The sequence below is a fragment of the Leguminivora glycinivorella genome, chromosome 1, assembly GCF_023078275.1.
Source record: "Leguminivora glycinivorella isolate SPB_JAAS2020 chromosome 1, LegGlyc_1.1, whole genome shotgun sequence".
NCBI classification, from domain to species: domain Eukaryota; kingdom Metazoa; phylum Arthropoda; class Insecta; order Lepidoptera; family Tortricidae; genus Leguminivora; species Leguminivora glycinivorella.
In genome coordinates, this window is record NC_062971.1 from 34,765,203 (window position 1) to 34,822,963 (window position 57,761).

General features: G+C 35.8%; 1 long non-coding RNA gene across 1 annotated transcript; it reads right to left on the reverse strand.

Moving 5' to 3' along the window:
* Positions 1 to 36,570: 36,570 nt before the first annotated feature.
* Positions 36,571 to 38,378, reverse strand: LOC125232517. The gene is made up of 4 exons (XR_007177756.1): positions 38,232 to 38,378; positions 37,560 to 37,637; positions 37,301 to 37,427; positions 36,571 to 36,922 (listed from the first exon to the last, which is right to left on the reverse strand). It is a non-coding gene; the product is annotated as an uncharacterized LOC125232517 (long non-coding RNA).
* Between the last annotated feature and the right edge of the window lie 19,383 nt (positions 38,379 to 57,761).

The window sequence follows — 57,761 nt, forward strand, 5'->3', positions numbered from 1 at the left end:
TGCACATATTTTTAAGTGGAAAATTTATGCCTTGGGCGAGACTTGAACTCACGGCCTCTGGATCGATACTCCAGCGCTCTGTAAACTGATCGAGCCACCAAGACCAACAATGTCAGCGAAATTTTCCACCACTTAGGTCATAGGACCCGTAGCGACATCTACCGTAAGAGTATTAATCTAGTGGCATCGATTGCAGACGTTTCTGCTAATCAGAAGTTTAATGTGCTCATATTTTTGGCAGTTTGTTTGTGTATATACTTATCAGATCCACAACAGTCGACTACTTTTTTTTAAATACATATTCTAGCCTTTTATTTTTGGAAAAGTTGGAGCCTATGTGGAAAGACAGACAACTTCTTGTTAGAAATTTTTAGTTAGGTGCTTTTAAAATAATTGTGTACAGTAATTAATTCGTTTAGTTAAGTATGTGGTATTTGCCTGTCATTAGCGTCGTTCATAGTTCTATATTTATTACGCATCGCTTTGACACTTACAACGGTTTTCGCTTTACAAAAGCGTATGCCTAATTTAGTTCATTAAATATAAATTACTGGCGTCAAAGGCAAGGGTTCTACAGACGGCGCAATAAGAAAAGAGCCGAGGATCTACCCTGAGTTTTTATGGTGCTCCCACACTGCCTGTTAAACATTTTTTTAAACAGCCAATATGAGGGGCACCATTACGTTTTCGAATAAGCTAAAGAATAAAGCTCTTAGCAGTGTGATTTTTCCGTCTTGATTGGCAAAATTCAAATTTTAACATTTTAGGTAAGTACTTTCAACCTTCCTCAAGAAATACTCTATTTATTGGTGAAAACTGTATAAAAATCCATTGAGTTTATATCGCGACAAACCAACAGACAGACACGGCACTGATGCCACTCACTTTGTTTATAATTATAATATAAGGTTCAGTAAAATTACATTTTTGGACTGTAAAATTCTAGGCCTACAGCGGGTTTTGTAAGACCCAAAGCAAACACAAGGTTTTATTCCACTACTGTAACTGACAATATTGTTTTGCCAGAGGTCTGTTTCACCACAGTGAAAATTGTCGCCCGAAAGTGACACTTCACCGTTCAACAAAGAAATATTGACGCTAGTAAGGCCCACTTGCACCAACTCACTTAACTCAGGGTTAGTGGTCTGTCATCTCATCTGTCAAATTCCGTATAAAATGGTGGGTTAACCCTCGGGACCTGTGTTGGGGTCTGGATCCTGTGTGGTGACGGGTTAAGAATTTCACCATCCCCTTTCTTCCCGTGGGTGTCGTAGAAGGCGACTATGGGATATGGGTTAAATTGTGGCATAGGCGAGAGGCTGGCAACCTGTCACTGCAATGCCACAGTTTCGCTAAAAATAAAGACAGCTTTAATTGTGAAGTGATATTAAAATATGAACTGTGAAGTGAACAAAGGACTAACTAATCACCATCAAAAATAAAGACTTGGCTTAAAGGTACCTATTTTATGGCCTAGATACCAGGCTATAAAATTAAAAAAAAAACACAGTTTCGTTTTCTTTTAACCCCTTATTTGCCAAGAGTGGCCCTGAAGCTTTAGTAGTTTCATGTGCTCTGCCTACCCCTTTATGGGATACAGGTGTGATTGTATGTATGTATGTATGTAACCCTTGGGTTAACCCACCATTTTCGTTGGTGCAAGTGGCCCTAATAATGTTAATTAGCAACCCAGATGTAGGCACAGAATTGTCAGTGTCAATGTCATGGTGAAATAAGCAGGGTGTACTTTACAGCAAAACTTTATGACAAAATGACTTGCGTATTCCCTTTAACCAAACAAAGTGGGTAAAAGTGCCAATTACCTTTTAATCTACGGCTGTTTTCGTGTTGAAATGTTTGTTTTATCGGATCGTTAACTTTATCTCCATCTGCATTATGGGCGCGACAGTATCTCGCACGCGTCTAGCCATCCTTTTCTAACTGTACTAGTTAGAGTGGGACGGGTAGTCTATCTCTGTCGCTTCCACGTGCTCTGCAGAAGGGCGCAAAGCAATAATTTTGCTCAAAAACTGCTACTTTATGTTTATGTTAAGGGTCGTACAAATTTCTTTTTGAGACTTTTTATTTCTTAAGACGCAAGAAATGCGTTGAAAGTGCTAAACAGTTGTGTTCCTTTCATACAAGAAAGTTCCAGGCTTTGAACAAGCTGCAGATACACCTCGGACACTGGCGATCAAAAATATATAAAAGAGGCTCGTTACTTTGCTTGCACACAGTCTAAGCTCGTGTAGGCGAACGCGTAGGTGCCATGCTTGTATGAGTGAGATGACAAGTCGACTGTTCGCGTTTTTGACAGGCGGTAACTGTGAGGTAGCCGAGAGGGGTGAGCGGCACTTTCAGTAGCCCATACTGTACGATAGTACTCTTTGTTATACTGTGCTGCAAGTGCGTAAACTAGTGCGAAAGTGACGCATGGTATGACAAGTGACAAAAACACGGCCATGATACGGCCACTCAAACACTGAAAATATGTATTAATTATTTTTCCCCTCACTAGCTTGGAAACACGTGTTTTGTCCTTTAATACCAGCGGGTAAAAACGCATTTTATCCAATAGTGGGTAAAGTAATCTGACCTTGAATAAAGTCAAATTAACTGCTTTAAAATTGATAAAAGTAGGTGAATCAAGTAATAAAGACCTGTGGAACTACTGAAAGCAGTGATAAACTCATTTTTTGCGGTGTAGTTTCCTCGCTATAGTGAGGGGAATAGTTTTGTGTTACACTCGGGTGCTTGTATTTTACATCTCGTGTTTTAAAAAACTCGCAAGTTCAGGATTCTATTCTCGAACCACTCGCTTCGCTCGTGGTTCAACTATAGAATCCTTTCACTTGCTCGGTTTTCAATTCCACACTCGGCGTTAAAATACAACTTTGCCCCCTTGTATAACAAATAACTATTACATGTTGCCTATGTGGCAAAGCGCTTAACCCCTCGTATGCCTTGTCCAGATCTGTCACAGTCAATTTAAACTTTAATTAACACTTTGAAGGTTATCAATTCAGTTGCAATTTTTTAGTTTTTATGATAACAGACGCATACTGCGATGTATTTGGCGCTATACATAATATGTCTGTCACAATATATTCGGTGCTGACTATGTAAAGATAAAAATTGTAGGTAGTCAACTATATTATAAATACTTCACAGGTGTTGATAAACCGCGTTCATATTTCCCCTTGTCATGTTTAATAACCAAATGTAACTGACATATGTGGCATTCTTTATCTGAAGATTCCTTATATGCATACATCGGGGTTTTGGGAGCGGGAATGATTTACACTAGCCCAAAAATGGTGATAACGATAAAAGATAAACATTACTTTAACATTTCTAGGTACATTTGGAGCCAGTTACACAGTTAAATATATATTTCAGTAATTCAAATGACTATAAACAGAGTTACAAAAACACGAATTCATTCCCGCTCCCAAAACCCCGATGTATGCTTATATGCAATGTCCTTGTAGGCAACGGAACTACCAACCAACCTCTGTGCTGCGCGCGCGCTGGCAGCCTGGTTCCGTACCGATGCCGCTGCCAGCGCTCGTCTTTTGTTTTTGTACAGATTTTTCTCAGAGTTGTGTCATGTCAATGAGCGACAAATGTTCTGTTTCGCACAGCTTTTGTAAATATTTGTGTAAATAGCCAGTTTTTTTTATATATGCTTGTGTTTTCCTTGTGTGTGATGTGTAAATAATTGTATTATACTGTACAGCTGTTTTTTTTTTAATTTAAACCCGACAGCTTACAGTCCTGCAATAAAAACAAATTCTTGTTGGAATTTCTGATAAAAACATTCTTAATGCAATAGTTTGATTAAAACTAGCACGAATTCACTCATACCATAGACATAATTATACATACATGATGCAACTTGAGGATCCCGAAGATTTTAACAACTCGTTCTTGAGGCCAAAAAAAAGAGGAGATGTTATATGAGATTAACAAAAAAAAATATGGATTTTTAAATGTATTTCCGCAAAAAAAAATTAAATTCTCGATAGAATTAAAATGTAGATATACTTATTTAAGTACCAATAAATTTTATCAATTCCAAAATAATGTTTGCCGCTACATGTCCGTGTAATGTTGCATGTTATTTAAAAATCCAATCTGGGCAACCGAGCTTCGCTCGGTTCTGTTTCGTATCCTTGACATGTGTCGCCATCTAGTTCAAAAATGAATAGTACCTACATCGAGCGAAAGAATTCTCAGCCTTAACAACACAACTACTCCACACGAGATGGCGCGCATTTCGCCACAAAAACTCAAATAGTGTATTTTCTATTCGTTTTAGCCTTGACCTGTGTCGCCATCTAGTGTTTGCAATAAATAGTACTTACATCGACCGAAAGAATTCTGTCTTAACAGTACAACTACTGCACACGAGATGGCGCGCGAAGAAAAAAATGCATGAAAACTCGAAAATTCGCGTTTTCCGGGACCTAAGGATAAGTTAGACCGATTTTTCACCCCCAAAAACCCCCACATAACAAATTTCTGCGAAATCGTTAGAGCGGTTTCCGAGATCGTCAGTGTAAATAAATATATATATAAATAAATAAATAAATAAATAAATAAATAAATATACAAGAATTGCTCGTTTAAAAGTATAAGATTATGTAAATAATTATAGCTTTAGTCTTGTTAAGTAAGGGTATTGCTGTATACCCTAAGGGTATTGCTGTATAGCCTAATATTGGGTATTGCTGTATACCCTAACAGGGTTCATGTGATCTTTTGCTGTAAATAGCCTATTGTAAGACCTTACGTAACACATGATTAGTTACAAATGAATTATGAATTATGATCCTCTTTGCTCATACCCTCTGTGGTGTGGCCTGTCTGTGGCCACGGACGAAAAGTCACGTCCGAATCGTCAGGGTGGCTAGCCGAATGGCACAATCGCTCACGAAACGCTCACGAAACGAAGCGCTAGTAGATATCTATCTCTATCGCGCTTGCGTATTGGCGCGACAGAGCCAGCGGCGTATCGCTTTCGTTTGGCGTCGGAGAAATGCCATTCGGCTACGGGGCCAGGCCAAATAAACGTGTTACGCATTTTCAATTAGTAATATGGTCTTAATGTGAATTAAATTAAGGAGTGAAGCTTAAGGTCCTTTTAGACATAGAAAGCTTCACATTTCATATAATTTTGAGAGCAGGTGTTGTTCTGCCGTGGTAATTGGTGGAGATTTTACTTAACATTTTGAATCCATTTTCGTGAAGAGGTGTTATTATTCAGTATGTGTTTCGGTACATACATCACACACTCTCTTTGAAGAGGATTTTTATGTGGAAATTTTACTGTGTTATAAGAATATTAAATTATATTTTCACCACACCAACTGGTAAAGGTTTACTTTGCTATTCGAAAACAGATAGCAAAATTGCGTTTTATCCACAAGAGTGCAAAGTAATTTCATACATATTTTAACTTGATGTCTTAACCTGGCTGGTAGAATTTACCTACACACAATGATTGAATAGATTGATGGATTTGATTTAGTTTGATGTATTGTAGTCAGTATTTTGTTCGTATTGGTGTGGTGAAAAATTTTGTGTTTCACTCGGTGGCAAAGTAGTTGTTTAACCTTCGTGCCTTGAAACCGTCGCAACGCTCAAGATTCCACTTTTTGAACCACTCGCTGCGCTTGCGGTTCAACATTGGAATCTTTCGCTAGCTCGGGTATCAATATTGGCACTTTGCCCCTTGTAAAACAAATATTTATTTATTATTAGTAGGCTTGGTAGAGGTTTAATGTGAGCTAGATAGACTAGGTACGGTAAAGGTTACTCGTAGAAGCAGATTTTTTCTCATAGAAAAAAGTAAAATTAAACATTATATTAAATAAAAGAGTACACATATCATGTATAAACATTTCAAACACGAATACATTAGCTGCCAATTTTGACATGTATTGTGTAATTTTTCTATTATTGTTTTTTTTTCAATCTCCGTAATTTCCATTAATGTAAAACTAAATTTAAATTATTTGTTGACTGCTAAATTAATTCAATAATTCTAAAATAAAATTGTATTATATTTCAAAATTCCTTTACTATAGACTTTATCATTGTGATATACTTTTAAATTATTTATGTCTTTAATAGTACTGTTTTTGCATGTTAGCTTTATATTGCATGCCTATCATAGGTTAGAACATAAGGACCTTCTTAAATGTAGCACCACACTGACTGTAACAAAACTATATTCTTGCAATAAATATATTATTTCTATTTCCAAATGTACCATAAGATGTTGTTGACTTTTAACACATTCACTACCAGGAACCCGCCTGGTGGGCATTCGTGAACTTTCCTCAGATGCCGGACAACCCGCTAGGCGAGTGGTCGCTATACAAGATTATAACGATCGCTTTCTGGAGTAGTGCGCCATATTTCGTCTGACAGTTAAGACGCGTAACGGGAGCGAAAATGCTAAAATGGAAAGGAGTCCCCCTTTCAATTTGGGAATTCCAGTTAAATATACTAGTGTTATTAACTAGATTTATCGAAAAAAAAATGTCCATTAACAACAACTCAGTTAAAAGATATTGCGAAAAAATCTTTAAAATCGAGGTTCCGCTCTCGACTGTTTCCTCCTTCAAAACTTATTTAAACGGAACGAAATTTGAGAAACTGAATAACAATGAAATAATCTGTGTTGCACCGTTTAGATTTTTGGCTAATTGTATCACACCTTTTTTTGAGCCATATTGAAAAAGGCCGTTTATAGAAATTTTTGATTGGCTCTAGCGTCTTTTAAAATAAAAATAGCAAAAAAATCAAAACGGTCCGACACAGATAAAAATAATAATAATCTGTGTTGAAAAAATCATTGCTCTAACTTCAAAAACCAGGAGGAAATAGTCGAGAGCGTTTGTATGGAGAATTGACCTGTATCGTATATCGTCTTAAGGGCATTAATAATATGGAGTTGACAGACAGTTTTAAAAATATTTCCAATAACAAATTCCATTTATTCAATTCAGTGGAGAAACTCCACGACTTTTATTAATGCAGCAGTCAAAAGAAAATTGAAACACAATGGAGATTTTAAAATGTAAACAGATCTGCGAGAAGGGATGAGGAAAGCAATATTGGCAAGGAAACGATTATTGTCCCCCGGTTCGGGCCCGCGCCCCATCATTGCTAATAAAATTACCATGAACAAACCTATACTGTGTAATAATAGGTTTGGTGGTTATTTGATGTTTTGATGACAAAATTAGATGACAAATGAAAAGACATAGAAAGAAAAGACTGGTTCAACCCGTTGTTCATGCCTCTTTGGTTTTGTGCAAATAGTTTGGTTTTACTACAAGAAGTAATAAAAGGTTTCTAAATCGAAAAAAAAAGAAATTTTAAGCCATTTTATGCAGGGGATGACTAGGACGACGTACGTTGAGAAGAAGGCTTCTCCCTCTCTCTGTGTGTGTGTGTCTGTGTGTGTACAATAGCCCGGTGATCGACGTCCAGACATACTGATGGACGGAAGGATTCTTAGTAAGGGTCCCGTTTTATTATTTCGTTGAGGAACTCTAAAAATAACGGACGAATAAACAATATTCATATCTCCGAAAATTCACGCGCCAGTCATGTAAGTTTCAGTTTTATAGAAACTTCATTTTTTGTATTTTCTTTTTTATTTATTTTATTTACGCTGTGTTTTAGGTCCTTTTCCATTTGTATGTTGGAATAAGTAATTTATAGTTACTTGTTATAGGATTTACAAATATGTAGTACTTATAAATAAGTAAAAACGGAATGTTTTTTTAATGATTCGCCGTTTTCTTCAATAGACTTCCGGTGGACTTCCGTGATCATGATGCAAACGATGCGTCGAAATATCGGAAGCTCGACAAAAAGATAATCACCGCCTATATCCCGGTCAATATGTCTTATATGTCTATTTAAAAAATATGTTTATTGTGACAATTATTTGGGTAAAAAGACCTATAAATAGTAAAACATAATAAAAATATTATTATAACGTTTTTGTTACAAGTATTTGGATTTGGATAAAGGTCAATTAGAAAGAGTTATCTCGGTTGGGGAAGATGTCGGTAATATGTGTTTTTATTATATGAGACTAAAAGTGGCATTCTAGTTTGACGCATATTTAGCCTGTAAAGTATTTTTCTATAAAAAGACGTTCTTACCTTTTTTTTATTCAAAAAAGACCGAACCGAAGTGAAGGATTTCAATGGAAAAAATCCAAGATGGCGCCTGTAATGTATGGGATATCGGATCGGATAATGTGAAAACGCACTAAGAGCCCGCCAACAAAGTTTAGTACGACACTTCAAAGAATTATAAATATGTAGGTTGTATACCTTTCATTCCCCTAACAGATTTTTAGACAGCCATAAGTGTAAGCTGCATAATGAACGCAGTGACATGTGCACGAAGCACTTCGCAAACAGTATCTGAAGCACTTTAAGTGATTATTCAAATTCGACCCCTCTGCAATTATGACATTTGATGTGCTCTTTGGCTAGGGCAAGAACAGCAGTCGAATAAATTTAGTCAATTTGACACGGACGACTGTCGGCGCATTTACCCTAGCTTTAGTATACCTTAAGCTTTTAGTATAAGGTTCAAAAAGGGATAGAGTGAAAATACAAACGAGGCAGAGGGGCGATGCCGATACTAGCGCCATAATCCACGCACCACAAGGGTTCCGTCACATTATAACAGATTACAACGCTAGAGGAGATATGACACTATTTTTAACTTCTGGATTATAGAATAGGATATCATTTCAGGTTTGTTAATTGAAAACGTATAAACTAAATATAAATAAAATTAATACGTTTTGAAAGCAAGTAGCTAATTTTAAGCCGGTAAACCTTCAATTCAAAACAGATACATGAAATTGGCGCACAATAAGATAGAAACTATATTTGACGTTATGATTCTACCGATATTGTAAACACATCTCTCAAGCTAAATTCTCAAGAGCGAATTGCTCAAAACAAAGAAACAATCTCCGAAAAACTCGATAACAATAATTGGAGTACCCTTTTAAAAGTTCAAATCTTAAAAATTAAAAACAACTTGGAACTCGACAATCGTTTATCTTCACTAAGCATTCTTAATTGTCTTTTATAAGTAAAAAAATCGGCAAAAAAATATTTTGATTGCACTGGGGTATATTTTTGTGGAACTAAATATGTATTGCTGCCACATAAGGTCAAGTTCTACCACGTCCGTAGGAATAATAATAACCCATCCCTGCCCTACACGTGACCTCATGCTTATACCATACAAAAAATTGGGTCATACAGTTTTACGGTATAGGTGGGAGGCAAAGGTATGGAAATCTAAAACTAATTTTTAGGCTACATTCTTACAGCCGCAGGACCTTCAGTACTTGCCAGAGTCGTTAACTTACTTATATTTGGCGCTTCGGTTTGTGAGTCTGTCTGTGACCACGGACGGCAAGGACGTGATGTCACGTCCGAAACGTCGGGACAAATGTAAACGTAAGTGTTGCGCGATGATGTCCCGTTTGAATTTAATAATATGAGTGAAAATCGAGTTACTTTAAATCAATCTATAATATATATACTATCTAGGGTGTGCAAACCGGTTAACCGGTTAACCGAAAAACCGGTTAACCGAGACTTTTTGGCCTCTGTTAAAAACCGGTTTTTATAGTCTCTAACCGGTTAATAACCGAAACTGTATTTATTTCTCAAAATTTGGAAAATTAGGCATTAAAAGGTTCAAAAATACGTAATCATTTAATGTTTTGTAATAATAAAGATTTATTCATTACTTTTCATTGACAATATTATTATCTGTAATGATTTTATTTTAAAAATTAGTCCCGAGTCTACTCAATTATACATTTTATACAATACAGTAGAGTCCGGTAAGTATATTACGACTCCGCATAGACCTAACGTCCAACCTCTTACTCGTACAACGACATAAGCACAGGTATTTATTTGATTTATTACAACTCCGATTTTAACGACCTGCCGCTTTTTACGACACATTTTACACAGAATCCGTCCGTCAAGTCCGGTTGCAACGACGAGCGACAACGTTTTTAGTTTTACTAGTAAATTGAGGAAACAAAGCTACTTCCACCCGAGCACGGCCCCCTGTCTTGCCTACAACAAGTAGCAAGATTACATTGTGGCCATGTAACTTTTTGAAGTATTGCTTTTAAAATTTTAACAATTTGTTCGCCTCGGGTCTAATCTTATAAGCTAAATAGAACCCAATTTGTATTTTTCGATTGCGTATAAACTAGCTTTACTTACAAAAGTTACAAATGATGAGCAAGCACGCATACTAAAAAGGACTTTTCTAACTAAACAAGTCACAAATGTCACAATAAAATAAGGTATTAATAATATGATAATAATACCCTGTAAATAAACCTATTGATTGAAATGTTTTAGTAATAGAGATGTAGATATTATTTTTAATTAAAAGAAATTAAATTCGTTTTGTACGACATCCGGTTAGTCCGGTTAGTCGTTGTAACCGGAGTCTACCGTATATTTCAAACTATATTTTTTAAAAGAAAGGTAAAATAAAATGGAGATCTTGGTTTTCTTACATCAATTGCTTGTATTACTAGGGGATCTGGGAGCTGTAGACCTTCGCGACATGCCTAAAAAACGCAAAACTGACGAATCACATTCAAACCACACAAGCCTTTTTTAGCAATTTACGCATTTACCAATTTACATTTAAAATATCTGATCGAAAAACTGCTTTACTAGCCTATCATGGATATGTAGAATCAATACTTCGTTATGGCTTAATATTTTGGGGAAACTTTACAAACAAAAAACTAGTATTAGGTGCTCAAAAAAAATGTGTACGTGCCATCTGTGGACTAAAACAGACTGAAAGTTGTAAACTATATTTTAAGGATCTAAACATAATGTCATTAGCCAGCCTTTACGTTTATGAAATGTCAGTTTTTGTCAAATCAAACCCTGATTTGTTCCCACTAATATCAGAAAACTCTAGGAACAGGCGTTTCAAGTACAAAATTAACCCAATAGCTGGAAAAACTGCGCTTTTGCGAAACAGCATACTAGGTATGGCCTCTAAAGTATATAACCACTTACCAGAGCAGTTGAAAGAGTTACACCTTAATCTATTCAAAAGAAAATTAAAGGCTGAGCTCATTAATAAAACATATTACAGAATAGATACTTTTTTCAGCGATACTTTGTTAATGTAATTTTATTTAAGATAGTAAGTAATGAATAATGTAGGTAATACTAGGACAAGGAAACTGCTCTTTAATAAATATGATTGAATGACATAATAATTATAAGTATCAATAGTAATATAATATACGCATGCACTAGAATAAGCAGGCTATACCAATTTTCACATGCCTAACGGCCGAATGTATTAAGGCTCTGTATCTTCATTTGTAACATCTTATGTACCATATATTCTTGTGAATAAATGAAATCTATCTATCTATCTATCTATCTACCAAATTTCCAAAAACTGGATAAAAATTATCTTCATAGTGCAAGTAATACCTCCTACGATATCATCAACATCAGAATTCTTAAAGGTAATGGTAATTATTGCGTAGTACGGCCATTTACTAAAAATCCTCAAAACCGGTTAATAACCGGTTAACCGGTTTTGAAGGAAAAGTCTCGGTTATTAACCGGTTTTTTTAATTAACCGGTTTTTGCATACCCTAATACTATCGTCTATAAATGTGACATTTTAGCTAAATCTGAAAAAAAATAGATAGTGTAGTATCGTATTGTGTAATATAATCTGTGGCATAATTTCCCTCCAAATTCGTAATTGCGATACCGCCGCCCCCTGTATAACTATTGCGCTTTTATAAGCTCACCAGCCACCAAAGGGATACTCATAATTTAATTACTTCCCCCAGATAACTTATTGCGAGCAGGCAAGAATTATTTCGCTGGTTGATTTAATTGAAATGAAAGGTTTGCTCGGCGAAAACGAGGGTTTTAATGTGCCTCAGTTTTTTGTTACTAAACTCCATATAGACATATAAAGTCTATAATTAAAAATTAAAAAAAAAACCCGACCGTGACATAGTAGACCGATTTTCATGAAACATGGCTAAGAACACTCCCGACTAACTCAGCTTTCAGACAAATCTAAATCGTTTCATCCGTTCGGGAGCTACGATGCCACAGACAGACACACACACAGACAGACAGACAAACAGACAGACAGACAGACAGACAAACACACAGACAGACACGTCAAACTTATAACACCCCTTCGTTTTTGCGTCGGGGGTTAAAAAGAAGTGTACCTCGGCACCATCAAGAGAAATGTAAAGTCGCCTAGATGGCGCTAAACCTATGGTTCATTCTCAGCTAGATGGCGCTAATATTACCGTTGAAAATTTTAAAACATATCAAGTTAATAATATGGATCAAATTATCAAAACTGAAGCTTAAAATTTTTAAGCCTCTGTCGAGACGAGAGACGGCAGTTTGTGCACTGTGATTACACAATTTTAGGGCCCATTTAGACGGTACGAGAACTCGCATACGAGTTTTATTACATTGTGGTATTGATGGCTGTGCAAAATTGTATGTAACCTCAACAGCCCGCAATGTAACTAAAATCGCATGCGAGTTCGCTCCCCGTCTAAAACAGGCCTTACTTTGACAGTAATTCTCTCTTTGCAAGTACATAGTTATAGGTTATAGTTATACACCTCGTTGAAGAACCTAATACTGTGAAAACCATCAAGAAAACCTCGGCAAAGAGCTCATTCCACAGTAAAGCGTAGGCGAAAGGAATAACGTACCTATTTACGCAATAAATAGCTTTTAGAAACATATTTCTTTAATATTTTTATTCCCGGAACTGATGGGGAAAACAATTGCTATGAAATAATAAGGTAAGTACAACGTTAAAGGGGATTCGCATTGTCCGATCCGAATCCGTGATAATAAGATCCGTAATAGCCGTAGAACTATTTGTATGGTATGCACTACATCCGATCTTCGTCATCCGATTTCTTTCCGTCATTCTTCGGGTGTAGTAAGTACCATGCTTATAGCACAGTATAAGGACGACTCAGTAGTTACTTAAGACGATACGATACAGGTCAATTCTCCAGACAAACGCTGTCGACTATTTCCTCCCTGGTTTTTGAAGATAGAGCAATGATTTTTTCAACACAGATTATTATTAGTTTTATCTGTGTCGGACCGTTTTGATTTTTTTGCTATTTTTATTTTAAAAGACGCTAGAGCCAATCAAATATTTCTAAAAACGGCCTTTTTCAATATGGCTCAAAAAAGGTGTGATACTCAAGATCGGTAACAATTAGCCAAAAAATCTAAACGGTCCGACACAGATTATTTCATTGTTATTCAGATTCTCAAATTTCGTTCCGTTTAAATAAGTTTTGAAGGAGGAAACAGTCGAGAGCGGACCTCGATTTTAAAGATTTTTTCGCAATATCTTTTAACTGAGTTGTTCTAAATGGACATTTTTTTCGATAAATCTAGTTAATAACACTAGTATATTTAACTGAAATTCCCAAATTGAAAGGGGGACCTTTCCATTTTAGCATTTTCGCTCCCGTAGCGTCTTAATCTCCGGCAGCGGCGACGCGATCGGTATCGGTATCAACAAATCTTATTTTTACGGTTTCGGATCGGACGTAGTACGAAACCGCACTTATTAGGCAAGCCCTTAAGTTTCTAATTAGGGGCAAACATGGCGGTAACTTCTGTTATATTATTTATTAAAGGTCGCTGTAACATCATTTATTACTGCTGTTAAGGGCCACTTTCGGAAGTTATCGGCCGAATATTATATCCTGGTGTTTTATTATTTTTTCCGGGAAGAGGTCACCTGGCATGTAATATTACTAGAAAAGGTAATCTTAGGAGACTGCTGGAACTATTTATTAAATACAGTCAAATGGGTTGAATAAGGACGGCTCGGGTGAATAGCAACGAAACTTAAAATGTGATTTTACACATCTCAATTTATGATAGTCTGATAGGTTATCATAATATGGGATGTGTGACCAAGATCTCTATTTCTACAATTTCTAGTTGAATGTATTTACCTATTTTAAGTATTTTTTGTGTTCAATTGTTATTTAAGTTAAGAATATTTACAAAAATGTAATAAATTGAAAATTGAAATCCATTCTAAATTTTTTAGATCATGACCTTTTGATATGTATATTCAACAAAGCAGAATCTTGTAAAAGTTCAGTTTCAAAAAAATACAAAATACAAAAATTCTTTATTTCTTTAAACACATGGTCATAATTTGGGGGATGGAGCCTCCCGGTAAGCAAGGAGTTGCCTGTGTTGGGAGGCGGAGGAGGAGCTTCAACTTACCTACAACATATTGTCCTCTCTAAAAGTCAGCATCAAAACTCTTTTCCCGTTACTTTTATCCCAACAGAGTACATTAATTGGTTTTTCACCACACCAACTGGTAAAGGCTTTCTTTGTGAAAACTAGCAAAATTGCATTTTAACAAGTCAAAGTAATTTCATCAAATTTTAACTCGATTCTTAATCCTGCTAGATTTTACTTAAATTAAATGGTCCTTGCTAAAATGATGATTTTGAATCATAAATATTGAATAAATTGATGGATTTCGATTTTTATATTATTTTGGTTTGGTGTGGTGAAAAATTTTGTGTTTCACTATCGCTCAAGATCGAATTTCACAGAACGTAGTTTCCTATATTTTTCACACGGTTTCCTATATTTTACACGGCACAAATTCTAGCAGCACTGAATATTGTACGGCCCTTTGTTTAACTCCGTTGCATATAAGGTGTTCAAATATTTTACGTAGCAGTCGCAGTTGAGAATTTACGTGTGTGTATTATATTTCCAATATAAATCATTGAAAATATATTCATATATTGTTTATTACGTTTATGGGTTAGTCTACTTTTGAATTATTAATAAATATATTTTGACCGGGTGCCCTCTATTTCGCCTATCGTTAATTTGGATAATATGAATTCGTATAACAGGAGTATTAGGAGTATTGAGTTATGCGAATTAATATAGACCCATTTTGACCACTTCCAGGCTGCGAAACAGCGCCATCTAGTTTTAAGCCTAAATGGCACATTCAGGAGTACGCTTTTTTGTATGGGCTTTGACTGTCCTGGTATTATATCGTCCTTGGCTGAATAATGTTATTTCATTGCGATCGACCCAGGAGGTAAGATACAATACAATACAATACAAATACTCTTTATTTCACACCTCAATACAGGAAACAATATAGTAAGTATACACAACAAAAGAGGTAAAACAAGAGGCAAACTTATCGCTAAAGAGCGATCTCTTCCAGACAACCTAGGTAGTGGAGAATAATAAATTTAACCTTGTAAGTAGGTGTAATAAATGTATAGACTTAGAGGAAATCTAGCACAAACTATGAAACTATACTACGCAAAACAATATACTACACATAAAAATAAAATACAATACATAAACATACAAATACATATTTATATAACAAATTACATGCCAGCTATATGGGACATGAGTCTATCAAGGTATCATTGATCAGATAAAAAGTGAAGCTTGAGAAGTATCTTAAAAGAAGTAGGAGATTGAGCGCGTCTAATATTTAGGGGTAGGGAATTCCAAAGCCGCACAGATTGAAATATAAAGGAGTTGTTATAGAATTTAGACGAGGACGACGGATATGAAGATGTTACACTGAGAGAAAATACAACCAGTTTTCATGTTCGTTCAACAAGTTTTTTGGTTAAAATAGCGCCTACGTGCTCTTTGGTTCAAACAATAAGCTACATGTTATTTGAATCGGCAATACATTTGAATCAACAAGTCGATTTTATAAAAACAACCTGACACATATTGTTTTAAACATACGTTTGGCTGATTCAAACGGATAAACCGCAACAAGTCGAACTTGTTAAATTCACAATGCTTTCTCTCAGTGTAATTTCAAGTGGATAAATTCAGTCTTGGGTGGGATTTGAACCCACGACTACTGGACCTCTATGGCGTATTTTGCATCGAGTGTTCTTGTGTCGGCATGCCGGTTATACAGTCACTGGCAACAACATCGTACAAGGCTGCAAAATATCCGACCGAATCTTTATTTCTAGCGCAATAAGAGCGTGTCAGATGTTTTTGCAGCCTTCTTTTTGTACGAGTTTTGAATGATTCACGGTTATTTTCATTAGACTTATATTGACCGGGATATACCGAGATTGGTAAGAGAAGCCATTGAGATTCACAAATATAAAAATTTCAATCGTGAGGATGGCTTCAAACTATCTAATGTATGGAATCCAGTGATTTGTTTGTGTAAAAAACCGGTGAAGTCAGAATTGAACAAACGTAGTGACACTGTGAGTGTAGTGTGTTTGGACAGACCATAGAGTGTGAACGCGACCAGTGGTAACGCTGAAAGTGAACGCAGCCGACGCGCGGAAGGAGGGTAGATCGCGCCATACTTTAACATCCACCCGCCTTCGTCAGTTTTCCGTGATCATGATGCATGCAACTGCGTCGAAATATCGGAGCTCGACAAAAATCAAAATTAATCACGGTCTATATCCCGGTCAATGTTTTTGCAGTTCTTTTTGTACGATTTTATGGCCGGGGACTCTACGAAGATTAGTCTTACTCATCATCATCCTCCTTGCGTTATCCCGGCATTTGCTACGGAGCCTGGGGTCCGCTTTGACAACTAATCCCAAGATTTGGCGTAGGCACTATAGTTTTACGAAAGCGACTGCCATCTGACCTTCCAACCCGAAGGGTAACTAGACCTTATTGGAATTAGTCCGGTTTCCTCACGATGTTTTCCTTCACCGAAAAGCGACTGGCAAATATCAAATGACATTTCGCACATAAGTTCCGAAAAACTCATTGGTGCGAGCCGGGGTTCGAATCCGCGACCTCCGGAACGAAAGTCGCACGCACTTACCGCTAGGCTACCAGCGCTTTAGTCTTATTAGTCTTACTCATGTATTAAGTATATCGAACTACGGTACGTCACGTTCGAGATGCCCGGCGAAATATAAACATGCCTAAGTATACACGATTAAGTCCAGTCTCTGTTTGACATTGGGTATACTTAAATGAAAATCGTTCGTCGATAATCAACAAATAAAGAGATAAAACTACTGAGTTCATAAAAAAATTTGCGATTCATTAAAATTAATTCTACCCTCATCAAGAATCTTTCAACATCATCCTCCTCGCGTTATCCTGGTTTTTTCCACGGCTCATCAGAGCCTGGCGTCCGCTTTGATAGCTAATCCCAAGATTTGGCGTAGCCACTGTTTCTGACCTTATCCGAAGGGTAACTAGGCCTTATTGGGATTAGCCCGGTTCATCACGATGTCTTCAATATTTGTAGACAGGAAAAAAAACCAACTATAAAATTTGTGGTCATCTGTTCGTATCAAAAATAAAACTGTATTCAAATTGTTTGACTCCATTTGTAGACTTAAGCGTGTTTGTATAGTGCTTTGTTTTCCCAAACAAAGAACTTTTATACGACATACGACCGGTCTGGCCTAGCGCGTAGTGACCCTGCCTGCTACGCCGCGGTCCCGATTCGAATCCTTTCGTAGCATTTATCTCTGTGATGAGCACGATATTTGTTCCTGAGTCATGATTGTTTTCGATGTATATTAATATTTGTATATTTATATATATCGTTGTCTGAGAACCTGCAGACACAAGCCATTTATGATGCTTAATAGTGGGACTCAGTCAATCTGTGAAAGAATGTCCTATAATATTTATTTATTTATTTATAAATTATGTTCTAAGCAAAGCTCAAACGATAGTGTATAGCCGAATGCACAAACGCTCACGATTATCTCTTTGGTTTACAAAGCATGCTGATTTTTCGCTGCATATTGGCGCGACAAAGTCAGACTACATTCAGCGGCGTTTCGCATCGCAGAAATGCCATCCGGCTACGGGGCTTGATATTGAATTCGCAATTGCAAATTCAGTGTTAGACTTGCTACATAAATAAAAGCAATATCGCTAACGCGCTAAGGTAAACAATGGGTGCGACCCCTAAAATACCCCTAAGCAATCATTACAGTAAAAAACTTGAGGGTGAATGCGGGTAGGAGATGAGCATCCCTTTATCCCCCTGTTATTCGGGTGAGCAACATAAACATACGTAGTCATCTTTCCAAACTGCGAAGGGGTTCCTTTTTTAAAATAAAAATCTTGAATAAAAATGAGAGAGTAGTTTTATACTTTTTTTATTTTATAATATTTCAACCAAGCATGATTTATATATTATATAAGATTGACAATCTTCATACTAAGAATCGTATGTCAATTTTTTAGCGCCACCTATTAAATACTATCATAACTACACTGATGATGCCAACAAATTTTTTTTTCAACGTGATATTATGACATTAAAATAAAGAAATGCCTAAGTAATTTTGTACATATAATAAATTAAAAACATGCAGAAATATATTTTGGGGAAAATATGATTTTTGCCACTTCCTGGCTGCGAAACAGCGCCATCCAGTTTTATCCCAAAAATGCCCATATATTTCAGAGTTATACTTTTTTGTATGGGCTTTGTCAGTCCTGGTATATATTATCGTCCTTGCTTAAAATATAACATTCCGATCGTACAAAAATTACAAAACGCTGATATTGATAAGTACCCTTAATACTCGTATTTATTAAAATATTCCGTTATTTATACCAAGTTGCTGAGGGTCCTTCATATCGACTATTTTTTTGAACTCAAAAACGAATTCACGGATTTCACATGAAAATCTGCTTACTAGAGCTATTTTTATACTCTACTCGCCATTGGGAAGTCGAGTCGCTAGCAGATTTAATACGTAGGTAGGTGGGTAAGTATATCTATCAGAAATTCCCAAAAATTAACAGAACGTAGAAAATGTCAGCTTCTCTTAGTTTGACGCAATACAACAAAAAAGTACTATTGTTTTCAATACGTATGTTTATATTTTATTACGTACTAAACATTTCTCGTTCCAGACAAAACTATTATTTACATAACAAAAGGCAATATTTTTACAGGTTGCAAGAAAAATACCTGAGTTTCAGCCCCTGTCAACAGTTATGGAAAATATGAAACAAAAATATGCGTTTTTATTCTTTTCATGACTATTTGCTGATGTTCATGCATGAATCACGACTGTTTTCTACGTAGATATCCATACTAATATGGGAAAATGTGTGTGTCTGTTTGTTTGTCCGTCCTTCACGGCAAAACGGAGCGATGAATTATCGTGATTTTTTAAGTGGAGATAGTTGAAGGGATGGAGAGTGACATAGGCTACTTTTTGTCTCTTTCTAACGCGAGCGAAGCCGCGGGAAAAAGTTAGTTTAAATATAAAACTATATATTTTATGTATGTATCGTTGTCTAGTACTTACCATAGTACAAGTACATTTTATAGATTCAATCAAATACGAGAAAAGATATTATTATAAACTGAAATAGATACCATACACTAAAGAAAAAGCGATCAAGCCCACTGGTAGCGAAGCTGGAAATCGAACCTGGGTCTCCAGCCGCGGATGACGTGCTAAACCGCTACACCACCTCGACCGCCGAGGAACCCGTCGAAATTTCCCTAGTGTAATAATTGTAAATAACTTGATTTGTTCCCTACATCAAAAGATATCATTATTAAACATGGCAGCAAAGAATGGTCAGTTGGTCATGCGGTCCGAGTAGGCTTAAGAAGCGCTGGCTGGACGTCAAGAGAGCGGACATGCGAGAGAAGAAAACAATCTCACGCCTAAGGATGCCGAAGACCGGGCGAAGTGGAGAAGACAGCAGGAAAGTGGACCCTGCCGCTAGGCCGCAAAAACGCTAGGTTGAAGAAGAAGATGGTAGCAAGGAATGGACGATCTCACGTACCTTCTTACTTATGTAAATCTTTCAACAATTCATGTGTTTTACACTTAGAGTCACAGCACTATTGTCCCAGAGCTGTAAGAACCTCTTTTTGACACATGACAGCGTCCGCAAAACGTAAACTCGCGCAACCTAATGAAATTTTAAATAAAATCCTGTAATAATATAAAAAAAAAACAAGTACTTAAAAACAATATTTCGCTTACTTAAAACATAATCTAACACATGTTACATTTTTGCGGATCTTCGTTAGTGAGTATTTTACGATATTAATTTATCACGCAGGATTTACTTATTATGTCATTTAAACTAGTAACTTAGTACATGAAGAATAGAGATAAAGGAGCAACCTCTTTATGTATCAGAAGTGCACATATTAAAGAAAAGATAGGTGGCGCTGCAATCGCAGGTGCATAACGGTTTGACAATCTCTTAGCCTTCTCGGTAGTGACCCCGCCTACGGAGCAAGAGGTCCCGGGTTCAAATCCTGATGAGAGCTTTTTTATTTTTTTCTACAGATATTTTTTTGCTCAATCATTTTATTTTTTTTAATATCCAAAAATATTTTGTTTAGTATTGAGAAAATTAAAATACTAAAAAAAATCAAAAAACAAAAATATCGCTGTCAGGATCGAACCTGAGAACATCCGCATACGAAGCCAGCGCACTACCACGGGACTACGTCTTGACTTGCTCAGTCCGACGAAATCAGTCTAGAGTAAAGAACGTCTAATGTCATGTCATGTCATGTCTCTGAGTATTGAGCGAGACATGCGCTCCTACCGGAGAGATTTGTAACTGCAATTAATAGGCCTCAGCTGGTCATTTTTGCGACTGTTCTACTTCGACAGATTGTCCTCCTTATATATAGGGTAAGATGGTTGACAGTGGATCACTCAATTTTTCGGAGGCCATATCTCAGGAAAGGTTTGACATATTTACATTTTGTTTGGACTCTTATATACATCATTTATTTAAGATTTATTGTGTTGTGGTTTAAAAGCTATATTATGAGACATGTATGGTCACTAACGCTTTTTAAAAAAAATGGAATTTGATCCACTGTGCAACAGGGGGTGTGAACAATGGATATACCAGTGGTCCACAGTGGACCAAAGAGAATCATATCAGAAAGATAAGGGGAAAAAGAATGAAACAGAACATGTATTAATTTTTATTAAAATAGTCAATACTAAATATCAAAACCTAGTAACATAGGTGTACTGATCATCTAACTAAAAGATCCAATTTCTAAGAATTTCCACTTTCGGCCATACAAGCTTAGTAAACAGCCATACAATAAAACAAAAATAAATATTTCTTGTTATCTAACTTAAACTTTATAATGTAAGAAAATTAGACCAATAATTATTATGCGTATATAAATAATTAACTACTCAAAATGCTTTTATGGGATCAATATTTCTGAAATGAACATTTCTGACCATACAACATAAGTACGAGCCACATAAAAATAGTCTTCCAAGATTTTTTTATGGCAGCCTATGCTTTTTCCACTCGTTCGTTTGGTATTCCTCCTTCATTTCTACAGGTGTGACCCTTTTTCGAGGCAGTCTGTAACATAGGAATGTGTACTAAATCTGACCCACTGTGTACTTGACCCATATGACCCAATGTCAACCTACACGCCAAAAAAATTAAATAATTAAAAACAAATACAAAAGAAATATTTATAGCGGAAAATGTTAAAACACACAATAGCTTTTTAATCAAGGTAGTAATAAAAACGATAACAAGACATTCAATGGCATATAATTCGAAATTATACGATAAATTCCAACTTACGTAAATATGCTACCCGCGGAGTGATATCACGTTCACACCTGCACACAACGTTCTGTTCGCGCGGTCCCCTGGGCACTGAGCTAGTAGGTACGTGTTGGCCAGAGGTATCCACGGCGCGTAATAAATTAATAATAGTGTATTTGGATTCGTCGTAGTGTGCGTGACCTATTGTGCACCAGTGACCCACTGTCAACCACCTTACCCTATTATATTTATATATTATATATATATATTATATATATATATTATATTTTTTTATTCTCCATGACTTAGTATTTTAAACTAGTGCTGTAGCAGAGTCTGTAATTTCGATTCAAATGACTTTTCAGTAAGTTGACAGAAATCGTATATTTGTTTAAGCGCCTCCTTGTACATAGGGCCTAATCGATTAAATCAATTCGAAATTAATCGTTAGATTTGGCAAACGATACGTCTTAGCCACATCACAACACTTCAAAACAAATGTGTCAAAAATGTGAACTTTCAGATCCGGGACAATAACCTCCTAGTGCTAACCTCCTAACTTCATTATGTAGATTCGAGTCCACACGAGTCGCGACCCGGACGCGTGACGTATTCAAATTATGTCATAAATTATAAAACAGTTCGTATGCACTTGCCAAATACTCGTGCTCACTTAAATTTTCATTTCGACGGTGGACGGTGAATTTTCATTTCGACTTTTCTAGTGAAACTCGGGTCGAAATTGAGCTGTGTATGTTGCGACACAGAATAAATAATAATGACACCGGATTCAACACGTGGTTTCTAGTATTTTTTGTTTCAATATTTAGGTATACCTACTTTAATCTTAATTTTATGCCATCGGGACAAATCATGCTTAGGCACAATAGGTATTTTATTAAGTTAAGAGTCATCGTGGTCACATGACACATGGATGAATTTTACAATCGAATAATATTAATAATTTGGGAGCGGGAATGAATTTGTGTATTTATAACTCTGTTTATAGTATCTTGAATTACTGAAATATAGATTAAACTATGTATCTGGCTCCAAATGTACCTAGGAATGTTATAGTAATGTCTGTTGTTCATCGTTTTCACCCTTTTTGGACTAGTGTAAATCATTCCCGCTCCCAAAACCCCGATGTATGAATATTATACATATAAACAGACGGACAGACAGACGCACGAGTGATCCTCTAAGGGTTCCGTTTTTTCATTTTGAGATACGGAACTCTAAAAAATTACTTAATTTATAGTCCTAATATAATATTGTTTTAAAACGACGAAAAAAAAAAGAAGTTCGCACACAAATTAAAATAAAATGGAAAATTAAGAAGCACTAAATAGCAACAATAATAAGTTTTTTTTTGCAAAAAAATCATTTTTGGCACCAGCTTTTATTGCCGACTGTACCTTTCTTTCAACAGTCATCTAAGGCCGGCAACAGACAGTCTTAAATTTCATAATCTTAAAAAATCATAATCTTATGAAATCAGATCGAGTGCACGGATTCCCATACAATTTCGTAACTGTCCACACACAGTCTTATTTTTTAAGATTATGATTTTTTTCAGATTGATCTGACAGATTGCGAATAATTTGAATTTTAAGAATGTGTGTGGCAAGGCAGTCAATCTTATTTTATAAGATTATGATTTTTTAAGATTATGAAAATTAAGACTGTCTGTTGCTGGCCTTATACTGCTCTCCGGGGCGTTTCTAAAAACCCCTTACTCGATGAGGATACGACGTTTCATAACAGAGTTCCTATGACCACCTTTCTGCTTGCATGCATTGTATTATGTTTTATCTGCAAATAAAATTTTGATTGATTGATTGATTCTTTGATTGCTCCATCATCAGATCAGCTGCATGATACCATAATATTGCATTGTCACGTGATTTACATATGTGTGCACAGCTCAATCGGAAACCGGGAAGTGGGTCCAATTTAGCTTCTACGTTTTGACCCAAACTAACTACTTAACAAGGCAAGTTGAACAAAAGCTTGTAAAAATTGCAAATGCTAAGCAGCCATTTAAATTACCATTTTAAATTTAGAGAGTACAAAATGCTGACGCATCACTTTATAATTAAACTATCAAAAACCAATGTATTCTCAGATCGCTGAGTTCGCACAGCGCCCTCTCGTGACGCTCCCCTCAACGCGCTTGACTGGTCCATGTTTCATTCTAAATAACCACATTAAGGAATGTAAGCTGTAGGGGGGTTGAAGTTTGAAGTTAGCGTTTAATAGAACAATATAAAGTCGATGGCAAAGCTTAGTAATAATTACAGGCAGCACCAATCACCAATATGATATCTCCTAAGGCTACCCAAATCTGAGACAAAGACTCCTTCTTTTATTTTACTATTAAGTTTCATGTTTATTTTATATGTTCAGTGTTACAAAAATAGACCTGTAACTTGTACGATATTGGTATCATGTTCTGATTAGACAAAAATTCCGTTTTTTTGGGACAGGTCACTCAACGCGGAAAGTCCACCAATTATCCATAAGTTTAAACAATATTTTTTTATTCTATTTTTCCTGATCAAATACGATACCGAGAGAGGGCTTTCGTGTTAAAAATAGTGAAATCGTAACCAAGCGCTCGATCATACCGTGTGTGGTATCAAATTAAAGGGCTTTGCGAGCAGTTTATAGATATATATCACATTATAGGGCATTTTCGACTTGGTCTAACAAAATATGAAAAAATGTCCAAAAGTGGTAATAATTGTACCAGTGAAGGCTCGTTTTCAAAAAATTGGCAAAAATAGCAATTTATAATACTAAGGCATAACAGCAATTTAAGTAAACGTTGCAGATTAATTTAGTACAAAACTTACTTCGATGTGATGCAGATTTTCAAAGAAATTGTCACTTAATTTTAGGTAATTTCTGAAAAAAATTGAATTCGCCTTAGGCTAGTTTACTCTTTTTCAAAAAATTAAAATAAAAATCTAGTCTGAAATTATTGTGGTACAGGATATATGAATTATAAATTTACCCGTTTTAATATTCAAAATTGTCCAAATTTTACAAATAAGATCGACTGATTCAGCTCTATACGTGCGTTTTTCTAAACGTGCATTAGAGAAAAATTCATAATTAATTTAGTGAGTTAGTTTTCAAACGATATAATCTGTTTCCATAGTTTTATTTCATATTTTACAGTCAATTTAAGAAATCATTTTATAATATAACTCGAATAACGCAGAAGCGCACTTAAAATTAGATATGTCAAACTTTTGACAGTCGCAGTGCATCTAAAACGCAAATCAATATACAATTAGCATGATTGATATCACTTAGTAAAACTTCGAAATGGACCCCTGTGGTTTCTCGATTCGCCAACTTTGAAAAGCGAACAGGGTACGTAGCAAATTGCACAGACGCTTACGATAATATCGTTATCGTAGTTCTATCTCTATCGCTCTTCCGTATTGGCGTGACAGAGCCAGACTGGCGTTTCGATCGGCGTCTAGCGGCAACGATTGTCATTTTCGGCTAGGTCGGCTGCTGTCCCCAAGATACTTACGCTCGGATTATATTCTATTCAATTTGGAAACACTTGCAATGGCGTATATCAGTCCATAGGGAATAGAGGGATAGGGGAGCGCTGATGGCCTAGCAAGCGTGCGACTTTCAATCCGGAGGTCGCGGGTGCGAACTTCGGCTCGTACCTTGAATTTCGTAATTTGTAATTTTCTAGTCATTTTCTGGTGACACATCCTGAAAACCGGACTGATCTCTATAGTCTCTAGGTTGGAAGGTCAGACCTGATGTCACCCGCTTTTGTAGCCCTAGTTTCGACACTAAATTTTAGGATTAGTTGCCAAAGCGGATCCCAGTCTCTTATGAGTCGTGGCAAAATGTTGGGATAGACAATACATGTCGATGCTCTGTGCGTAGATAAATAGTTACGTATAGTGTTGATGATGATGGGCCATCATAGCCTTGCGATACCTACAGATTCAGATTCAAAAAAATATTTGCTGAAACCATGCTGAAACATGGTATGTTACAATAAGGTCTTAATACTAGGTATAAAAGTTTAACATAAAGAAAATACATATTATACAGAAAATTTAACGACTCGAATTATTTTCGCATGTATCGATATTACTTTCGTAAAACTCGTTCATATTGTTTATTCGTGTCACTCATACTATCTCGTGCACAAGCAGTAGGTACCGGACGCCCTAAGGGAGTTTGTTTACCCAGACCGCCAAGTCATCAAACCATCAAGTAGCGTCCCCTAACGACTCACGCTTGACTAGTCCGTGTTCCGTATCTTTTCAATTTGGAAACACTCGCGGCGGGGCTGTTGATATTTCAGCGTGGATCTATCAGACACAGACCCCTTAGCAGTAGACTCCCGTTTTTTTCACTATTGTCGTCGCCATTAAACTTTTTGACCACTGTTCTTGTGTGTATTTTGTTACCTTCCGTGAATTTTTCTCACTTGAGGTCTTATCGGAAGATCAGCGTTGGAAGTCACCAGTGGCCCGTTTCTCTAAAGGTACAAGCCTTGTATTACAAGTGTGTTTCCATGACAACCCATACGATTTGACAGTTCGCGCACTTGTAATACCAGGCTTGTACCTTTCGACAAACGGGCCCCTGCAAGATGGTGAAATGAAGCTATTTCATGGCACTTCATTCCTTTCTGTCTTATTTATGATGTGTATTTGTCACTTGTGTTTGCAAATTAATACACTTATATTCGATTTATTTAGGTATTTGGCCTTTAATGTACAATGATGAACTAAATGTAAGGCATTCAACGACATTCTGATCTAGGCAATCTATTTCTCTATTTATCAATCTATATTTGTAATAGATACCCGAATTAACACAGTAATCTTTTGGAAGTAGATTTTATTTGGTTTGTATTATATTATAAGTGATCTGTGAGCAGCCCGCGGGGAATAGAGGGCAACATGGGACTGACTGCAAGTGCAGCTAAATATCTATTGCGTACATCATTCGATATAGAAAATATTACGAGGGTAAACTTGCACATCATCTATGAATGGGTAATGTTTTCACCATTACAATGCGCGTAGACAAGATGCCAATAATTCAATGCTCGTAGACAAGATGCCAATAATTCTCTATCTACTTATTTCTTTACTAGTAATGTATAGCAAAAAAAGAGTGACGTATGAAATTTTGTGGTAGTATCAAAAGTTCGTTTTTCGTCACGTTCCTAAATTTGTCCGATTCTGCTTTCGTCAGACATTCTTTATTCGTCACGATCGTCGATTGTCTTCATTGTTCATCTTTATCTTAATCCGTCTCGTTCTTTACTCGTCATCTCTCGTCGTCGTAGGTATCTTCTTTCGGTGTTTTTCTTGTTTTTTCGTAGTCTTAGGTCGGTTCCAACTTAGATTATGACCAAATACGAAATGACGAAAACGATTGAGTCGAAATAAGAAAAAGACCAACAACTAATTATGGTGCAAGGCGATAATGACTGCAGACTAAATTGACGAATGAAGTATCGGACATATTTAGGAACGTGACGAAAAATGAACGTGTCGACCTGTCGACCCCAGAGTATACCTCAAAATCCTGTGTAACATTAGTGGAAACTATGAAGGTTTGAGAGACAGCAGAGTTAAAGATCACTGACCTCAGTAGTAATACCTAATTCCTTTATTTTGCTAAACTTATCCATTTATACATACGGGTTAATCGCTAATACAAGAGCAATATGCATTTATGTTGCGGTAAACATTGAAACTGCTAAACACTGAAAGTGGCTAAGTAATAGGTCATTTACACCTGATTTCAATGAATAAGTGCAGTAATGGGCAAACTTTTTCATGGGGGGTCAGGGGAAAAATATATTCATATTTTGGCCATTCAGCCAAATAAGCGAAAGGTTCAAAAGTTGAAGCACGAGTGTAGCAAATGGTTCGAAAAATTGAATGTTAAGGCAAAATGGAACGAAAACGTAGTCCTTTACCCTTTGGATATTTGTCATTAGGTACCTATTGGAAACATGTTTTTTACTTAAAGTAGACGTAAGTATTTTGATTTGAGCATGAAATAAGTATAAATTTCACTTCCCTACTCATAGTGTTGTGTTCCTGCCGGTGAGTAAGGCTGCCAGAGCTCAACGAGGGTGCGGTGTGCTGGTGATGGAAGGATCTACGGAACTAATTTGTTCCGTCTATTGCCCTTTGAGTCGTCGGCAACCCGAACCCTCCTTGGAACTTATACACTCTTTTTTGCTGTGTACTTAACACAGCAAAAGGGAGTGTACAAGCTTCTAATGGGTTGGCAACGCGCATGTGACACTCCTTGAGTTGCAGGCGTTTATAGGTTACGGTGACCGCTTTCCATCAGGCGGACCGTATACTTGTTTCCACCGACGGAGTATAAAAAAAATTGTTTATTTATTTATTTTATTTTTATTTTATTTTTATTGTTGTAGAAAAATCGATATCAGAGTGTTTTTACCAGTTGGTGGGATTAAATTATTATTTGTACAAGGTGCAATAGTTATTTGTTTTAAAGCAAGGGGGCAAAGATGTTGTTTAACCGCACGTGCCAATATTGATACCCGACCCGAGCCAGCGAAAGATTCCAACATTGAACCGCGAGCGTAGCGAGTGGTTCAAAAAGTGGAATCTTGAGCGTTGCGAGGGTTTCAAGGCACGAAGGTTAAACAATCTTTGCCACCGAGTGTAACACAAAATTTTTCACCACACCAACACGAACAAAATACTAACTATAAAACATCAAATTAAATCAAATCCATCAATTTATTCATTATTTATGATTTAAAATCATCATTTATAGGTAAAGTCTACCAGCCAGCTTAAGACATTAAGTTAAAATTTGTATGAAATTACTTTGCACTCTTGTGGATAAAATGCAATTTTGCTATCTGTTTTCGAATAGCAAAGTAAGCCTTTAACAGTTGGTGTGGTGAAAAGTTATTTAACCGCATGTACGAATATTGATACTCGAGCAAGCGAGGGATCCCAATATTGATACACCAAAATTTTCACAAAACACCAAGAAAATATGAACTGTAAAACATATTATTACGATTAGAAATCATCATATAAACGTCAATTCTACCAGCTAACCTTTGGGTATCAAGTTAAAATTTGTATGAAATTACTTTGCACTCTTGTGAATAAAATGCAAACTTTGTCATTCAGTTTTGAAGTATCAAGAGAGCTTTTAACCTTTGGTGTGGTGAACACTTAATTTCACGTTTAATGTAAACCTTTAATAGTGATTTAAAATTGTAATTGGAAGTATAATGATATCAGTTCTAACAATCATTCAAATATCAATAATATTCTCAAAACATAAAATCCTAATTCAAACTAATGTTCAAACGGCTTTACAGCCTTTCTGCATATTATCAGTATAGTGGTTTGGTGTTAAATTGTTCATTAATAGTTAATTCTGGCAGTTAGTACATATAGTTTCAGTTTTAATTGTAATAAGAGGGCGATGAGTACTTTGGCCTATTTAGCTCTAATCGGGAATACAATACGTTATGTAAACAGTTTATGAAACTTAAGCTTGGGGTCCTTAGGTTAGCGGTACAGCTTGGCAAAAATAGCAGAAATGGTTTTTTTTTTATAGCAACACTTACTTTTTTCATACAGAAATGTCAAAATAGTTACCACATACAAAGAGATGACGATACCTATTAATGTTGGACTTTGACAATTTTATCACATCAAGTTACCTATTAGGGCCACTTGCACCAACGAAAAAGGAGAGTTAACCCGAGGGTTAACCCACCATTTTATATGGAATTTGACAGTTGACAGCCTACTAACCCTAAGTTAAGTACTTGGTGCAAGTGGGCCTTAGTAGGTAATTGTGTCGCGTCGCGTAACTTCAAACTTGGGTAAATCCATTCTGTAAACTGAAATAAATGTCATATAAAAAGAAAAAGTGATCAATTGTTCAAAGCTGGATTCGAACCAGCATCCTCCGTTATCGTGACGGATGCATAATAATGCATATACCACTCGAGCATGCATTCGAGCACGGTGGCAAGGGTCGAAATTTTCAAGTATATGACACAATTACAGATGCATATTTTTTTTTGTATATGATATTTATTTCAGTTTATAGTTAAAATAGTAGTGTGTCTAATAAAAAAAATACAAATTAAATTATTTTCTATGAGGATAAATTAATTTGTTCTAAGATATCCATTGTGCTAAAAGATTGATTATCTTTCAGATCATAATTTTTTTTTTATATAACTAACCTTAAAGCTGAATGGATAATCTACCCAAGTTTGAAGTACACGTATATGGCCCAAATTGTCAAAACTGAAGTTCAAAAGTTTAAATCCTGTGTCGATAGATGGCATTATACACACATCACGGTCTATCTATACACTGTTGACTACATGTTTTCCTTTGACAGTAAGGGCCACTTGCATCAACGAAAATGGAGAGTGAACCCGAAGGTTAACCCACCATTTTATATGGAATTTCACAGGTGACAGCCCATTAACCCTAAGTTAGGTTAGTGCAAGTGGGCCTTAGTCTATGTACTCGATCCTCTTTGTATATCAGCAGGAATCTCCGTGAGTCCATATTTCGTATAACTTCTTAAACTTCTCTCTCACGCACGGTAAAGTTTGAAGCAGTCCTTAATTTTGTTCACGAAACATCTTTTCATTTTTACTTCATTTTTTCCAGGAAATTACTAATTGAAATATGCTACTTGACCCTTTTTTTAAAGTCTCTCTTATATTATTAAGTACTGTCCAATTAGCCGAAATAAAATATTATCATATTTTATTATGACTTAAGAACAGCAAAAATATTTTTGAAATATACTTTTACGTAATCAGGCGAAAACAACACAGTCATGTTAATCTATAGATTAGCTGTGCATCAGGTCATTCTACTCGAAAACAACATTTTCTGACTTTTTAAGTATGAAGGCATAAAGTTCAATATGTCAGTGATTGTTCTGATATGCAGTGAGGTTCGAATTCGATGACGTCACATACATCGCTGACAGCGTTTTCGGTGGCCAAAATAAATAAAAAATTAAGACACATTTTTAATCGAAAATACGTAGTCATTATACACTTTAAATGCCGAAAATCTATAAATATTGTTTTTTTATGTCAAATACTACAGAAGACAATCATTTATTGTGACAAATTCGATATGAGTCTAGTAGCCTATTGGTCGACCGGAAGATATTCCTTTGTGCAAGGACAATTTTGCACAAAGGAATGATTGCCTATGTTTCTTGAATGTACGAATTTTCTAGAATATAAAATGATATTATCTTTGCAAAAGTATGCAGTGATCTCTGCCGGTAACGTTACTCATTTATTATTTTTAATAAACTCCGGATAAATAAATGAGAGACGGCAAAAACAGACTTCTCAGAAAAAAATTAAATGCCTTTAAAATATTTACCACCAAAGTGCATTTCATATGAAATTACTTAATCTTAATAACAATTTACAATATATCAATTCAGTGATCAGAGAGCGATTTGAATTCTGATGATTTCAAACTTCCCTTCAGTAACTTATTACGACATTTTCAATCTATTTTATTCTGTTCTGTTTTATTTTGGTATAGGTAACTAGCGACCAGCCTATAACCTATATTTAAATAAGTATATATACATATACGGGATGAAACATAAGTCGTGAACAGAAACATGTTTTTCTTTCTGTATCAACAATTGACTATTCAATGTCCGGGGCGAAGCTTGGGACAGACAATAAGTTTTTTTCTTTTTTTAACCCTTTTTTGTGGTTAATTTTTGATTTCTTTGTGGTTTTAGGAAATTAAAACAACGTCTAAAGATACTTAAAATGGTAAATGAGATACATTTCAGTTTTCACTACGAGAAATGACATAATTTTTCGGAAAAAATGTAAGTACCTACTAATTTATTGTTGTGATTATCTCGAAAAGCTTGTTTAAATCCATACTAATATTATAAATGGGAAAGTGTGTGTGTGTGTTAGTTTGCCCGTCTTTCATGGCAAAACGGAGCGACGAATTGACGTGATTTTTTAAGTGGAGACAGCTGAAGGGATGGAAAGTGCTATAGGCTACTTTTTATCTCTTTCTAACGCGAGCGAAGCCGCGGGCAAAAGCTAGTATCCTAATAAGAGAAAGAAAAACATGTTTCTGTTCACGACTTATGTTGCACGGCGTATATAAGTAATTTTTTTGAATGGCCCGACCGTGTCCTAAGCCGTAATTTTCGGGCTGTAATTTTACATAGGTAATGATATACCAACGTATACTACTTACTTATAACTAGTAAAGACTGTAATTTTGATTGTATTTTTAGATTCTTGCTTAAACCAACATGTGTATCCAGCCTAGTGGTTACTAGTGACCCTGTTTGCTAAGCCGCGGTCCTGGCTTCAAATCTCGGTAAGGGCATTTGTGTGGGCAGCATCACAGATATGTAAATATGTATGCATTTTATATGGTTGTATGTAGGTACGCATTTATAGGATGGCATAAAATTTATTACACTGCCTTGTAGATAGGGATAACAAATGTAGCGCAGTGCGCAGAGCTATATGCCGGCGGCAATTTTACAATTTTATTGAATCACTAATATAATATTACTATGTCGGCAAACAGTCATATGAACAAGCAGTATCAGCTCGGGTGCCTGGCCAAGGTGACATGACCGCTGTCTCGCTCGTGCTCCGTAAGCAGCGAAACGCAACTGTCATCGTACCTCTGATATTGAGGACTGAGAGACACAAAGTTTCATCGTCGAAACGAAAGCGATTAGCAATTTGGCTTCATTTCGGTATTTCATCATCTATTGTGGTGGTTCAACTACCTAAGCTCATTAATTACTCTAATACTCTACAGGTGTCATATCCAATAACTATATGCCTAAGTATCTGACATTCTGAATAACTATTGCAAATTTGAAAAAATATTGAAAAGGTAGGTACGCAGTCAGGAATGTTGAAAACGCAGTCAGAAATGTAAAAGTTTAATTATTTTTTCTATCTATAACACTCATCTCTTTTTGTTAGCGGTTACAGAATGGTATGGTAGTTACTTCTGAAACGTTGTTTGATCCGCTACTTTTGATGCTGCCTGTACTCATTTGTGACCTACTAAGTATAACCAAGTACCTTAAAACTTAAAAAAAAATGTAAGCAAAACCCTCTTTAATACAGTAGGATAACGGAGACTGACGTGAACACCGAGGTATACCTATTAAGATGCAACAGGACCTCCAATTCCAAAGTAGTAAGGAATTAGGAAGGATCAAAGGATTTAGGAATTTTAGTTATAATAACGTCCTCATTGACTTCATTTCTGAAAAATTGCACGATAAGAACAAACCAGACCAAAGTTTTCGGCTTCAAATGAGTTCTCAACAGTTTCCTCCTCCACAAAAGTTAAACAAATGCCACGGAGTGAAACTCAAAATCTTTCACCATACCAAAACGAGGAAAACAGACTTAAACATCAGAGTAAATCAAATAAATCAATTTATTAAACATTTTTCATTCAAAAGTATCATTTAAATGTCAATTCTAAGTTTAGGATATCTAGTTAAAATTTGTATGAAATTAAAAAGATTTTTTTATAGGTCATTTTTTTACAGGACCGTGGCTTAGCAGGCAGGGTCACTATCCGCTAGGCCAGACCGGTCGTCAAATTACTTTGCAGTCATTGTGGATATAATCTAACTTATCTAACCATCATTCTCCTTGCGTTATCCCGGCATTTTGCCACTGCTCATGGGAGCCTGGGGTCCGTTTTGATAACTAATCCCAAGATTTGGCATAGGCACTAGTTTTTACGAAAGTGGATATAATCTAACCACAAAATAATAAAACTTTGAAAAAACCCCCGACATATTAGACCGATTTTCATGAAACATGGCTCCCGACACCAATTCAGCTTTCAAACAAAAAAAAACTAAATCTAAATCGGTTCATCCATTCAGGAGCTACGATGCCACAGACAGACACGTCAAACTTATAACACCCCGTCGTTTTTGCGTCGGGGGTTAAAAATGCAACCGTAATCTTCTATTAAAGAACCTACAGAGCCTTTACCAGTTGGCACTGTTGACAAATCATCGATTAAAACTAAAACTGGAGAGGAAACAGTCGCAATCGGACAACGCCTGTTGCGTCTTAACCTCTCACACAATTCAGTTCTGCGCACAGCTGGTCCCAAGCCTCATCTGCACCAGCGAGATCTATTAATTTGGTCGACAGCGATATATTACTGAACTTGGTAGGCGGAAGATACGATTAAATTTTGGATTTTAAATTATACGCTTAACTCTTCCTAAGGAAGATAAAATAAGAGTTACGCTAGAAGTGCGTAAAAGATGGAATTCAAAACGAGTGGCGATAAATTAAAATAAGACCGCACTCTAAAAAAAATTTGTTTGCTCCTATCAATATTTTGATCGTCGTAGTCAAGCATCTTGATTCCATACGAGCCTGATAAGATCTTCGACAAATGGAATAAGGTAATTTTGATTGCTCTTACTTTTGCAACGTAACTGAGACAATTAAGATCTTGTTCAATAATTACATGAAAAATAATTAGGCGAACTAAATTACCTTAGTAAGTACAACTAAGCACTTGATAATTATTATCATGATACGTAACTGTATCAACTAACGCAAACCAGTTAGTTCAACTATGACGTTGCTCAATATTAACATGGAGAATGATTGTATTAATTATTTGACCTAAATAAATTCAACTAAGAACATGATTACATCTACTTACGAACCTTGTGAGTCTGAACTAAGATATTGGTCAATTTGAATATTAATTGTTTAATCAATTCAACTAAGACATCTGTCAATATTAACATGAAGCATTACTGTATTAACTATTTAATCCGAATAAGTTCAACTAAGAACATGATTACATCTACTTACGCACCTTGTGAGACTGAACTAAGATATTTTTCTATTTGAACATGAATTGTTTAATCGATTCAACCAAGATGTGGTCAATATTAACATGAAGCATTACTGTAGTAACCATTAAAACCAAATAAGTTCAATTAAGGACATGATTACATCGATGTACACACTTTGTGAGAGTGAACTATGATATTGTTCAATTTGAATCTTTGTTTTGTTATTCATTTCAACTGAGAAGCTTGTCAGTACTATCATTCTTGTTCAATTGTACTATGACTTACTTTGCCTCATTTACTAAGACAACAACCCCTTATTGATAATTGTCATAAACCACCACGGGACTGAATTAGACAAATTATGTTTTATACCTATTTACACTTACATACGTTAACATGACAGATAAAATAAAACGATTCATATCTAATTCAGGTTGGTGATGCGTTCATGAATAACGCCATAAATAAAACAAAAGTTATAAAAAAATTACATTTATTCATATACTTACTTGGTACTATTTCTTAAAGTATTAAAGTACAAGATAGGTGATGTCACTCTAGGGATCTTAAATAATATTTTAAAACATTACTAAAACATCTAATAAACCGCATGTCAGGCGAACAATTCGTCAAGCATCGCGTCCCGCGCGATACTTCGTATTATACTATAATAGTGGTGAAGGGCCATGAATATTGAACCTTCGTAGATGTCAGCTGGCACTTACTTGGCGGGTTGAGGAATGGCAACCACCGAAAGTCGTGAAAAAAGGGTAAATTTAGTCATCGTCTCATGTTTCATACTTTGTCAAATGATAGGCTTTTAAGCAAAGAAAATCGTCAGCTGGTTGTACAGCGGCAGAAAAACCGTCAGGCGGTCGCATGAAAATATAAAAATATGCGTAAGGAAGGGCGTGTAAGTATGTTCTCGTGTTCATGCTTCCAGTTGATGGTTTTTCCTCCGCGATACAACCGGCTGACGGTTTTTTTTTTTTCAAGTGTGAAACGGTAGGTGATGACTGATTTTTTTTTACAAGTTTCGATGGCTGCCATTCCTCAACCCACCAACCAGCAAAGCGGCAGCTGATATCCATGACGGCGATTATTCATGGCCGTTAACCGTAAACCGACATAGATATAGACGATAGTTCAGAACACTTTACATTTTGGACATGACTATACACTACCTAAAGTACCTAATAAAAACCTACCTACCTACTTAGAATAAATAGTTTTTTTTTCTTGCGGCGGTTATCACATCACAGTATTACCTAACCTAACAACTTACAAGTTCAATGGAGGAAGAAATCAAAATTTTAAAAACATGGGAGTTGGAGAACTTAAGACGCTACAGGAGCGAAAATGCTAAAATGGAAAGGAGCCCCCCTTTCAGTTTGGGAATTCAAATTTAATATAAAAGTGTTATTAACTAGATTTATCGAAAAAAAATGTCCATTAAGAACAACTCAGTTAAAAAATATTGCGAAAAAAATCTTTAAAATCGAGGTTCCGCTCTCGACTGTTTCCCCCTTCAAAATTTAGTCAATCGTAACGAAATTTGAGAATCTGAATAACAATGAAATAATCAGTGTCGGACCGTTCAGTTTTTGTGGCTAATTGTTACCAATTTTGAATACCACACCTTTTTTACGCCATAATCAATAACACCGTTTTTGGAAATTTTCGATGGGCTCTAGCGTCTTTAAAAATAAGAATCTCAAAAAATCAAAACGGTCCGACACAGATAAAAATTATTCTAATCTGTCTTGAAAAAAATCATTGCTGTATCTTGAAAAACTAGGGAGGAAATAGTCGAGAGCGTTTGTATGGAGAATTGATCACTCCTGTATCGTCTTAATACCAGAATTCACCAGTAAGCTTGTACAATGTATTATATTTTCATTATTGATTTTTGTTTGTTCAGAGTATCATGTTAGGTCAGGGAAGATTGTAGCACGTATCTACTGCGTTCATAATGGACTGTCTTTCATAGATTATCGATCTGCTGACAACAACTAGAAATGATTCGATTTTTTCAAGAGACTCACCCACAACAATTATGTATGGCTGGCATGACAATCCTATTTTTTGAAGTGTGGCTATGCGAAGTTCGATGGTCTGGCTAATTTCTGCACTAGAGCGGATATGCTTTATGAAACCTTCCCTTACTTCCATTTTACTGGGCTTCCAATTTTGACTTGCACCGGAACCTCGCTTCTTCTTTTGGCGGACTGCCGCAGTGTTCAGCAAAAATGGAATGGTGAGAAATCCGGCTATATTCGTTGTTTCCTCATAGGGCGCTATAAAAATGGGACTAGTTAGTAAAATATTATTACAAACGATATAATATAAGGAAAGATCAATGCGGGTAAGTGAACAGTGGGGCAACTGAAACAAGCCACGAAGGTTAAACAAACTTTGCCACCGAGTGAAATACAAAATTTTACACTACACCGACACAAACAAAATATTAACTGTAAAACATCTAACTAAATCAAATCCATCAAGCTTGAGACATCCAGTTAAAATTTGTATGAAATTTCTTTGCACTCTTGTGGACAAAATGCAGTTTTGCTATCTGTTTTTGAAGACTAAGAGAGCCTTTGCCAGTCGGTGTGGTGAAACTAACTATTTTAACATAGACAACATCTGCTTTATCAATTTTATCATATACTTACAATTGGTAAGTGCAGTAAGTTCGACTTTTTGTATTTCAGCTGTTCCTGAAGATTTATTTTCATTGATGGAAAATTTATAAACAAATTGTCCTAGTAAATTTCATGTGCTTTTGAAGTCGTTAAGCTGCTGGAATGATAAAACAAACAATTAAAAACAAAAAGTAAAAAAAACGAATGCAGTATTCAGTTATACATATAATAATTATTTTAAAGTTACATAGTAAAAAGTGACTTAGCTAGTTAATGTTATTATATTTACCAAAGAATATCCTTGTGGTTTTTTGAGAGCAGAATATTTTCAAAATAGTGATGCAGAGTCCAATGACTTTTCCACAATCTGAAAAATATTTAGAAACTTTACTTTTCATTTGCCTCTTTAATTAATATAATTATTATACAATTAATTACAGTCATAACCTATACACTCACAGTATAATGTATCATAATAATAAATAAATTAATTAATGTAATAGGACATTCTTACACAGATTGACTGGTTCCCACAGTAAGCTCAAGAAGGCTTGTGATGTGGGTACTCAGACAACGATATAATTAATAAACAAATAATTATATAAATAAAAAACATCCATGACTCAGGATTCTCAGGAACATACCTGTGCTCATCACACAAATAAATGTCCTTACCGGGATTCGAACCCAGAACTGCGGCTTAGTAGGGACGGTCACTAGTCACTACTCGCTAGGCCAGCCCGGTATCTTGCCTAACAATGCAGTTATATTAAAAATATTATTGTGATAAGATGAGTATGTTACTTCAAAAATGGTTGGAATAAAATCTCTCTCTGGTATGTTGGTCTGCCTAGTGCCTATGCAGTATTCATTTATTGAATTGTAATTCTTATAATGTTTTTTACAATAAAATACAGAACCTCCTCCTTCTAGGTAAAGAAGTCTGTTAGAAACTGCTTACCCTGGAATTATAACTGGGCTCTGCTTTCTTCTCAGCAATTGCAGATGGCACATTTTCCTTTTCCGAGGGCAAGTTTTCCTTTTCTGAAGTTTCTATAACTATTAGGTCTGTGCTTATGTTAAACTCAGAAAAATCCATCAGGGTCTGGAAATGAATGATACAATTAATATCACATACCATACTACAAAATTATGAACAGCGTGGAAAAATATTTGGCCCTAGAGGAACCGTACATCTTTTTTTAACTCAAAGTTAATATTTTTCAATATTGCTACAATATCTATAATTGGGGGGCCATTATGCTAGCAGACAAGATTTAAAATTGAAACAACTCTTAAGGGCAAAAGGTAATTATTTCTCTATTAATATAATCTACTACAAAGGACTCCACTGAGCCTTGCCTGATATTATGAAATTACTCTCTAATTTACTAACTTTACAGAGCTGAGGGCTAGCTACACTTGAACATGAGACTAAGGTATTTTAAAGACAAGAAATTTAAATGTGTATTATTACGAGATTGCATCCATCATCGGCCGGGGCCGCAGCCCAGCAAGCTATTGGCCTCGTGTCATTAGCAACTTGACTAAATAATGAAAAAAATACATTGTACTTACTGGTGAATTTTCGTATTAAGTTCTCCAACTCTCATGTTTTTAAAAATTCGATCACTTACTCCATTGAACTTGTAAGTTGTTAGATCTGTGATGTGATAGATAACCGCAAAAAAATTAACACAACACGCGTTGACAAATCACTTGCACTGCAGCCACAAACTACTAAGAAGATAGTTAGTTAGTTAGTTAGTTTTATTGGGCATTTTCCGCAAGTCGACATCCATTGTGCCTATTTTGCGTGAAATAGACGCGCCGGCGTCAGTGTTGCCAACTCCGATTTTGAAAAACGCTAGGCTAATGTATAGAAGATGTCTAAAATACGTTAACATTTTTTTTAAATGAGTCTACCTCGAATTAAAGGCATAAAGGCACTTAAAATAAATGATTAAAAATAATTCAGTACCTATCTAAAATTGAAATGCCGTCAAATGATACCTAATGTGCAGTAAAATTCACCTTTGTTATTTGGTTACGAGTCTGTTGTTTTTTAGCAATATAATTGATGGAATTTTTATTTTAACTAATAGATAGTAATCAATAGTAAATTACGATACAAGTGCGAAAAATGGGAAATTTGAAACGAGTTGTGATTAAAACACGAACGAAGAGAGTTTTTTAAATCGACACGAGTAGTGAATTACCTATAATACTTATTCTATTCGTACATGTATCGTACAACGTTTTACAATACATACCATAATTATGTAATAGTACATTACGATACAAGTGCGAAAAGGTAGAAGTTCGAAACGAGTGGCAATAAATTAAAACACAACAGAAGGAGTGTAACTCGTGTTGATTTAGAACACTAAATCAACACGAGTTACGAATTTTCTTTTCGCACGTGTATCGTACGACGTTTTTCAGTACAGATGGTCCTCCGAAGTTTCGACCTGACAAGAAATGAATCACTTTTCACACTAGTGCGTAAAAACGCAACATCTGTACTGAAAAATATATTATAAGTCAATAAAAATATATATTAGCCCCAGTGTCAATATATTGTAAGTAATATATTATATGTTGCCCGTGTGGTGACGGGTTAAGAATTTCACAATCCCCTTTCTTCCCGTGGGTGTCGTAGAAGGCGACTGTGGGATACCTATGGGTTAAATTGTGGCGTAGGCGAGAGGCTGGCAACCTGTCACTGCAATGTCACAGTTTCGTTTTCTTTCAATCCCTTATTTGCCAAGAGTGGCACTGAAACGAGTAGATTCATGTGCTACCCCTTCATGGGATACAGGCGTGATTGTATGTATGTATGTATATTATAAGTCATAATTTATTGATTATTTCTCCTCATTTCCTCGCAAATTAGGACAAATTAAATAAATATACTAAAGCAATCTAAGCCTTGGAATGCTTGAATTTTCTGCCTTAACTATATAATTATATGCTTAGAATCCTTGCACTTTAAGATGAAGCCTCACGCGCCACGACGAGTCAGGTGATCACACGTATATATATAGCGTAACCGAAATTTCTCTAGTGTGGCTTCACCCTTTAGGGCTTCTAGATAGAACTTGCTACAGGCTCTGCGCTGCTTTATCCGGCACTGCGTCTGAGCTGAGCCAATTATAGCACTTTTTTTGGGAAGGGGTGGATCCGTTCCTGACTTGGATACTCATGAAGAATACAAAACTGAACCCATATCGAGTCCGCTGCAGCGTTTTTGATAACAGTGTGCAAGCGTTATTGCGATTATTAAATAACTTTAACGATTCTGACAACACTTTCATAGTGGGCTATCAAATATGGAAAGCATGGTTAGCTTAATAGGATCAGCATGGCAATCCGTAAATAACTCACCCTTCCATTTATTTTGAAAATTGTTATATTACATCGACGTCCGCCACACACCAAAATTCATAATAAAATTGAATACCATATGGCGATGACAAATATGGTTGCTTTCAAGTTGATGCCTTAGACCAAATATGTAAAAATATGTGCCCAATGCTAAATGGAAATTTTCGATGAAAGAGCCGTGAAAATATCCCAGATCTTGTATATTTTATTCCGAGTTGGCAACACTCGCACGCGCCGCGGGAGGGGCGCGGGCGGAAGGCGGATGTACAAACGCTTACCCCTACTATTCACTTGATTGATCAGATTACCAATTATTTAATTTGTTTATTATGATAATAGATTTAACAATTCATTCTTAGTAGAACTCAATTCATTTCGTAATTGATACAACAATTTGATCATAATGGGATTGAGAAATGTATCTTCGTTGTTTCAAAATTTTATATGTCTAGAACTATTGACATACTTATCTGTCTTAAAGAATTAGTTGAGGATTGAAGCAACCTAGATTTAGTTTATGTCAAATACCAAGTCTTATTTGAATCAACAAAGACAAAATAATCAAATTAAGCATGAAAATGCTTAAAACCATTAACATACTTATCTGTTTTAATGAATTAGTTCAGGATTGAATGTACCTACATGTTTAGTTGTTTCAAATACCTAATCTTATTTGAACCAACAGACAAAATAATCAAATCAACTATGAAAATGTTTAAAACCATTAACATACTTATCTGTTTTAATGAATTCGATCAGGATTGAATCTACCTATGTTTAGTTGTTTCAAATACCTAATCTTATTTGAATCAACAAAGAAAAAATAATCAAATTTACTATAAAAATGTTCAGAACTATTAACATACTTATCTGTTTTAATGAACTAGTTCAGGATTGAATCAACCTATGTTACATAGTTTTGCCTAACAAGTTAATAATTGATTCAAGGTGTTCATTGGTTAGGAATAACAAAACACCTAAGTTATTAGTTCAATCATACATTCCTTTATTGTTTTAGTAATCAGCTTTATTTGAATTGTATAAGATCGTAATTGTAGTGATTAACTTAACGTCAACTAAGAGAAAACTGCTCTTAGTTGGCCTTCATTTTTTAGAGTGCGAAGGGAGTGTTTCAAATCGACTCGAGTTATAAAATGATGAATGATGATGAACAAATGATGATGGAAAAAAACCTTTTCATAGTTATCGTTTTGTCTTTAATAAAATTTGACACCGTAAAATCGGGTTACCCTCATCTGGCAGAATAATTTTGGTCAGAAACACACTTCGCATAACATGTTTCCCAGTTAAGCACTTTTGGTCGAATGTTAATTTTGTTGAAAAAATAGTTGGCATTATTACTACCACGCATACGACACACTTGGCCGGATATTGTTCTGCAGAACATTCCTTTGGTTGAATTTGATTTAGCATAATTTTATATAACATAAATAAATAAATAATAGGAAAATTGGTTGATTGAACTCAGCGAAAAATAATTAGTCCAAGAAAATTTCAACCGAATAATCATCGTAATTTCCTGCATATTTATTTTTTAATTAAAACTGCTTTTCATTTTATCATTACTAAACGGTTTTCGGTATATTTATGCTTGGTTTTTATACTGAAAATTTTTCGAAGAACGATTCCTGGAATTTCTACAGGGCGAGGTGTAATATAGTCTATAATGTATAAAATAGTCAAATGAATACCGTTATTTGGGGCGAGTAGGATTCGCGGGGGGAGTTGGGTTACGAATGGTGAGAAAAGGGACGAATGGGGGGTGAGATGGAATTTTAAGGCTACTGCTACATAAATAAATAATGTATTTATAATGGAGCTGTAGTAATATTCATAATAAAAAAAATCGAACAAACAATCTTCCAAAATTACCTTTGTATGAAATGGCATTACACCTCAATTACGAAGTACTAGGGGGTGAGGTGGGATTTCCTGTTTATCATCAAAGTTATGAAATGAAATACCCAAAAAAAAAATACAAACGTCCGGAACTCTCATTATATACACTTTTTAGTTTGCTCAATATATTAATGTATTAATAAAATGTAATTTATTACTTATGAGTTAATTTCAAAATAAAGCTATGGACACGGATTATTTTGTTTTATTTTATGAATAACTAGCGCGGTAACCGAAGTTAATTTTAAGTTAGGACATATATTACTTTTACTTAATATTTTCATTGTATAGATATATTCCTTATTACGTTTAGTATTTTAAAATTGTATGTAATAGAAGTAATGTTATCAGTTATTTGTTTAAAAAACATATTTTTGAATAAGAATAAAATTTTATCGAGGTGTCAAAGTTAGCTTTACCCAACGCCCCAAATTACGGTACGAAAGGCAACTTAATGAGCAAAATGCCATGTAGGGTACCATAATTATATTATTGTTTTAAAAACTATTGTACTTATGTAATTACTTATTAATACGGCATCACCAAGAAAGCATTACATTTTCTATTACCCTATCGGTTTTCATTACGGCCGAGGGTAAGCCTTATGGAATAATAATGCCATCCATTATCTGCTACAGTATAATGGTATAATAGATTATTAAGATATGTTATTATCGCTTGATTTGCCTTCAATATCAGACCGTGTCGATGGTGATGGCTCTGACGTGTAATATTCAGGCCCTGAATGGCCTGAATATTACACGTCAGAGCCTTATAAATTATAAATAAGGCATTATAAATAAGGGAACCTAAATTTTTCTTTTATCTGTGATATAAGATTTTCCTTCGTGCCAAAGTTTCAAGATTCTGAGTTCACATGAAGTACCCGGTAAGATTTGATTCCCTTGGTTTAGGTACTTGGTTTAGGTAGGTGCAAGTATTTTTTTTAAATCATTACATTTTTTAAAGTTTGTTTATATATATTATAAACTGAAATAAATACCATAATTTATATACAGTAGTGTTACTACTTAAAAAAACAAATCAAAAAATATTTAATAAAATAATTTGATTTGTTCCCTACGTTGTTTATATTAGATTGACAATCTGCATACTAAGAATTGTACCCCAAGTTTTTAGCGCCACCTGTTAAATACTATCATAACTACACTGATGATGCCTAACAAATTTCTTTTTTTTTTAAATATGATATTAAAATAAAGAAATATGTAATTTGTTCTAATAAATAATAAAAACACGCAAAAATATTTAGGGAAAATACGATTTTTGCCACTTCCAGGCTGCGAAACAGCGCCATCTAGTTTTATCCCTAAATGGCCCTTACATTTCAGGGGTACTCTTTTTTGTATGGGCTTTGTCAGTCCCGTTACTTATATGTACTCCTTGATCATTACAAAAGAAAATTACCATTGCATGCATTCTGAATAATCAGAATGCCAGTTTTCCGAATATCGCTTCGATCGAAAGTTGAAAATTCCGAATTTAAATACAGTGCGATTCAGTGTACATTTCCGGAAAGAATTTTCCAAATTCTCAATTCCGTCCAATCGATTGATTGGTCGGAAATATACTTAATAACTCGATTATTATGTGATTTGCTATATACATATTTTGTTTTTACGTACATTCCGAATAAAAAAAGTGTGTAAACGCACGTTTTTATTCGTTAATTAAAAAGCCTAAAATTATAATCTAGTCTGTCCTATCACTAGAGTGTGCTAAAAGCCGGAGACGCGGAGGAGAAGTAGCCCTGGCTACGTAGCCAAATGTACAAACTAGGGTTGCAAAAAAACGGTTTTTTCTGGCTTAAAAAAAAACATCAAAAAAAAAACCGTGAAAAAAAACAGTTTTTTCTGGAGCATGTTTTTTTTCTAAAGTAAGAAATCTCAAAATTTGCTAAGCAGTTAATACTTTTATACTGGTTTTTAGACTTAATTTTAACTATTAAACGAATTTAATCGAATAATTTTGATTTCTGGTCTTATAAAAGTAACATTTACGAAATCTGTAGTTGGTAGTTATCACTATTTACTGTTAGCAACACCACCGCCTCTCCACGCTGCACGCCGCATCGGGGATTCCGATGTTATTGAAACACGTTACAACTCACGAAAAACCGTTATTGTCGAATTAGTGGTTCATCTGAAAAAAAAAACACATTTAGAAAAAAAACAATGGTGCTCTGTTTTTTTTTTCATGTTTTTCTTCATAATTCTGAAAAAAAAAACATTTTTTTTTTCTATTTGGAAACCACAAGATTGTACAGGTACCTATCCAAAAAATAGTTTAGCTCTATACTCGTAGAGGAAATTCCAAAACAGCCAAAACTGAATAAATCCTATAGAAATTATTCATTAATCTACTACAATATGTTTACATACAGGAAAACCAATTAAGAACATTGCTCACACATCACACATTAAGGGTATTCGGTTTTATTAAGTTGCGTGTATTGTATTGTCAGGTTCATTAAAAGTTTTAATCAGATTTGCCCGGCTCTTAGCGCGGGTAGAAGCCAATCGACTTACAAAACCGAACGACATGTAGGTTGGTATTTATTAAAGCCTCGGCCTAACATAGAGCGTTTTGGTAGTGTATCGTTAGCGGAGAGTGCGCGCGCATTTCGCAATCCGCGCTCGTTAGTTCCCGCCAGCGTCCGGCGCACCGCTATCATTGCGCTCCGCTAATGCTACGCTCTCAAAACGCGCATCTGTGGCCAAGCTTTAAAAGGGAAGAAGGCAATCATTTCATAATACAATTGTATATAATAATACATTTAAATATATTCTGCAAATTCTAAATTTAACCCCAAATAATGCCGCAAAATATTGTGTGTTATTCTTTCCTGTTTCATGTGCTTTTTTGTACAGTAGGTAAAGTGTTTTACTACTAATTACTTACTACTAAAAATTGCACTGCTAAAAGGTGTTCTCTACCAGCTAACGTTTGTATTCCCTGCACACGCTATATCCTAGATAGCCGTCATGTTTACGGCGTCCCATAAATTTGACGGAGCGTCTGATCGGGTTGCAGATGAGACAGCTGCAGCACCTGTGTACATACCTGTTACCATACTTATACATCGTGTAGCTGTAGCACAAGTATCATTGAACTCGTCGAATTTTTTCTTTTTAAATAAATATTATAGGACATTTTTTACACAGATTAATTAAAGATTACAACGATATATCCATACTAATATAATAAATGAGAAAGTGTGTGAGTCTGTTTGTTTGTCTGTCTTTCACGGCAAAACGGAGCGACGAATTGTCGTTGTTTTTAAGTGGAGATACTTGAAGGGACGGAAAGTGACATAGGCTACTTTTTGTCTCTTTCTAATGCGAGCGAAGCCGCATGCAAAAGCTAGTATTTTATAATTCGAAAATTCGTGTTTCCCGGGACTTTTCACCCCTGAATTGACTGAATTTGATATTTGCCTGTCGCTTTTGAAACCGAACTAATCCCTTACGTGGTCCAGAGCGAAATCTCGCCATACCTCGCCCATGCAGAGTTCACGGAGATCTGCCCCACTCTATTCGCCCATGGATATTTAGAATGGCCAGCAGGACGGCGTCCAGTTCTACGTACGTGACAACACTAAATAACGTTTGGGAAATAAACTTATTTAATACCAAACTAACTAAACATCTCAGGCCCCGTAGCCGAATGGCACAAACGCTCACGAAACGAAACGCTCGTATCTACGAGATATCTATCTATCTCTATCGCTCTTGCGTATTGGCGCGACAGAGCCAGTCACTATAATGATGTGCAAGTTGCGGAAACTTTCCAAAAAAAATCTTTAATTTCTTGAAAATTTCACGAAACTTTCACGAAAAATGAAGGGAATTTAAATTTATGAAATGGAAAGTTTCCATCCATACAAAGTATGGAAAGTTTCCGAAGTTTTCCTATGTGAAAATTTCAGAATTTTGGAAACTTTCCGTCGGCACATCAGGGTGGCTAGCCGAATGGCACAATCGCTCACGAAACGCTCACGAAACGAAGCGCTAGTAGATATCTATCTCTATCGCGCTTGCGTATTGGCGCGACAGAGCCAGCGGCGTATCGCTTTCGTTTGGCGTCGGAGAAATGCCATTCGGCTACGGGGCCTGTAGTCACTACCTTTCGCGGCGTTTCGTTTTCGTTTCGTCGCAGAAATGCCATTCGGCTACGGCAACCAGGGCAGATATCCTATACTAGTATAGTTTGTACTGTACCTGAATTTAGTTTCAAATAGATTCGTTGTCAAAGTTAATCTAATCTTTCGGAACAAACGCGCATGCAAATACCCAATTCAACTGAACCGTGTATCCGGATGAACCGAATGAGATATTGAAAAAATATAGACTGAAGGTTCTAGTTAACCTCATGTCATCCTTTACACACTCATGAAGCCATACATAAGCAACTTAATACGGGAAATTAGCTAAAATTACGGCATATTAATGGAAGATTTTTTTTAATTGGTATATGTGCGTTATAGACCGAAGTTATTTTTCATCGACCCTCCCCACCCCTCCCCCCTCTGCGTCACCCCTCTACCCTCCCTTAAAGAGCCGAAAATGCAGTTTTTCTCAATTTTTGACAAAACCGTTGAAGATACAGAAAAAGTGTGTAGGGACGAGGTAATTCTTAATAAATTTACTACAAATCTATCACGCAGAGGGGGGAGGGGTGGGAAGGGTTGATGAAAAATAACTTCGGCCTATAATGTACATATTCCAATTTTAAAAAATCTTCTATTAATTATGCCAAAATTTTCATACATCACTTCCCAGGAGCAACGTACTAACTACCTACTACAGACGGTCAACCAAATCTTGGCAGTAAATTCAAGTTTTCTATAGGAATTACAACCTTCGCCCCTACAGTTTCAACCATTTTTTTTATACCACCTCGGTGGGAAACAGGTATACATTTCGCCTGGTGGAAAGCGTTCACCGTAACCTATGGACGCCTGCAACTCAAAGGGTGTCACATGGGTGTTACCGACCCATTAGAAACTTATACAATCCTTTTGTTGAAGAACCCCATATTGTAGTTCATCGGAAATACCTCGGCAGGGAGCTCATTACACAGCGTCTCCGCGGGAGAAAATTCCTCTGAAACCGCACGGTGCGCGACTATTTGTTGCAAGTTTTAACGTCGTGGCTTGCGTGGGTGACGGTCGCGCGATGGTCGCGCGATGGCGATGCGACGCATACGAAATCAAACCTTATCGACATGGAAGCAGACGACGCGACGGCGACGGTCGCGCGACCGTCGCCCACGCAAGACACGGCGTAAGTGTTATGTCTCGTCGATGATTCCGCCATCAAGACAGAAGACATCATGAAGACAATTCGACGACAACAACGTACAAGGCGAAATCTGCGATTTTTTTTTGTAGCAGATAGCACCTTGTACGTTGGTGGGTAAGGTGCAATTTTCTGAAAAAAATAATTGCAGTTTGCACCCTATACGTTGTTGTCGTCGAATTGGCCGCTGAGCCCTACATTTCTCAAATTTGCCACCTTTTTACGTGCCAAGATTTGGTCCGTCTAGGTATGTACCGAAACTACGTAAGAATACGAATGAAATTATTTTCGCACTACATCTGTCCTCTAAGATACTCTTTTCTACCATGACTGTTTTTTTCTCCCAACTTATTATTTTTATGAAATTTTTTGATCACCAGCTGGACATCAGCCATGTATTAAATTGAAAAGTGGTGCCTTGATGACGTTAGAGTCCCGTTATCTAAGGGTTTCTACGATCTATGGTGCATCCGGATGAATGAAGTTATTTATTGACAAAACTACTAAAATAAACGGTAAAGCTAATAACCTAAGCTATTGGCCAGTAGGCCTAGCACATGATTGTTGCGAGAGTATGTCGCCGCGAGATAGATGACAAGTCTTCTTCTAACTGTATTAATGACATAAGGACGGGTAGTCTATCTCGCGGCGACATACTCACGCGGCAATCATGTGCTAACCCTGCAGGAGAGTATACTATATTTGAGACTTTTTCAGAAAGAGTAGTATAATATAAAAACTATAAAGAAACAGTAGTGTATTGTATTATGACGTGAATAGTCTTTAAAATGTTGCCTTTATTGCTATTTTACTTAGAATCGTTTGTACTTTCAGGCCTTACCTATATTATTATACAGCGTGTGTATTCCATACGGGCGAATAACTTAACGATTAGTATCGGACCTAAGGAGCCTAATTACATGTTTTTTTTTAATTGATAAGATTTTTTTTTCATACAATAATTCAGCACGCAATGTCCACATCAATTAGCGTACCTACCTAAATGTCATAACGCCATGGCGTTTATGTCATGTCAAATTAAGTTTGACGGCGTACATTGCTGTTTGGATAGATTTCAAAAATGTATTACTCTTAATTAATAACACTTTTAAACAAAATGATTCTCCCATACGATTCGTATGATCGGATATTATATATAATACATTATTCGCCCGTATTTAATCCACACGCGGTACCATTATGAAGTCACTTATGTTGTACCAAAATTGTCTTTCCAAATCGTCATTCTTTTGTACGGAAGCTTTTTTTTACTTTCATAATTTTGGAGTCTATATTGCAGTTATGTGCTTATTTGTTTCCGGATGCCCCATGCATCGCCAATGAATCATAATATTAGGGTGGCTAGCCGAATGGCACAATCGCTCACGAAACGCTCACGAAACGAAGCGCTAGTAGATATCTATCTCTATCGCGCTTGCGTATTGGCGCGACAGAGCCAGCGGCGTATCGCTTTCGTTTGGCGTCGGAGAAATGCCATTCGGCTACGGGGCCAGTATCCGTAAGTATATGATTCATTGGCGAAAACTCGCAATCAATGTAATTTTTCCCCACATCTAAATATATAAAAAAAGAAGCTGACTGACTGACTGACATATCAACGCACAGCCGAAACCGCTGGTCCTAGAGATTTCAAATTTGGCACGTAGGTTCCTTATGTAGTGTAGAGGAGCACTAAGAAAGGATTTTCCAAAATTCACCTCCTAAGGGGGTCAAATGGGGGTTCAAAGTTTGTATGGAGAGACAGAGACAAGATTAGTTTGACTATTTTATTCGAAACTTCACAGGAAGATTCCTTAAGACATATGACTGAATACGTGTTTCAGGTTTTTTGAAAATTTAACCCCTAAAAGGGTGAAAAGGGGGTGATAAAGTCAAAAAATCAATATGGGTATCGTTTTTATGGTTTATCGGGTCGCTGATCACGATAAATACAACGTTTTTAAAATCTAACGAGGCGGAAGTGAAATACCTTCTCTCCTGTTGTGGTGCAATGGGGTTTAAATATCAAAAATATATATAAAAGAAGATATTGACTGACTGACTGACATATCAACGCACAGCCGAAACCGCTGGTCCTAGAGATGTCAAATTTGGCACATAGGTTCCTTATATAGTGTAGAGGAGCACTAAGAAAGGATTTTTCAAAATTCGCCTCCTAAGGGACTTAAATGGGGGTTCAAAGTTTGTATGGGGAAACAAGATTAGTTTGACTATTTTATTCGAAACTTAACAAGAAGATTTCTTAAGACATATGACTGAATACGTGTTTCAGGTTTTTTGAAAATTTAACCCCTAAAAGGGTGAAAAGGGGGTGATAAAGTCGAAAAATCAATATGGGTATCGTTTTTATGGTTTATCGGGTCGCTGATCACGATAAATACAACGTTTTTAAAATCTAACGAGGCGAAAGTGAAATACTTTCTCCCCTGTTGTGGTGCAATGGCGTTTAAATACCAAAAATATATATAAAAGAAGATATTGACTGACTGACTGACATATCAACGCACAGCCGAAACCGCTGGTCCTAGAGATGTCAAATTTGGCACATAGGTTCCTTATATAGTGTAGAGGAGCATTAAGAAAGGATTTTTCAAAATTCGCCTCCTAAGGGACTTAAATGGGGGTTCAAAGTTTGTATGGAGAAACAAGATTAGTTTGACTATTTTATTCGAAACTTCACAGGAAGATTCCTTAAGACATATGACTGAATACGTGTTTCAGGTTTTTTGAAAATTTAACCCCTAAAAGGGTGAAAAGGGGGTGATAAAGTCGAAAAATCAATATGGGTATCGTTTTTATGGTTTATCGGGTCGCTGATCACGATAAATACAACGTTTTTAAAATCTAACGAAGCGAAAGTGAAATACTTTCTCCCCTGTTGTGGTGCAATGGCGTTTAAATATCAAAAATATATATAAAAGAAGATATTGACTGACTGACTGACATATCAACGCACAGCCGAAAATTTGGCACGTAGGTTCCTTATATAGCGTAGAGGAGCACTTAGAAAGGATTTTTCAAAATTCGCCTCCTACGGGACTCAAATCGGTGTTCAAAGTTTGTATGGGGAAACAAGATTAGTTTGACTATTTTATACGAAACTTCACAGGAGGATTCCTAAAAACATATGACTAAATACATGTTTCAGGTTTTTTGAAAATTTGACCCCTAAAGGGGTGCAAAGGGGTAAAGTCAAAAACACAATATGGGTATCGTTTTTATGGTTTATCGGGTCGCTGATTACGATAAATACAACGATTTTAAAATCTAATGAGGTGGAAAAGAAATTTTGTCCCCTGTCGTAGTGCAATAGGGTTAAAATATCCAAAATAGCCATAAGAGGAGCACTAAGAAAGGATTTTCACCTCCTAGCATGATCATTTGACAGGGGCAAGAACAGGGACAGGGACAGGGACAGGGACAGGGACAGGGACGGGATAGGGTTAGGGTCAGGGTCAGGGTCAGGGTCAGGGTCAGGGACAGGGACAGGGACAGGGACAGGGACAGGGACAGGGACAGGGACAGGGACAGGGACAGGGACAGGGACAGGGACAGGGACAGGGATAGGGATGCAGTGTAAAATGCAGTGGGAAGGGATTAGTAAGTAGGCATCGGCGAGTATCCTGCATCCGTGATAACTATTATATTCTATGTGCTTGAAGAAGATCGTTGTTTGCTTGCCTTTTATAAGTTTACGTTTGCAATAAGTATAAGCTAAATGGAAAAAATTGTAAGCGATAATGCAAGGAAGTGCTTTTTACCCTACCGACCATAGCGTCGAGATACTGGCTATGTGGGTTGTATGAAGTTTCCCCAGTATAAATATTTATATAGGTAAAATACATACATATTCGTACCTACTACCTACGCTGCGGTCGCTATGTAACAATTCTACAATCATTACAAGAATTTCTTTTAAAACAATAGTAATATGTGTAAGGTACAGTCAGCCAAAAAGCAGTGTAAGGTTCTTGGCTGACCGTACAGCAAATAGATCAGTTACAATGACCCCCCAATGGAAATAATCGCGGACAGATGTACCTACAAAGAAACCTACGGATCCAAATGAAAATCTTATTTTTTGTAAACGTTTCAATAAGAATACTTTTATTACGCGGGCGAAGCCGCGGGTAAAAGCTAGTACTCGATATAATAAATTTAATTACCATTTATTTATCCGATAAATTATTTCGTTTGGGGATTCCATTCACCAAATTGCAATAAACCCAAATGAAAGGCGTGCACACGTAAAATCAATTTATTTATACAATTCATAATATTTACAATTGTCTTCGTATTCGAACAATACATGTAAGAGATAACATCAAATTGAATGTCTTGGATTTGTAAAATTACTTACTTAAATATAAAATATGGCTTATTTTCGTTCTTTGACGTTTATCGTAAAGTAAGTACTGCGGAACCTTAAAACTATGTTTGTAAAAATATACAAAATGATAACTAATAAAAATAAGTAGATTCAATGTAGACATTATGGTCAAAGAAATAAAAAGAGATTAACTATAACCGCTATTCTTCAGAGACGAGTATCACTAGTCTGTATTTTAAGGTATTTAAATAAATATAAACAAAATCTATCCTCAAAAGGTTTCATAACTCAGTTGAAGGTATGAACAGATTACACGACAAAATAAGGATGTTAAAAACAGGTCACTCAGTGACAGATCAACATGGTTTTGTATTTGATTGGCTAACCAACAAATGTAACTACCCGAAAATGTACAAATGATTTGTTTACGTTTTTATAAATACCTAAAATTACGCAGTATTAGTGATATAAAATATAAATAAACTAGCGGTCACCATAAAAAAATATTTCATAGTGAAGCGATGGTCACTCTTTTAGAGAAATGTAGCTTTGTATGGAGATCAGCAGTCTTTATTCGCTCGTCTCTGAATGTGGCTGACAAGTATAATATAAAGTCTTAAATATGTGTATAATGTAACGTTTTGCGTTACTAATATTTTAATACAAAATTGGCGCGATGCCTTATAAGCCAACCGGGATAATTACGGCTGCGGGTTGAATTTCAATAATTTAATCTCACCTTTGAAAGGTTTCCGGATAAAACTGTCAATACAGTTCCCCATTAACTCCGTTTTTTTTTATTTTATAACCCCAAAATTAGTTCTAACTTTTTTCTTTCAAAATAAGACTGAGTATGTAGGAATGCACTGAATTAGTGTCATTTACATAATGTACATATAAAATATTACAGGAACTCTAGCATTTCTGGTTTTGAGGTTAGAGATCTGAGATTAAAAAATATTATCATTTTTACAAAAAATAATATCCCATATATAGGTACTTCCGTACGTACTTATCCTGGTTGAGCTTAAGTATTAACAAAATAACCTTAGAAAGCACTCGCCTATACTACACCCACACGAATGTTTCGCACAAAAACAATTTATTATAAAGTATTATTACAACATTAATATATATTTACAATTAATGCTTTTAAAAACCGTACTGACAGTATCAAGAATTTTCCAAACCCGGCATTTTGCATCAAAATGTACCTATGATCATGATCAATTTATTAATGGATTATATGTACACTGTTTTTACTCGACTGCGGCAACGCAAAAGAAGGGTTATGATTATGTGATTAATTAATACACAGTTCATGTTTTTTTTTAAATTGTAACACAATAGAATGCTTAACAAATTGGCAAGATAAATATTATGTGTATAACCTCAAAATGTGTATTTTGATTCATTTCATAATTCATTGTTTAAAGATCTTATTTGCACGTGACAGGTGTATAGATATACCTAAATGTGTGTTTTAAAATATGATTCATCGTTGTTTTAGCTCGTAAAGAATATTGTTAACTTTAAAGTCTCGTAAGCAAAAATATGCACGGCGAAAAAAGTTGATTGTCCAATTCACAAAGAGAATTATACTGGTTTATTCTATCTTTTTTTGATATTCGGCGAGAGTAATCAATAAAGCTGTCAGCACGCTATTTATCTCCGAAAAGCAATTTCGGGCAAACTCTGACAAATAATTCCAGTGACATTTAAATTAGATGTTACACGAAAGAAATGCTCACTTTTGTTAGCTGTGAGGATTAAAAACGAAAAATATACTTTGATTATAGCTACGCATTAATTCTTAAAGATTTGGGTTACAATAATAATTGTAAATAGTGTAAGCAAATAAATTTCCCTTCGATACTTCGCAATAACACCACTTTTCCAAAGACAATCATGATCTTATCATCCATTTGTACCTATACAGACAACGCTGTGCTAACGACAGTTGTATTAGTTTACATTATTTATTTTTATATTTGGAATGGATAATGAAATAGTAAACGAAGATAAACTAAAAAAACCTCCCAGTCATAATGTCATTAGTTAGCTTGTTGTCTAACGGTTTGTTCCCAACTTGCAGGATTCCTGTTTCGCCGGAGTCTTCGTCAGATTATTTTATAATCGGTTTCTGACGTGACGTGCTAAGTAAATCCGGCGAAACTCTAGCTGATCAAGAATACGCCGTAACGCGAAATAACCAAATTGCGGGCTAAAAATCTATTGTATTGTAGACATTCGTGTGGGTGAATATAGACGAAGTTAACGGTTTACAATCGTCATAACTAGCTAATAATTTCAATAAAAATATCCTTTATTTCACATTACATTTTAGGTGGGCCCTTTTCTAATATTTAATGATGTGATATTAAACGAACGTGATTTTCAACGCCTAAAGGGTCGTTATACTTCAAGGGCAGTAAGTCTTTTTATCTGAAATTCCAACAGATGAAGTATGACGGTCCTTTAGACGAGGAATGTCACAAATGATCTCTAGGAGGCAGGGGTTGAACTAAGAATATTACGAAGGGGCACGTTGTGCAAAGTAAGCGACAACATGATGCGACTAGCGAAACTTGCGACACGACGGATTATAACTATAATAGGAATAACTATATGGAATTACTCTAGAATTGCAATAGACCCCGATATGATACAAATATTAATTTTCTATTGTTAAAACAATGATATTTTAAACGTCATTAACTCAAATCAGTCAGAGGCACACACGAGGTTCAAATCGCATCGCATGGCATCGCTTCATTTTTGCCGTTTTCTGTCGCTCACCTGAACAACGCTTTATATTAAAGAAGTGATCACACAGCCGACGGGATGATGTAGGTCATGTTTCTAAATACCGAATGCAATCTCGGTGTATTCAAGTCAAGAGTGAATAGGCTATTACTGAACCAGTGTGTTACAACTTCGGCGTTGTCATCACTTTCCATCAAGTGCGACTAAGGTCAATCACTGGCCAGTTTATAATAATAAGAAAAATCTACTCGTTATTTTGTATAGAAAATCTCAATAGGTACCTAGTATTAGCTTGTACTTTATTATGCAATTTTGTTCAGATAAATCGGTCTGGCGTGCTATACATGCGAGCGTACAGTGAAGTTTGCAAATTGCGGGCATCTCTGTTACTCCCATGCGTAAGAGAGTGACAGACGAATACACCCTAACCTGCGAACTTTGAGTTCGCGCTTATACCAATATTATTTCATCTTTGTGTAAGTAATGATGTGCGTATATCTTTGAAAAAATGTTGCATTGTAGTCTAAAAGCACCGCTAGTAAAGCTTTTTAAATCCCGGCTGTGTGCCCAGTCCTTTAACATCATATTTTGGCACATATTCGGACAGAGGTAACACAATAATGAAATTACCAAATTGTGCTTGATATTTGTACTAAGTAATTATAATGAGCATCAGTTTACTGAGTACATATCGAATCTGTAGTGTACATTTAATTATGTGCTTGTGTTCGTTAATGGATAATGAGCGATTAAATGGCGGAAAATTGTGCACTTTATGAAAGGCTTATTAAATCGACCGAACCAATTAAAAGTAGATAATGCGTTGCGATGGTATGCTTTCAAAATACAGTTATTGTCACACTGATGGACTTGTCTTAAGATGTTTAGGGTACAGTTCCAATCTGAACTGCGGTACTAAGTGAGTTGCAAAATTGCATGGAGGAATTTTGAATGAATTAATTGATAAATTCGCCATGCACTTTACAGCTCACTGTCACAGTTGCCGCACTGTGTGCGTAACCGAATGCACAAATGCTCACGATAATATCTCTTTCGTAGCTGTCTATCTGTATCTCTATCGCTCTTGCGTATTGGCGCGACAGAGCCAGACTACATTTCTGCGGCGTTTCGGTGGCGCTTCGCGTCGCAGAAATGCCATTCGGCTACGGGGCCTGTCAATCAATGATAAAATGAGATGTCAATGTCATTGATAAAACGAGAGACGTTTGCAGACGCATAAAGCGGAAAAAATTACTCCAACTTCAGTTGAGATCAGAACGTCACCATTAGAAACTGTCTATTTGAAGTCGTCTTAGTTGGCTCGGTGGAGTTATAGAAAACCTATTAACAGAATTACAAATTGTACGTATAAAAATTCGCTTTCTTACTTAGAATCGTTCCGTCAGAACTTTATTACAAGAAAATGAACGATTCTAAGTAAAAATAGATAAACAAATTGTAGCAAATGGCTCATTTTTATGAGAACCAACAAACATAATGGTGCTCCTACACTGGCTGTTATAAATGTTATATAAAACGGTGTGACAGGGACAGCATTGCACTGACATTTCGCTGCCCCTGTCACACCGCGTTTATGGGCATTTTAAAAAATTGGGACCCAAAATTAGTGAAAGTAGTTAACAAAAATTAACTGGATGTCAGTTTTGTGTTTTGTGACGACAATTAAGCACGAAATTTCAATAAAAACAATGATGATGTGTCAATTACATAAACTATAAGCAATAATCTACATTTATATTTAAAAAATATTTTAAGCGGGTTACTCACGTGTTAAGTCGATATAGCGTTCGACATGATTCGATCCATTTTTGAGGATCTTTCTCAAGAGTAACCCGCTGACTTAACACGTGAGTGACCCGCATAAAATATTTTTAAATATGTTTGAGTCTCACGGGAGTTTTATAGTTAAAATCTACATTTATAATATGAAAAAAGTTGGTTTTTGACATCGAGTTAATTTTTGTTAACAACTGTCACTAATTGTGGGTCCCAATTTCTGAAACCCTTAATAACAGCCAGTGCGGGAGCACCATTAGTGCAAAACGTAAAATCCCGGCAATACAGCAGCCGCGGGCCGTTAAACTTTGCCAGCAACTCCAGCTTTTGATAGCACGGAACTTGCTGCTGCTTAATTCACTTCATAATTGGACTTTCAGATTTTAAAAAGTTTAAGTACTGTTTTTAAACAGAACTTTGAACTCATTGCATAATCTTAACGTATCCGACAAGCGCAAGTGTGTTGGTGCCACAATTTTACAATTGCAAATGAATGCGGGTGAACATGAGATCAAATTCCTTACATACGTCTGAAGCGGCGATAACATTATAGAATTTAATTTAACTACGTAAAAATTGGTTGAAACAGTATAAATAGTGCACTTTTTAATATTACTTTCGTGGCAGTTTTTTTTGTACAAATACAAACTATATTAATATAATATCATTTTCACTGTCGCAGACAGTCATTCGAGTTCGCTCCCTCGAGAAAAATAAGATGGCACTCAAGATCAAACAAGAGTATTGAAATAAAATGACTAAGTTAATAATACATTTTAAAAGATATTTTTTATACATCGAAATGTAATTAGTTTCGGTTTACTCACTGAATAATTTTCTGTAAGTAGAATATTTTTAGATTAAATTAAACAAAAATTTAACATTCACAAAACATCCAGTAAAAAATCTTAAAATAGCTGCCTCAATAGAGAATGACAAGAAGACTTAT